Raw genomic sequence first — 72,089 nt, 5'->3', positions numbered from 1 at the left:
ATGAGTGGTCAAAATATCTGCGAGCTTGGAAATTGTGTTTTCGAGTTGTAAGGAGCTTCTCGACAACCCAGTGACGTGAAATTTTGAAAGAAACTTTGAGCTCTATTGGGCTATAATATTGATGAAAAAAGAGATTCCTGTATTGGACAGGGATCGAGATATTCAGAGATATTAAGAAAATCTAGTTGTTTAATGTTGGGACCGCTAATTAAGAAATTTCTCGTAGAACTAGATTATTTAAACTAAGAGCATAATTTACAACTCTATGTCAATGCAACGTTTTGGAAACATTTTTTCGCTATGTGAAATCTGGAAATTTTGCTTTCTAGTTTTATGGACCTTCCCCATAATCTAGAGACTTGATACTTTGAACGAAACTTCGGGCTTTATTAGGTTGTTATACTTTAGATAAAAAAGTTTTATGGTTGGAACAGGGATCGAAATATTTGCAAGTACTAAAAAGTCCGCTTAGAATTATAGAATTTTGTTTTTGTTTAAAGAGGCATTTTTTGTTTCTTCTGGTCCATTTATATAAACGAAGTACTTAAACATTTTTCATCTTCTTTTTATTTTTATTTTTCTTCTTCTTCTTGTTTTTCATGCTCATTAACTTTATATTAAATTTAGTATGTTTCAAAATTACCATAAATATTTTCTTTTAATTTTTAATGGCATGTTACGGTATACATTTTTGCTTTTGTTGACACTTCGCTTGCTAGCAACAATAATAAACTGGGTTAATATGAACGCAGACATCACATATCGCAGATCCATGGTGTAAACATTTAGGCATTATTAAAATAATAATTTTTTCGTTGCAACTTTTAATGACTCATTTAGTGCATTTACTAGTTAAATAAATAGACCTACTAGTTAGCGTAAACAATCATATATTTCAGCTTTACGACACAACAGGTAGGATTAGTATGGTCATCGTCTCCATCGCCGTCATCAATCTTCACAGATCTTCTATATTTGGAAGATACCTCGATTTTTCAAAACAGTTTTCAGTTGCAGCGACCCGTGGCTGAACTCTATCACTCCTCGTGTTCCAATGAAACGTGAACTGGATACGGATAGAGATTTAACGTGCAAATGCAACAACAATGTGAACCATATGGATCACATTTTTCTTGCATTTGCATGTTAAATCTCTATCTGTATCTGGTACATATTTCATTTAAACACGAGGACTGTTGAGTTCTAAGCTAAGAGTAATGTGATCTAAGCTGCGATTACCAATCAGGTTTTCCAATAATAACGAACGAATACTTGAGTTGAGCTGCACTCTGCCGTTAGATGTCGCGGTAAAACGGCTTACTTCAGCACTAGCAGCATATAATAGAGATATACGCCGCCGATTAACGCCGCCGCCGCCGCCGCTTTTGGTCGTTTTTCGCACGCCGCCGCCGAATGTCAAAAATATCGGCGTGGTGGCGCGGCGTCCGGCGCGTTACTATATTTTCTACTCGTTTAAGACTGTTTAAGCCATTTATTGTTCATGTCGAAAATTGGTCGGATATGGTCGAAAGTGGTATCAACGGATGCGCATCACTGCCAGTTATAAGAAACTAATTGCGAAATTTAACTCTTCATAACTATTCAAAAGTTATTTAAAATAACAGGCGCTTTCGACGTCAGCTTAACACGGACTTTCCATCACCCAATTGAGCAAGTTATTAAAACAAAATACTAAAAGAAAAGTTATATAATAAATTTATATGCTCAGTTTGCATTTTTGAAAAAATTAATAATGAACAATTAATTCAAATAAAATGACCCAAGGCGAACCTGTTTTTAAACTGTCCTCAAGAATAAGCGAAATCAGTGATGCAAAATCCTTTAGTAGGTTCTAGGGGCATAAACACTCCTTTGAAATTATTCTTACTTCATACTTAAGTTGAGGATATATGTACATATGAGAAGGGTTTGAAAAATCGCTTGGGCTTACATTCAAACATCTGTTGTTTATTTGCGAAACTATACAATAGCGTATGAAATGTTAATTTTGATTTTCACACTTCATCTTTCAACACCCAAGTCTCCCGGTTTGACATTTCCTAAAGTTGGCGGCCCTATCCAAAACTAGTCCCTTGGAGTGAATCACATTGATTATAGCCTATCAACCAAGTTTAAATATCACCTACACGTTACGGCTCCTTTTAAAATTGTGAATACGTAGGCACATATATCTACCAGGTGAGGCTTTGTCCTTAGCAAGAACACTCAAAGTGGTGAAGCAAAAGCTTTCCCAAGACAGTGGAACTAATGACCGTGTGTGATACTACCCTAAAGTAGTAGACAGTTGAACTTGTCTGAAAACTGAAGCTATACGGTCATCCATAATGAGCTCCTATATCGTAAGGCCGGAAAACAGTAGTTAACGACTTTCAACTTAAAATCCGTCGACTTTCATTCTAAATTTGATTTAACGAAGACTATTGAAATCAATGTTGTGAACACAAACGTCTGCAATCTTTGGCCTACATTTTAAAAATTTTATCCAGGGTACTTGTAAAATTTTAATTATGTAGATGCGCCGAGGATTATACGGATTTTCACCTATGACGCAATGACATCCACTTAGACTGCTTATGATTTCGAGGGCGGTATCTTTGGCCGAATAGTCACTCCCTAACGTTTCAAAGTGTAGCTCGGCAGCATAGCGCAGCAAAAGAATCCGTTGGAAAGTCTTCGGAGCTACACCTAGAGCTTCTAGGAAAGTGACGTCGACGAAGGTATGAGTTCGAAGTCGCAGTCGTATAGCTTCTGTACTGGCATATGGTGTGAGGCTCAGGAGGCGTGGTAGCGACTGGTGGTAGGGATTCCTACTGTTCGCACATCGGAAATTTTAGCTCTTAAAAACAGCCGAAAAAACTGGAGGCGCCCTGTGCCACTATAGTCATGAGTATTAATAGACCATTCATAGCAACCCTAAGTCGCCTTTATGCGTGACCGCCAAGGAGCGACAAATGATTTAAAGAAATTGTGTTCGCGACGATTATTAGGAGTTAACCCTAGGTGAAACTACGCTTTGCACGAGATATACAGGTAAAGGTGTGACTATTTTATGTATCTCTATTTCTTTTCAGCAGACGCAGCAGTACCAATTCCAAAGACCGGGGTTAGGTTCGAAGCCTCTCTGGAGCATGCGAACGAGGGACAATCCCTTCGCAAGGAGCTACTCCTGAACATTTTTGAACGGTCTGCGAGAATTTGATGCAAAAACCCCGGATCTTTCCGAAATGGCCAACACGTTGATTTCCCTAAATACATATTTGGTTGGTTTTATTGATTTTAAACCCCCCAAATTGCTTCCAGTTACGAGAACGACTATTTAATTATAAGTAAATAAACCGTGGTTAATAAAGATTGATATTTTATTAACTATTGTAACTAAAAACTATGTTGAAGATTTTTTATTTCGCTATCGTATAAGCGCGCACTTGTTAGCCAGTAAGTATTATACGCCGCCGCCGCCGGTATATAATAGAGTCTACGCCGCCGCCGCCGATAAAGTGATCGGCGTAAACCTCTAGCATATAATAGCTGGCTGCTACGAGGTCACTTGCATATACACAATTCACTGAGACATCTAGTGTTACATAACACGCAACATAATTGTTTCTGTAACGAGAGCTAGCTCTATGATTTCTGTTATTGTTAAGCGGGCTGCGAAAGAAACGCAGATGCTGTCACAGTCTGCCGATCACGGCGATTTTTTTAGATACAGCTCCTGTGATTTACTGTAGTTTCTCATTCGCTGTAGCAAAACCACAGCTTATGTATATTTGGCAACTCTAGACTTAGCTTCAGATTTAAGCCCCTATTACTGATACTTAGCATAGACTTGACTTGACTTGGCATAAACTTAGCAACTTAGCCACGATTAAACTCCACTTGGCGCATACAATCTGGCGTCATAATCAGCGGTGAAATTTATTTTTAAATAAATGTCAAGTTGTATGACAAAATGTCAAAATAAAATGGAAACAAACAAATGGTATCTCAAAATGTAAACGTCACTTAGAACTTACAATGAAAATCAAAATTCAACAGACTTCTAAGTCAAGTTAAGTGTTGCTAAGTTTTGAGTAATAAGTAACATGCAATGTTCATTTAACAGAACTGTAAGTGGCAGTTCTCAAGCCAAGTCAAGTCTATGCTAATTATCAGTAATGGAGCCTTTAGCGACACTTAACTTGACTTAGAAGTCTGTTGAATTTTGATTTTCTATGTAAGTTCTAAGTGACGTTTACATTTTGAGATGCCATTTGTTTGTTTCCATTTCATTTTGACATTTTGTCATACAAATTGACATTTATTTAAAAATAAATTTCAACGCTGATTATGATGCCAGATTTTATGCGCCAAGTGGAGTATAATCGTGGCTAAGTTGCCAAGTTTACGCCAAGTCAAGTCAAGTCTATGCTAAGTATCAGTAATGGGGGCTTAAGTTTTGAGTAATACGTAACATTCAATGTTCATTTAACATAACTGTAAGTAACAGTTCTCAAGCCACATCAAGTCTATGCTAAGTATCAGTAATGGGCCCTTTACGCTGTTTCTGACTTTGGACCAGACATCGGCAAATAATGGCACAATTAATGACTCAGTTCACACGTATTCTTCTTATTCTCTTTAGTTTAGTTGTCGCTGAGCATTTGGCGCAGTAACATCGATTGTTTCGTCGTTCGCTATGTTGACGAATGTTATTAGCAAGCAACAAGCAAATATCGTTTGATAGTTTTTTCAATGCGCACAAGCGAAAAATATTTAATGTTTAACAACCCTTTTGCGCAAATACAATATATTTATTTGTATAAACCTTTTTCTTGCCATTGTGCGCATTAAAAATATAATAACAAACAATAGGGGGACTCATGATAGCATATAAACTTATAAGGTGTAAAATTATATACATTTACACACGCGGTTATATGAACGCACCTAGTAATACTCTTGATAAAATTGATTGTTTTTCAACTGTATTATTTCCAAAAAATTTTTTTTGATTGTTATACAAATTAAAAAATACCAAGATTAAGTGAAAAATCAAAACTAAAACGCCTTTACTTGCTGATGTTGGAGATTTTTGATGAAAATGCCGTCTGTAATGTCTGCAAGGTTGCATACCTTTGAGTTTACCGCGTTTACACAATGAAATGTGCGCGTAAATTTATACAGATTGTGTAAATGATTTTTCATACAAAATTTGACAGCTCGTGCGTAAACTAGATAAATTTATACGTTTACACACTTTATAAGGCATTTATACGGTTACATGAGTCCCCCTAATATTGTCTTGTTGCGTGCTAATAAGCGAATGAACTACGTAAACCATGGTGGAACGATACAAGGTGGCAGCATGGTGACATACCTACAAACATAAATAAAAGTTCCATGTACTTTGTTTTTGTAAATTCGATGGACAAATGTCAAAATCGTACTGCTCCGGAAGTTTATGTATCAAATCAAATAAAAAAAGTTTATAATCAGCTGTCCCGTGCTTCCACCTTGTATCTTTCCGCCATGACGTAAACCGATGCATATAGTGATGGGCGCGATTGTCACGCTCTCACTAACACATCTGTATTTTGATTTTTCCGATGCCTGCTTTAGACACAGGCTTCACGCAAAGGAAAAGGCTAACACGCAAATTGCCGATTACGACTGTACATGGTATGGGGATAAGCGGGAGTCATTGGTGCCGTATGTCGTATCGCTGTGGCCGTATCCATAACGTAATCAGCTGTTTACGATATGGTTACGACCTTAGCGGCACCAATAATCGATTGCATTGATTCCCATAAGGTTGGTCGCATCAGCTGTTATAAGGTTACCGATACGGTTACCGATAAAGCACCAATGTCTGCAGCTATAGGGATAGAGGCTTGAAGGAGATACCACATGGTTCAAATGAGCGCAAATAATTAAATTCTGGCTAACGAAAAGATATTAGAAATTATAGCAAGCTACTGCGATAGCGGACTTTAAAAATTTGGAGCTAGAGGATGGGATGATCTAGAAAGTTCAACGCGGTCATATCAAATCGTTATATATATAAGCTATGCTCGGGTTCTAGGTACGGCTTGAGGCCAGCTTCGGCCTGAGGATGGGTACCGTACTGCAGCCGGCTTTCAAAGAAGCCATAGGTAGCTTAACAGAAGAGGCTAGTTAAGTAAAACTCCTCTCTAGGCGTATAAAGTTGAAGATGTCTTTGGGATCTAAGGCAGACTCGGTTTAAGTGTACTCAATTCTGTCTCCAACCAAACGTTTTCGGTCTCTAATTTACATTGTTTACTGACAGCGATCGAAATTACTACACTTTCCTGCTCAACGATCACTATAAAGTTTACCTCAGCAATTATGGCGTCTACACGACTGACAAAAACGATGGATGAGCGCATTAAAAAAAATAAAATAAAATAAAACCAGTAAGGAAGGCTAAGTTCGGGTGTAACCGAAGATTACAAACTCAGCTGAGAACTTTGGAGCCAAATAAGGGAAAATAACCATGTAGGGAAATGACCTAGGGTAACCCTGGAATGTGTTTGTATGACATGGGTATCAAATGGAAGTTATTCAAGAGTGTTTTAGAATGGTGGACGCCTTTTGGAGATATAGCCATAAAGGTGGACCAGGGGTGACTCTAGAATGTGTTTGTACGATGTGGGTATCAAATGCAAGGTGTTAATGAGTATTTTAAAAGGGAGTGGGCCTTAGTTCTATGGGTGGACGCCTTTTCGAGATATCGCCATAAAGGTGGACCAGGGGTGACTCTAGAATTTGTTTGTACGATATGGGTATCAAATTAAAGGTATTAACGAGGGTTTTAAAAGGGAGTGGCCCTTAGTTGTATATGTGAAGGCGTGTTCGAGATATCGACCAAAATGGGGACCAGGGTGACCCAGAATATAATCTGTAGGGTACCACTAATTTATTTATATATGTAATACCACAAACAGTATTCCTGCCATGATTCCAAGGGCTTTCGATTTCGCACTGCAGAACTTTTTCATTTTCTTCTACCATGGGTGTCACACCCATTTTAGAAAGTTTTTTCCAAAGTTATATTTTGCATCAAAAAACCAATCCAACCACCATATTTCATCCCTTTTTTCGTATTTGGTATAGAATTATGGCATTTTTTTCATTTTTGAAATTTTCGATATCGAAAAAGTGGGCGTGGTCATAGTCGGATTTCGCCCATTTTTAATACCATGATAAAGTAAGCTCAGATAAGTACACTAAGCTTAGTAAAGATATAATTATTTTTGCTCAAGTTATCGTGTTAACGGCCGAGTGGAAGGACGGACGGTCGACTGTGTAAAAAAACTGGGCGTGGTTTCAACCGAGTTCGCCCATTTTCACAGAAAACAGTTATAGAATCTATGCCAATACCAAATTTCACAAGGATTGGTAAATTTTTGTTCGACTTATGGCGTCAAAAGTATTCTAGCCGAATTAAATGAAAAAGGGCGGTACTGTAAAGATACTCAATTTTTTTTTTAAATTTGTGGGCGTGTTCGTCATCCAATTTTGCTAATTTTTATTAAGCATACATATAGTAATAGGAGTAACGTTTCTGCCAAATTTCATCATGACATCTTCAACGACTGCCAAATTACAGCGTGCACAACTTTTAAATTACCTTCTTTTAAAAGTGGGCGGTGCCACGCCCATTATCCCAAATTTTACTAATTTTCTCTTCTGCGTCATAAGGTCAACTGACCCACCAAGTTTCATCGCTTTATCCGTCTTGGGTAATGAATTATCGCACTTTTTCGGTTTTTCGAAATATTCGATATCGAAAAAGTGGCCGTGGTTATCGTCCGATTTCGTTCATTTTAAATAGCTATCTGAGACGAGTGCCCAGGAACTTACGTACCAAATTTTATTACGATACCTCATAAGTTACTCAAGTTATTGTGTTTACGGACGGACGGACGGATGAACGAACGTGGCTAAATAAATTTTTTTTTTCGCCCAGATCATTTTGATATATAGAAGTCTATATCTATCTCGATTAGTTTATGTCGTTACGGATTACCGTTATGCGAACAAAATTAATATACTCTGTGAGCTCTGCGCAGCTGAGTATAAAAATATAAGCAAGAAGTCAAGTAAGGTCCTGAAAGATGCTGCATTTTTCTAGTAAGCAAATTGCGTATAACTTGATATACGTCGTTATCAATGATTTCTCTAAGAGGGGTGTTGGTAAGAGCAATAAAATATAACAAGACAAAACCGAAGCAACCGAGGTTATTCCGAAAAGGTATTGACGAGTTAACGGTTTTTTCAAAGTCTTATAAACTTGCTATGGATAGCAAAGTTTATCGATGAGTTATCTATTTTTTTCGAAGGGGTGTTGGTTTTTCATCAAAAAGTCATCGATATATTATCGAGGGGTTATACATTTATTATCGGTTACCATCGACTTGCTAAGAAAAATGTTTCGATTTACTATACAAAAGTTGTTCTTTTTTTCGAATTTTTGTCAATTTATTATCGGCGACTCGTGAGCGCTAATCTCGCTTTCGATAAAAAACAAATTACCTGGCGATATCGATTGCTATCTAAAGCCTGAAGTTCACGAGTATTGGATTCTCACTTTTTTATATACCTTAATTTTTTGTTTGTTTTTGAATTCCCGATAAAAAATAGAGATATACTTAACCGAGTTTAGCGCAGTTCATAACAAAGGTAAAATTACCGGTTGAAGTATCGGTCAGAATATTTTGCGTTTTAGAGGTTTTCGTGACCGTAAATATGCAAAAACGAAATTTTTTAAATGTAAATTAAATGTTACACTCTGTTCTTGTTTCCGTTTTGGTTTTCATAAATCTGAAATATTTTAAGTACGTCGGTCTCGAAACATTAAGGTGCATATTTAGGCGTAAAAATTACATACCTTTTTCTTAGTCCGCATTATATATAGTCTAAAAACATATATGAATGTATGTTTATATTAGTAAATGTGTGGGCATGCTTTCAAACTTTTAAGCACAATAGTACAAGGTGCTTCAAAATAAAGTACGTATCATAATCTTAATTCACAAAGGCCCTTTCCCTAAAATTGCTCAAGATCTTATGGGCGAAGCAAAAAACGCACAAAACACAAACTGAACTACAAATTGTATTACAAGAATCCCAATTTTTGTATTGATAGTAGCCCTTACCCATAACTAAGAGATGTTGTTATATTCAATACTAGAAATTGTAAAATCACAGCAAAAAACTGTGTATGAAACTTTTTTCGTCACCATGTTAAATAGAACTTTTCCAAAGTTAAAATTTTGCTTTTGTTTTTGCGGCGATCGCTTTTGAAAAAGCTTTGGATAAAGGATGTCCTATATTTGAATACATAACATTCTGTACGAATAAAAACCTGCTTTGCTATTTGCTTATGTACATTAGAGTGACCCTTATTTTCCAAAGTTCAAAGCAGCACTTGTTAGCAAGAATTCTTATACATTTGATTTCTAAGCTGACATTGTTTTGGCTGTTTATGCTGTTTTCCAAATAGAGGAAATCATCAACAGTTTTGAATATATATCCCTCAACAGTGGCGTGGCTGCCAAGATGATTCTTTCATGAATAACAGCCAGTACTTTGTAAGTAGTCCTCATTTACCGCAAGACCGACTCTTTTTGCTTCTTTATCTAATCCAGAGAAGGCAGAACTCACAGCGCCTTGGTTCGGGCCAATAATATCTATATCATCGGCATACGCCAGTATTTGCACGCTACGCTCTTATAATATATTATGCCATCACGGTTTAGTTCTGTTGTTAGAATTTTTGTTCCAGCACTATGTTAAAGAAATCTCATGAAAGGAAGTCACCTTGTCTGACGTCTTGTTTGGTTTGAATGCCTCAGGAAGGTCATTACCAATTCTTACGGAGCTGGTGGCGTAGCTTAACGTCATTTGGCAGAGCCTTTTTAACTTGGCAGGGAACTTATATTCAAACTTAGCAACAAGCAGCTTCTTTTCGCGCTGTCAAACGCGTCTTTAAAGTCGAAGAAAAGATGGTATTATCTAGGATCTGGCGCATCGTGAAAATCTGGTCGATAGTAGATTTACAAGGTCTGAAGGCACACTGATAAGGTTCAATGAGTTTGTTGACTATGGGCTTCTACAGTATTTCGTACAGTACGCTAGATAGAACCTTATACGCGATATCAAGCAGACTAATTCCGTGGTATTTGGTGCGCTTTGCGGTATCGCCTTTTTTTGGATTGGCAGAGTACACTTAAGTTCCAATCTGGATGCATGCGCTCATCCGACCATATTTTGCATAGGAGTTAATGCATGCTCTCTTCGCCTCCCCGTTTGAACATCTCAGCAGGTATATCGTCATTACCTGTTTTTTTTTAGCCGGAATATTGCTATTCTCACTTCATCATAGACGGGTGCCAGAACGTGTTTTTTATTATTATATTCGGAATCGGGGTCACCTTCTCCCTCGCTAGCTTGGAATGAGGAGAAGTGTTCCCTCCACAACTTAAGCAAACTCTATACGTCAGTTACCAGGTCGCCATTATCATGCCTGCAGGAATTTGCCCCGGGCTTGAGACTCTCCGCCCCCATTATATGGGAGATAAAACAGTTAGTTCGCATCACTTAATATTAATAAAACTGATTTTTAGAGACCTATTTTGAATCTATGCTCACTTCTACTAAAAAAAATATTTCCTTGAAACGCTCTACTATAGTGAAAATGTGCAGAGTCCGCAGTGCTATTTTTTGGGTTGCAAAAGATTTACAATTTTTGTTGTAGGGCACGTGTAACACCTTTCATATGCTTTCAAACAAATGTTTCATTATAAATATAAGCAAAACCACCCACCAATTATGCTATGAAAAAATTCATGCTCAGCCAGAAAGTAAATAAATCAAACAGTGGTACCATTGATTGGGGGTACGTAAAGGCTATTTGTATCTCTTAAGTTCAAGAAGAAAGAAGTACCTTTAAAACAAAGCAGTCACAGCTGTTTGTTTGGTTTGGGGTCTAGAACACAAAAGTCACTTCTTCGAATAAAAGTAATTGAAGGTTTTCAACAAGATCAGAAAAGGAAAGTGGTCGGCTTCAGAGGGGAAGAAAAATGAAGGGAGAAAGAAAGAAATTGAAATCAGAAGAAATTAGGGAAGATAACATTAAGTGCTTCTTTCCAGGAATAACTCATAACAATTTTATTAATTTGACTAGGTGTCTGATAATTAACAGTAAGTGTGTACTTCACAACAAATTGGTCTAGGTAAAGAGCTTCCTATTGAATGTTACTATTTTCATACTGGATTTTATGTCGTAGTAGAATTAGAATATGAGGCTAATCAGTATATATACACACCTTGTCACCGATCTGTAGACCGGGCTATTACATATGTATAGCCAAGCAGAAGTTCTTGCATTTCATTGCAAGCGGGCGTTTTATTAATCTTCAAGCCCAAAAATTGGTCTCCGTTACTTAAGTACATCTATAATGCCAGGTATTTTGTTTATTTAGTCACACCAAGTCGTAATATAAGGGCCAGTTTGGAGCCCTGGGCTTCGTCCAGAACTAGTATAGTTATATGTAAAAATTAGAGTACGCATCCATCAGTTTTTGTGAAGGGGTTTCGTGCCTCAGTACAGACTTTTATGCCTCACTTAGAATGGGCCAAATTCACTACGCATTGAGTTGGATCTTAAACAACAGCAAATAAGTTAGTTCATCGAAAATGTGACGTTCTCGACGACCTTACAATAGATGTTATACCAGAAATTATTGGTGCAGTCTGGACAGTTCAGACAACGTGCCCACAAGCAATACAGATAGTATTGCATGTAATACGGGCATGGAAAATGATTTTAACTCAGCTATATTGGACGACATTCTATATGACTTACTTACTTACACTATATTACTTGACTTACTTACTTAGTCCCGGTTAATGAAAAGTGAAGAAAATATGCACAGCCGTGTGCTAGGCCTCGAGCTCTGGAATGTTCTTCGTTTGCCCAATGTAATTCCAGGAACGGTTTAAACTAAACCAAGTTATGCGTAGATTAAACAAATAGCTGACTGCTGCTGGTCTTCACATGGTAGTGGTAAAAACGGAGAACATCATCCTCACGAAGCGCTCGACCCGATCCCGGAGAATAATGAATTTAAGCCATTGGTAGCCATAAAAATAGATGTGATTGCACGGAATGATAGCTTTGAAATGCGTACACCTGATCTAAGAAGATTAAAGTTAACTGTGGGCGTTTATACGCCAAGTCGAAGAAGGCAACCCACATACGCCTCGGTTATAGACACATGCTGGCAGCCTAAATCTGAGTGAAATGAGTGAAATAGAGAAGAAACTGAGCCGCTATTATCTTGATACAACACAGCAGCGTGCTAGGAAATGCCTCAGCTTATTACGAACACACTGTACTTGCCGCTGCTGGGGCCGATATATCTTTGCGCTGAAGAAAATAATTAAATTTGCGTCCTTGGCGCATATCTATGTACAGCTGTTGCTTCCATAGAGACACGTGCTAAACCGATCAGAAGCTGGCGACTTGCGTTGGCCCAAGTATTGGCTCCCATATCTGAAACGAATACATGAAATTCTCAGCCAAATCCAGTTCCTTGAGTAAACAAACAGTTATACTCAGAAACCTGGCTATCACAACGGACAGCTGATTAATTAGGTCTATCTTTCCAGATCATCTCTGCACGCACTATGAAGAAATCTGGCACACAATAATTTAGTTTCGTCCAAAAAAAGGCGGAAAAGTTTTATACCAATAAATAAATAGAGGAAAGCAGACTTGCCATGGAAACACGTGTCACTCTGGCACTGCTTCGATTTGGATACTGCAATAGGTTAAACTCTTGCTTTTCGATCGCACCTATTGGATGAGGCTAAAAGAAGAAGAAGAAGGTGGGTGCTTTGCCCATTACTAGAAAGCCACCGTAGAGCCCTCGTTGCGGCGATTCAGAGTCTCAACGTGAGCCATGGTAGGTTACACTTAAGTAAGTAGCCCTCCCACACTCGCTGCGGTGGCTCGAATTCTGGTTAGTGCATCAAGAATTTCCGCGGACATTAGTCCAACAAAGCACGCGAGTGGCTATTTGTAAGTTAGTTTCAATTTTCTGCTGGTTCTACTTCCACAGGCAGATCCGAGGCCACCCGGCATCTACGAGAGAGAACTTTACTTCTTAATTTCTTGCCTAGCCCAAAGTAACATTTATTGGCAAAATTGATTCTCCACCGGGTGTATAGGCTGACTTTGTTGTTTGTGCTATTGCTGGCTCTCAGATGAAGGGAGTCTTATTTCCATGGAACCAATAATACTGAAGTTCAAATTTTGCATTTTACATGCCGATGGTTTTTATAGTATCTGTTAAATTTTTTTGCAGCTCCGCCCCTGCCCCTGCCTACATTAGAGCATCATGCAGCATTAACCAAAAAGACTTTGATGATGATGTAGGCATTTATCTAGCTGTGAACTGAGTTTAGTGAATGAAGAAAAAAAAACAGAATAAACAGAGAAAACATGGAGCGAGTGGAATTCTGCGACGATCACCCAAACGGACAAATGAGTGTTGTTGTGAATAGTTGCGGCTGCTATTTTGGCCATACTAGTCGCATTTGAGTTACATCGTCGTTTTCTTGCCAAAAAGGCAACAAAAAACCAAAAGCAAAGTACAAAAAAAGATCTACATATGTTTTTGTTTGAATACGCCTCTTAAAAGCCTTTACGCAATCATTTAGCTGAGAACGATTGAAATAATTTGCTGCAACCATGTATTTAGTAGTAATATTACAAGTGAATGTGAAACATGTGCTTTGAACAAAAATAAAAATACAATTACTATATATAGTGCATATCAAAGAATATTTTAATAAATAAATAAGTTCTTAAAAATCTGGTCAGAAAAAAAAAAACATGGCGCTACAAAGTGAGCAATGCATACCCACCGCAGAGGTAGCAGAGCTAATCGATTTACATTTGGGTGATTTGCGCGATCCGGATCCCAATTGGCATGTAACCGATTCCGCGATTTCGGGACGCGGTGTGTACGCGCGACGCGATATTAAACGCGGTGAACTGATTTTTCGTGAACATACCCTACTTAACGGTCCAACCGCCTCAAAGGATACACTTTTAAATACATGTATCGTTTGTTTTCGTCTGCTCGAAGAGCAACCAATCGAGAAGGTTCTTTGCGCCGCGGGTTGTTCACTACCAGTTTGTGTGACTTGTCAGCAATCCGAACAACATGCCAGGGAATGCAAATTGTTTCGTTATTGGGTACCCAAAGATACTACACGCATTAATCCGTACTCACTGCGCATTGTTAGTGTAATGCGTTGTTACTTTTTGAGTCGGGAAAAACGCAAACTTTTGCTGTCGATGCAAGCTAATAGCGATAAATATTATTTACGTGAAGTGGAACGAGCTGCATTATGCTTTGAAAATTTCCCAAAAGATAAGGAAACTTTGGGTTTTTTCTATCGTACTGTATGTGTTTATAATACAAATGCATTTGAAGGGCGCAGCATTGTTGATGGTTATGAGACTGCGGTTCGGGCTCTATTCGCCTTGGCCGGTTTAATGAATCATAATTGTACGCCAAATGCATCGCATCAATTCGCTGATGGACAGACAATTGTGGTGACAGCGGCAAGAGATATAGCGCAGAGTGAAGAGATTACAATGACGTATACGAAAATATTATGGAACACTTTTGGGCGTCAACTATTTCTTCGTGCAACTAAACATTTTATATGTAAATGCAAACGTTGCCTGGATCCGACGGTGAGTTTGGTTTTCTTTGTTTTTCTAGAGAGAACTAAAAATGGGTGCTTTCAGAGAACATAGCTGTTATTGATATGTTGTAAACATGTTTGGAAAAATTTTCGATTTCGGTTGTAGTTAAGCTCTCCAAATAATTTCTGTATCGGTCTTGCAAAATGTTGGGTTTCAATTTTGTTTTATCGGTTTCATTCCGCTGTCGGTTTTATTTCACTTTCGCTTTTGTTCCGGTTTTGTAAACGACCGAAGGCTTTGGGGAGTGTTATCGAAGTTGATGGTCCTTTACTGAATGCAGATCCGGTACGTTCCGGTAACAAGCACCATAAAGGTTGTAGCCCGACCATCTCGGGAACGATTTGGTATGACCACATGAGACCTTCTAGGCCATTCCGCCTTCCCATCATCTAGATCCATCAAGAGTTCGGGGTTGCCAGAGCCTCGGTTGTTAATGAAACAGGATTCGCCACGGGTAGGTGAGGTTGACAATTGGGTTGGAGAAGCTATATATTGCGCTGGCAACCCTTCGAAAGGGTTGCACTACACAACCCCTTGAATAAATTTGGTATTTTAGTCGCCTATTACGACAGGCATACCTACCGCGCATATATTCTAAGCCCTCTAACCCGCTGGGGGTTAAATTAAAAATCTAAATTGGTTCTAATGAATTAAATTTTTGGTATTATATAGTGGTGAATGTGAATGACAGTGACTGCGACGCAAAGTGCCACGGCGTCAAATATAATCTGGCCCTTATGCTCCAATAGAATAGCAAAGTCTTCACTTTAGGGCACAGCATAGCTACAAAACGACTTTGTAAGATACCCAAGCCACAAGTGTTATGCTATCTCTAGTCACGTGTGGATATGAGAAGAACGAGGGTACTTACTGGTGTTATAACTTTACATTGATCCATTGCATCTTTTCTTCGACTATTGCTTTTAACAAAAAATACCCTGAAGAGCATGGCTAAGAACACAAATAGCTTAATATCTACGATTTTGATGTCCAAACTAAAAACCTGTGATTTCTGTTGAGCCGTTAGCTCGGTCAAGAAGTTGATCTGTTGCCTCTACTCAGGCTTATATGAACGATGACATTCACAAAGGGCATTAGTCTTATCGAGTGAAAGAAACCCATATATGATCTTTTAGCAAAATTTAAGCCAACGGCTACGGTTTCGGCTTTGGTTGCCTTCCTTGCTGCAAATTGAGTTTATATTTGCAGTAATTTTTTTAGGAGTGCATGAAAAATTATTGCAAAACAAAATTAGATAACGATAGTATGGATCATTAAATTTAAAATCAAGTATAACAAGTAAGGAAGTCTAAGTTCGGGTGAAACCGAACATTGCATACCCAGCTGTACACTTGAAATGCTGTTGTTGTTTGTTTTATGTGCTTAATAGTGTTACAAGGCTGCGCAATAATACATATACATATGGTTCTATTCTGAACTGATTTTTCTTCGAGTTATGGCTCCCAAAACATAGAAAATTGCTTATTCATAAAAGTAGCGATGCCACGCCCATTTTTTAAAATTTGAAGTTTTTCCTATTAATTGTTATAAATACACTTGGGAAATGAAATACCATTGATATAACGCTCTTTTTTGCAAATATATAGCTTATTTTATTCGTCTACGACCCTTTTAAAAATCTTTTATATAAAAGTGGGCGTGGTCTTTAACCGTATTCAAAGCATTCCTTATAGTAAAGGCAACCTCTCTGCCGAATTTTGTTACGATATGTTTAATGATTTTTTATTTATGATTAATATTTGTAAAATTGATTTTATCACAAGTGGGCGGTGTCACGGCCATTTTAAAAAAATTTTTAAAATTTTTATCAAGAGTCTCAATATCAGTCCACACGTCAAATTTCAACATTCTAGGTGTATTATTTACTAAATAATCAGGTTTTTTGTGTTTTCCAAACTATTATATATAAAAAGTGGGCGTAGTTATCTTCCTATTTCGCTCATTTTCAATACCAATCTATTCTGGCTCCAGATAAGCTTGTACAATTTGGTGAAGATATCTCAATATTTACTCAAGTTATCACGTTAACGGACAGACGGACGGACGGGCATGGCTCAATCAAATTTTTTTCGATACTGATGATTTTGATATATGAAAGTCTATATCTATTTCGATTCCTTTATACCTGTACAACCAACCATTATGCAATCAAAATTATAATACCCTATGTACAAGTACAGCTGGGTCTAAAAATAATAATCTTTCGAATACAGAGACAATTTGAAGTTAATTAAAGATATTGTGCTGAGCCAATGGAATGCGGCTTACCAAACGATTTAGTTCGCATCCTACGCACAACCTATAAAATAAATTACATCTTTAAATCAAAACGCATAATTATCCAAACCCATGATTTTCCTCACTTTACAATTTTTACAAGGAAAATAGCTTCAGTATGAAGTAGAGAAAGAAAACATGCAATATGCAATGTTCAACAATAATCGGCCACCTGTTGCTGTCGCATCATCAAGATTTCATGCAATTTGTAGTTGGCATTACAAAAGAGTGCAGCCCAACAGTGAAACACCAAACTAGTTACAAAAAGTCTAGTTTACAACTAGATTTTGTTGACCGAAGTATGTGCAAAACACTGAAATATTTATTAAAAAAAAAGAACATATAACTGGGATAAAGAACTTACGTAGCCTGGCGGAAGTCTACGTTTGTAGCATGCATCCTAATAGTAATCCGTCAAAACCGTTGTGCTTAAGTAAAGACTTGGTTCAAAAGACATGGCACGTGTTTTTTTTTTTTTTTTTCAATAAATTGTATTAGTTACTATACAATATCCAAGAATGACTCGTGGTAAGCCGATATGTGCTGAAATTCGTAATTTAATAATACCAAAAAGGTAAAATCTGGAAAAAGTTATGCAAAAATATCATCAGATCTAAAGTTACCGAGATCTAATATACAAAGTATAGTACAAAATTACAAAAAAAGAGGGAGCTGTAACACTGCAGTCAAAAACAGAGGTCGTGTTTCTAAAATGACTGCTCGCGATACTCGTTTGTTAGACAATATAATACAGCAAAATCGTCGGAGTTCTTTAAAAAACATTTCGAAAGAATGGTGAGATCGGATTGGGAAAACTGTGGGACGGGAATGGACGCGCCAGCAAATGAAAAAAACTGAGCTATGGAATTTATTAAATAAGTTAAGCAAGCACTTATTCACAACTTATACGCATACCAGTTAAATATTAAGGCCAAAGAAAAGCCCCTGTTGACAGCTTCACAAAAAACGAGACGGCTGCTTTGGACAAAGGAGAGACTCTGCTGGGTTCCAAGACAATGGAACTCCATTATTTTTAGCGACGAGTCAAAATTTGATGTATGTTTGGGCGATGCAAGAAAAGGAGTCATTCGGAGGAAAACCGAAGCATATCACCGGGACTGTTTAAGACGTACCACAAAGTTTCCGGCGAGCGTGATGGTTTGGGGATGCACGTCAGCAAAGGGTGTAGGACAACTTAAATTCATAAATGGAACCATTACCGCCAACAAATACATTGATATCCTGGAGGGAAATCTTCTTCCTTCAGCATTAAAAATTTTCGACTGTGGTGAATATATATTTCAACATGATGGTGCTACTCCCCACTCTGCAAAAAAAAACTAAAGAACGGCTTCAACAAAATAATATCGAAACTTTGAACTGGCCATCATCCAGTACGGACCTTAATCCCATTGAGAGCTTGTGGGCATTCATGAAAAGAATACTGCGCAACAACCCCCAAAGAACTATTGACGGATTAGGGTCCAAAATTCAGAAAATTTGAGCCCCAAAAACTTACGAAGAATGCAAAAGCTTGGACACAATGCTCCAGCGGCTGCAAGCCGTGTTAAAAAATAAAGGCTACGTTACTCAATTTTAAAATAAATAAAGATCACTGTACGAATAAATAATAGTCAAATTATTTTCTTTTTTTGAAAGGTTTATTCAATTTGTTTTTGCTTCTGTTTTATCATGTTGTAATAAGCGCTAATATTTTAATTTTACATTAACGAAAAATATGTAAGCTTTACTACGAGCTTATTTTCAGGGTGTGGTGTTTACCTCTTTATGTTATATGCTGTTGTGAGAAAAGTTTCTTGAGAAAAATGCTGGGTGTACGAATTAATAGTGGTTTGGGCTAGTAGTTTCAATGGAACTAGAGTCAATTGACAAAATTCGCTTTTGAAATAGTACTAATGTTAATAACATTAAATCCAAATACGAAAGAGAATTAATATCAGAATCATGTTGGAATCAACGCCATTGACACCAGCACCTTTGGAATAACATTTGTCCAAAATATAAGTTATGGGCCTCTTTGCATTGATTTTTGACAATTATTCTTCCGAAGGGCATCTTAGATTTTTTCCCATATAAAAAAGTAATTGTTCACACTTTGTAGGGAGAAAAATCTGAAAAACCATTGTAAAAAAATGCCAAAAATAAACAAGAATTTCGAGGGACATTTTACTTTGATTTTGTGAGACCAAAATTGATTGGGCTTAAAAACTACATACTCTAAAAAATTCAGAAAAAGCAAAAACAAATTCGAAATTTTCATAAAACTTTTCCTTGAACCTTCGCATTTTTTCGAAAAACTCTTGGAAATTGAAGCAATTTCAGTTACAAAATTCAAAGAATTTTTCCTTGAAATATCGAAAATGGAAAAAAAGAATTTAATTGACGAAATTTGATCAAAATTTCCCTGCTATTTTTCTGCACGCTGCTGTAAATATAGGTGCAAACAATTTTTTTAAAGTGGGAGTGTCATCGCTTTTTTTTCCTGGAAACTGTTTTTAATCGTACCAACCCTTAGTATGGCGGCCACCGTGGTGTGATGGTAGCGTGCTCCGCCTATCACACCGTATGCCCTGGGTTCAACTCCCGGGCAAAGCAACATCAAAATTTTAGAAATAAGATTTTTCAATTAGAAGAAAATTTTTCTAAGCGGGGTCGCCCCTCGGCAGTGTCTGGCAAGCGCTCCGATTGTATTTCTGCCATGAAAAGCTCTCAGTGAAAACTCATCTGCCTTGCAGATGCCGTTCGGAGTCGGCATAAAACATGTAGGTCCCGTCCGGCCAATTTGTAGGGAAAAATCAAGAGGAGCACGACGCAAATTGGAAGAGAAGCTCGGCCTTAGATCTCTTCGGAGGTTATCGCGCCTTACATTTATTTATTTTAACCCTTAGTTCATTTTACTAAGACCAAAAATATATGCTATCTAGGCTGCTAGATCGAGGTCTTAGCAAAGCGCCACCCTCTTGCAGCTAGAAAGGAGGAGGCTATTACCGGATAATTTCTGGACTATATACAGACAATTTTGCGATTGAATTTGGGATCCCATATAGATAGTTTTATTTATTTTGGGATAGTTTTGAAAATATTTCAGGACGCTTTCGTTAAAATTTAGAGAACAGTTTTAGGATCATATCAGGACTATTTCGGGATCATGTCGGAACTATTTCTGAACAGTTTTCTGGATAAAAGCCATTTTATGTGATTTTTTTAAGTTGTAAGGGGCCTATTTGGGTATAATTTCTAAAGAGTTTTTAAACCATTTTGATAACGTTTCTAGACTATATTTGGAATATTTCTGATAGTTTCTTAACTACTCACTAACTTTGGAGGCTACTAAAGATTGTTTTCTGGACGAACCCGCGGGTAAAGGGTGGTCTACATATAAAAAGGGATTGCCGTGCGTATAAAGACTTTAAAACGACTTGGCCGATGTCGGTAATATTTTTTTGTGTATCTTAGATGGCTTAGAAAATATTAAAAAATAAAACGAACAATAAAAAAATGTTAAGTATTTTTAAGTGCAAAAAAAAAAACTATGGACATGAATAAGAATGAATGGGAGTGAGAGTTGGAGTACGATTGGGTTGGGAGCGGGAGTGGGAGTTGGAGTACAATTTGGGTTGGGAGCGGGAGTGGGAGTGGGAGTTGCAGAAGTGAGCGTGGGGGTGAGAGTGGGAGTGATAGTGAAAGTTGGAGTACTTAATCTCCGCAATTATTTGAACTTGGTGTAGAGATTCCATATTTCACATTTGCATGATGAAAATGAGGTGAGGAAGTTAGTGGGATTGAAAGAGGAAGGACCGGACAAGTTTAAAAATAGATGAACGATAAAGTTGATAAGAATTGGATAGATAGGAAAATAGATGCTTATTTTAATTTTATAGTTTTTTCCAATAATAAATTTGTCTACTTTAGAAAATAATAATATTAGGGCAATTCTGTCATTCCGCGTTTTCTGGAACAAATATGCAACACCCAGAGCCCCACTTACACAAGAAATAGCCGTTCGATCTAACTCTGCATTTATCGTTAAAATTTAATTAAAACATCAAATGCATTCAAAAAATTTTAAAAAGTGTCTCGCACAGAAAATGTTGTTTTTTTAACAAAAATATAAGTTTGGACATTCTTGCACATTTACAAAGTTTATATTCAAATAGTATAGAATATGTAGAAACCGTAGAAAATGTTTCACAAATGTATTTTGTTGTTGCATGAAGAAAACTTTTCATAGAAAATTTTAAAACTTTCTACGTTTTCTGTGGATTCTAGACGGGATGAATACACCCATTTTCCAATAAAAGAGTCCCAAAAACAAATTTGGAAAGATTAAAAGGTATTTACTAACCGAAACTTATATCGCCTTAGACATTATTTTCGGACCTTTATATATGTTTGAGAGTTATTCGGATGCCCTGTTTTTATACTCAGTTGAGCAGAGCTCACAGAGTATATTAAGTTTGATTGGATAACGGTTGGTTGTACATATATAAAGGAATCGAGATAGATATAGACTTCCATATATCAAAATAATCAGGATCGAAAAAAAATTTGATTGAGCCATGTCCGTCCGTCCGTCCGTCCGTCCGTCCGTCCGTTAACACGATAACTTGAGTACATTTTGATGTATCTTGATGAAATTTGGTATGTAGGTTCCTGAGCACTCATCTCAGATCGCTATTTAAAATTAACGATATCGGACTATAACCACGCCCACTTTTTCGATATCGAAAATTTCGATAAACCGAAAAAGTGCGATAATTCATTACAAAAGACCGATAAAGCGACGAAACTTGGTAGATGAGTTGAACTTATGACGCAAAATAGAAAATTAGTAAAATTTTGGACAATGGGCGTGGCACCGCCCACTTTTAAAAGAAGGTAATTTAAAAGTTTTGCAAGCTGTAATTTGGCAGTCGTTGAAGATATCATGATGAAATTTGGCAGGAACGTTACTCTTATTACTATATGTACGCTTAATAAAAATTTGCAAAATCGGAGAGGGACCACGCCCACTTTTAAAAAAAATTTTTTTTTAAAGTAAAATTTTAACAAAAAATTTAATATCTTTACAGTATATAAGTAAATTATGTCAAGATTCAAATCCAGTAATGATATGGTGCAAAAAAATACAAAAATAAAAGAAAATTTAAAAATGGGCGTGGCTCCGCCCTTTTTCATTTAATTTGTCTAGGATATTTTTAACGCCATAAGTCGAACAAAAATTAACCAATCCTTTTGAAATTTGGTAGGGGCATAGATTTTATGGCGTTAACTGTTTTCTGCGAAAATGGGAGAAATCGGTTGATGTCACGCCCAGTTTTCATACACAGTCGTCCGTCTGTCCTTCCGCATGGCCGTTAACACGATAACTTGAGCAAAAATCGATATATCTTTACTAAACTCATCTGAACACACTTTATCTTGGTATGAAAAATGAACGAAATCCGACTATGACCGCGCCCACTTTTTCGATATCGAAAATTACGAAAAATGAAAAAAATGCCATAATTCTATACCAAATACGAAAAAAGGGATGAAATATGTTAAGGTACTTGGATTGTTTTATTGACGCGAATTATAACTTTAGAAAAAACTTTTTAGAATGGTTGTGACACCTACCATATTAAGTAGAAGAAAATGAAAAAGTTCTGCAGGACGAAATAAAAAACTCTTAAAATCTTGGCAGGTATTACATATATAAATAAATTAGCGGTATCCAACAGATGATGTTCTGGGTCACCCTGGTCCACATTTTGGTCGATATCTGGAAAAAGCCTGCACATATACGACTACCACCACTCCCTTTTAAAACTCTCATTAATACCTCTAATTTGATACCCATATCGTACAAACTCATTCTAGAGTCACCCCTGGTCCACCTTTATGGCGATATTTCGAAAAGGTGAACACCTATAGAACGAAGGCCCACTCCCTTTTAAAAATACTCATTAACACCTTTCATTTGATACCCATATCGTACAAACAAATTCTAGAGTCACCCCTGGCCCAAGTTTATGGCGATATCTCGAAACGGCGTCCACATATGGAACTAAGGATTACTCCCTTTTAAAATACTCATTAACACCTTTCATTTGATACCCATATCGTACAAACGCATTCTAGAGTCACACCTGGTCCATCTTTATGGCGATATCTCGAAAAGGCGTCCACCTATAGAACTAAGGCCCACTCCCTCTTAAAATACTAATTAACTCCTTTCGTTTGATACCCATATTGCACAAACGAATTCTAGAGTCACCCCTGGTCCACCTTTATGGCGATATCTCGAAAAGGGGTCCACCAATAGAACTAGGCCCCACGCCCTTTCAAAATAATCATTAACACCTTTCATTTGATACCCATATCATACAAACAAATTCTAAAGTCACCCCTGGTCCACCTTTATGGCGATATCTCGAAAAGGCGAACACCTATAAAACGAAGGCCCACTCCCTTTTAAAAATACTCATTAAAACCTTTCATTTGATACCCATATCGTACAAACAAAGTCTAGAGTCACCCCTGGTCCACCTTTATTGCGATACCTCGAAAATGCGTCCACCTATAGAACTAAGGCCCACTCCCTCTTAAAATACTCATTAACTCCTTTCGTTTGATACCCATATTGCACAAACGAATTCTAGAGTCACCCCTGGCCCACCTTTATGGCGATATCTCGAAACGGCGTCCACCTATAGAACTAAGGCTCACTCCCTTTTAAAATACTCATTAACACCTTTCGTTTGATGCCCATATTGTGCAAACAAATTCTAGGGTCACCCCTGGTCCACCTTTATGGCGATATCTCGAAACGGCGTCGACCTATGGAACTAAGGATTACTCCCTTTTAAAATGCTCATTAACACCTTTCATTTGATACCCATATCGTACAAACGCATTCTAGAGTCACCCCTGATCCATCTTTACGGCGATATCTCGAAAAGGCGTCCATCTACAGAACTTAGGTCCACGCCCTTTTAAAATACTCATTAATACCTTTCATTTGATACCCATATCGTACAAACGCATTCTAGAGTCAACCCTGATCCACCTTTATGGCTATATCCCTAAATGGCGTCCACCTATAGAACTATGGCCCACTCCCTCATAAGATACTCTTTAATGCCTTTCATTTGATACACATGTCATACAAACACATTCCAGGGTTTCCCTTGGTTCATTTTCCTACATGGTTATTTTCCCTTATGTTGTCACCATAGCTCTCAACTGAGTATGTAATGTTCGGTTGCACCCGAACTTAACCTTCATTACTTGTTGAATATAATCACATGTGGGAAAATAAAAATATCGCATGCGATTTTTTGTTTGTTCATACAGTTTATATTTATTCCCTCTCGCTCTTCATTCAATTACCATCTAGAAAAAAAAGCTTAGACTAATTAAAAAGCATGTACGTGTTAATGTACACGGAAAAAAAAGACTGGTAAAATCCACCGAAATACGGGTCAATTCAACCGAAATTTTTGTTAATTTTTATCCATCGCAACAAGATGTTGAATCAACTGCGCACAAATCGTTGATTCGTAATTGACCGTTTTAGTAGTAAAATGAACAAAAAAGTTGTTGCGACAGCTTTGTACGAAAGTACTTATGTTGCCTCCTAAGAGATCTAAGGCCGAGCTTCTCTTCCAATTTGCGTCGTGCTCATCTTGATTTTCCCTACAAAGTGGCCGGACGGGACTTACATGTTTTATGAACACCCCGAACGGCATCTGCAAGGCAGATGAGTTTTCACTGAGAGATTTTCATGGCAGAAATACACTCGGAGCGCTTTCCAAACACTGCCGAGGGGCGACCCCGCTTAGAAAAATTTTCTTCTAATTGAAAAACCTTATTTCTAAAATTTTGATGTTGCTTTGCCTGGGGTGCGAACCCAGGGCATACGGTGTAGCAGGCGGAGCACGCTACCATCACACCACGGTGGCACTTACTAACCGAACGTCAATTGGGCTTACATCAAATATGCTTGCACACATTAAACATTATACACTTTATTATTTTGTTTTATTAAACGCACTTTCACCAAAGTTTATATTTTATAATTTATTTAATTTATAGTTTTGAACTTCGCTTTGCAAATAGAAATGAAAATAGTAGTCACAAAACTGATTCTCAATTCTTTCAGTTGCAGCTCAGCTCATTCTCAATTTCTTCTCTCGCATGTAGTTGCCACACTTGATTGTTTCGAACAAAACTTGTATAAATGTTTGACATAACATTTTAAATAGAGAACTTGTAAGTTATAGAAAAGTAAAGAATCAAATCGCAGGAAGGTAATTCACCACTGGAGTAACTTTACATATAATTCGGCAAGTTTAACTTTCGTAACACTTTAACTTGAAACGATTCCAAAACAACTCAAACTTTTATGTTGTCGGAAACATCAACATTAAAAAAGAATGTTTTTTATTATCTTATTAAATTCGTTCGCGTGAGTGAAAATTCGTAAAAACTTAAACAAAATGTTACTTACTTTGGAAAAATCCTGTTCGTTCACAAAACTTTTGCAACAAGAGGGCGCAATTTTGCATTTCGCTTGGAGGAGAAGTTTCAAAATTGTACCCGATAAATAGGTGTCCCGGTATCTCACAATTTTTTACACAATAAATTCAAAAAAGGGTTTTTCGTTTTGTATTGATAACTGAAAAACTAGTTTTTTTTTTTTTTTATCCCATTTTGTGTGTTTTTCCGATTTGGTGGTTCTCTTATTTTGGTATTTTTTTTTTAAACAAGTGGCACCATCGTCATAAGTACAAAATAGAGAGCTCAGTGAGCGTGAAATTCTCTCTGAAGTTTGCTCATGTATTGACTGTTGATCGCTGTTGAAATGACCAGTGACATCAGTTGTGTTAACAGAAAAATTAGTTAGATTGACCAGGATTCTGTCAATTTTACAGAATTTTGTTAACTTAAGAGCGACAATTTCTCTTCTGTTGAAAGGACTAAACTAATTTGTTCGTTTGACAAAGAACTCGGTCGAATTAACCATAATTCGATCAATTTCACCGAATCTCCGTTAAGTCTAGAACATCAGAACCGATTTGTTGATTTTACTAGCACCATTTCTTTCAGTGTATTTGTATGCAATAATATCATTAAAGAAAAACGGGTGACAGCTGGCAATATTTGTCTATATGAAATATGTCTAAAATATGTTTTCTATGTGGAAAGTATGATGATTGAGAACCTTGACGGCATATGTGCACAAGTGCGTATAAGTAAAGGGAAATGTTTAAGGAAAACATAAAAAAATGCTACAATGATAATGATAATGATAAATTTGTTAAGCACAAAATGAACAACATAGATGTACGCATTAGGGATGTTCTTATTATACTTTTTATTTGTTAGCACTTATCCGTATTTTTGTGATAACATCTTATCAATCTCATGTAAGAGCTTATTTGAGAATAGCAATCTAGATGGGTATATCTTTTATATTATTATTAAGAGCCCCTATTTGGTGAGTATAGTCCAGAGGTGCCTATCACTTAGCGTGTTGTGACCAGCAGTACTGGATATGCCCGAATTTATTATATCAAAAAATGTAAAAAATTAATAATTAATAAAAAGTACTAAGAAATTTTATATTATCTTTGTTTATTTATAATATTCGTTTTTGGCGACCTTTTTATTTAAAGAAATTGGTTTTATCTGTACCGGCTCGAGGTCAATATATTTAGTAATAAAAACACCAGTTTTTATTTTTTTATTCCGATATATTTCGGTTACACGTCGGTAACCGTCTTCAAGGGACTATACAAAACAATGTAAAAACAAATTTTCATACATGTAATATGTCATATTTTATAAACATACATACATTTTTGAGTTAAACGCCCGTTCGCGTTGGCGTGGAGTTTTGTACTGTCGATTTTGTTGTGAGTAAGTGTCTGTACAAGTGAGCGACGTTGATCGTGTCTGTTTTGAAGTTTAGTCGTATGTCAGGTGGTGTATGTATTATGTGTAACATTTCCAGTGTTAATCTCTTTCTATAGTGATTTTGTTGTTGTAATACCGACGCTTTCTCAAAGTTTGGACAGTGGCCACTAGATGCACAGCGGGCTGTTAGTGCAGTTTTTTGGTTATTTAAATTATGACAATGTTTCATGTCCGATTTGTGCTGTGCTATTCTCGCTTTTAACTTCGATTTGGTGGTGCCTACGTAAATACTAACGCAGTACTTAACTTATTTTAACTTAAGTTTTATAAGTATTTACGTAGGCACCACCAAATCGAAGTTAAAAACGAGAATAGCAGTACTTAACTTATTTTAACTTAAGTTTTATAAGTATTTACGTAGGCACCACCAAATCGAAGTTAAAAACGAGAATAGCACAGCACAAATCGGACATGAAACATTGTCATAATTTAAATAACCAAAAAACTGCACTAACAGCCCACTGTGCATCTAGTGGCCACTGTCCAAACTTTGAGAAAGCGTCGGTATTACAACAACAAAATCACTATAGAAAGAGATTAACACTGGAAATGTTACACGTAATACATACATCACCTGACATACGACTAAACTTCATAACAGACACGATCAACGTCGCTCACTTGTACAGACACTTAAGCCCCCATTACTGATACTTAGCATAGACTTGACTTGACTTGGCGTAAACTTGGCAACTTAGCCACGATTATACTCCACTTGGCGTATAAAATCTGGCATCATAATCAGCGTTGAAATTTATTTCTAAATAAATGTCAATTTGTATGACAAAATGTCAAAATGAAATGGAAACAAACAAATGGCATCTCAAAATGTAAACGTCACTTAGAACTTACATAGAAAATCAAAATTCAACAGACTTCTAAGTCAAGTTAAGTTTTGAGTAATCAGTAACATGCAATGTTAATTTAACAGAACTGTAAGTGACAGTTCGCAAGCCAAGTCAAGTCTATGCTAAGTATCAGTAATGGAGCCTTTACTCACAACAAAATCAACAGTACAAAACTCCACGCCAACGCGAACGGACGTTTAACTCAAAAATGTATGTATGTTTATAAAATATGACATATTACATGTATGAAAATTTGTTTTTACATTGTTTTGTATAGTCCCTTTAAGACGGTTACTGACCTGTAACCGAAATATATCGGAATAAAAAAATAAAAACTGGTGTTTTTATTACTAAATATATTGACCTCGAGCCGGTACAGATAAAACCAATTAGTTTATTTATATTACAAACCAGTGCTCTGCGCGTTGCTGCTGCAGTAAAACTAATTTCAGAAATTGGTATTTTTTTCTTCCTTCCACTTCCTTTCCCACTATTTTCCTCTAACTTCCTTTTTTCTTCTAATTTTTTCCTTATCTCTCTTTTCATTAAACTGTCGATTTCCTCTCCCTCGCCTCCTCCTATCAGGTTTTTCTCCCATATTGTTCTGCATCTGCTTTTCCCTGTACATTTTTCCGTCCGTGTCTTCCTCCCCGCCTCTATCCCCTTCTGATTTCTTTCAATATATTTTTCTTTGCAACTTTCTTTTTCATCAGGCTAAATTTACCACTCTCTCCCACACTCATCATTAATACGATTTTTTCGAATAGGTCGATCCTTGATCTAAGTACTCCCAATATTATATTCGGCGAAAAGCAAACCGCAACTTAAATAGTATTTTATTAAACAGGTCGGTCGCTAATTAATTTTACAGAGAAAAGGCATCCCAAATAATGAATTACGCTGGAAAAAGGCTAACTAAGAAAAGAACTTCAAGAGTATTGAATCATAAAAATACTCTTCTTTATAGATCGTTATCTAACCCTGTTCCTAGAAAAAAGATTCCCATATAGAAAGTTCAAGGAAGTATGAGCTTTGAAGCAAGTCGGATATAAAAATTCGGAGTAGTCACTCATGTCACATCAAACACAAACTCCTCAGCATAAAAAACCTTTAAAATACCGAAAACCAAAATCGAAATTAAAATGATATCCCGCTGCGCACCCTTTTCAGGCTAATTTTACTGTGCCCATAACTTTCCTCTAACTGTAGGCAATAACCTGACGAAGTTTTATTGAAATTTGATGAATGGTTTGCATGCTTATGTTTCCATATGTCTATGTATTTCTTTAAGAACTGTTAGGCCAAATGTACATAGAACGCTTTCAAAGGGGGAAAAACGGCAAGCCAAAAGGCGCTTATGTATCCCAGCGGGTATGCCTGTCGTAAGAGGGGACTCAAATACCCAAATGATTCAAGGGGTTGTGTAGCGATACCTTTTCAAATGGTTGTTAGCACAGATTAAAGTTTTCCAACCAAATTTACCGTGGCGATTCCTGTTTCTTCAGCTGCCAAGGCTCTGGCGACCTCAATTTCCTCATGGATTTAAGGGGTGGGGGCGCGATGATCTAGAAGGTTCAATGTGGTCATATTAAACCGTTCTCGTGATGGTCGAGCCAGTCCCTTAATGGCGCTAGTGATCGGAACATACCGGATCTATATCCAGCAAAGGCCCATCAACATCGAGAACATCGAGGATTGGCTTATTGCAGGTGTGTAAATAGCTATAGATATTGGGTTTTTAAACTTTGAAATGGCATAACTCAAACACCACATATAATGACCCATAAAGAAAAGACCACTTGTTAGAAAAATGTATATCAGATGACTATAAATTAAACGAGTCGATAAATTCAACACGAAATAAATTTTCTTAAAAGAAGAAAATGAAACAACACTAGTGTTTATTAATATACCATATAAACGTAAATAAGAAAATCTATTTGTGTGTTTACATACAGAGCGTACCAGTTAACATATTAATGTCACCATATGTCGTGCAATAGCACAATTAACATGAATATGCAGTACTAAGTAAATATTGCGCATACGCCATGTACGCTAAACAAACACGTGCGTTACTACATCAATTTATATGTATTACATACATATGTTTGTCAGAACACAATAATATTATGCTATATACATATATACGAAACGACAACATTATTACCAGAGTTGCAAACCGCCTTGAAAATCGAAGCGGTCGATTCAGTGGTTCGAAACACTCAGGCAAAACTTGAACCGGTTCGTGAACCGGTTTGCGGGTACCTCTGAACCGCAGAACCGGTTCGGTTCAAGTGGTTCAAACATTTAATACTAAGTTTGATAGTATACAAAATTTTAAATTCGTCACTAATTCATACATATAAAACATACCTAGTAAATTTTAGATGCGAGATTACTACACAAACTAAAAGATATTCATGAAAATGTAAATTTCTTCATTGCTTTTCTTAGCCATTAAGCTTACAAATGTTGATATACGGTCTTCCTTTAAAACGGTATTGTTCCCAAATTATGTTTATTTATTAGTTTTTAATAATTACAATTTAAAATATCGTTCTAACTATAACACAAACTATCTTAATATATAAAAAACACGTGTCACAAGTTTGAGGTCAATGGACTCCTAAACTACTGAACCGATTTTAAATTTGTTTTTCACTCCGTGTGTAGTTTGATCTAACTTGAAATATAGGATAGGCTATATCTCAGTTTATAGTCGCAATATTATTTTATTGCAATTTTTTTTAATTGTTTATAGGTAATATTAAAATTTTACGTATACGCAGTGGCACTCATATTTTCAGGTGGTGCGGATATACTTCCGTGTAATTGCTTGGTGTTTAATTAAACAACGTGCTAATCAATAAAAAATATTATAGCGAATGATATCAAGTATAGCACATCACCAGGCCCGCCGAGAGGGGTTGGGGGGTTTCTGAGGGGGCCCACGAATTAGAGGTACTATGAATTTTTTTTTAATACAGGAGAGTCGTTAGTTGTTCCATGTGCAATTTTTAAGCCGAATTTCAAAAGCAACGAAAATCTGCATTTCGTTTTAATATTATAGTGAAGTGTGAAAAATAAAAATCTATATATATTAAAAGAAAGGCTAAAATGTGTGTTAGTTGGTCGCCGGTGTTTGAAGAGATGCATCGGTCGATTTTGTTTAAACTTTCACACAATTTGCGTAAACCTTACGCGGTGGTTACTACATAGGTTTGGTTGCGAGCGACCTACCGCGTCTCGAGATATAGGCCAAAACGTGGACCCGAGTACCCCTAGAATGTGTTTATAGAATATGGATAACAAATGAAAGCTGTTGATGTGTGCTTTATTATAGGGTAATTTTCATACCCCTGGGTGACTAGGATCTCAAGATATAGGTCAAAACGTGGGCCACTGAATGCCTAGACAGTGTTTATACAATATGGATATCAAATGAAAGCTGTTGATGAGTGCTTTAGTACAGAGTAATATATTATCCAGAGACGGATTGGGACTGGGATTAGGACTAGGACTGGGACTGGGACTGGGACTGGAATAAAATACATACCAGCCTCTGGGGCAGGCAATAAGGGATGCAGAAGATGAGAAGGAATTGAGAGACGAGAAAAGAGAGAAGGAGATTGAGAAAGAGGTAGAATGAGACGAAAATGGAGATAGATGAAGCGAAAAAGACGGAGGGAGGAGTGAATAAAAGGATTAGGAAAAAGTGAAGAGGGGGCAGAGTCAAAAGGAAAAAGCTTCTTAAAATATATGCAGATAGGCTAAATTTAGGGCAGGATAACGTCTGCCGGGTCTTCTAGTATATATATACATTTCAAAGTTTACACAAAGCTTCCAAAAATTAATAAAATTTTCATCAATTTTCCAGACTTATTAAAAACATTCAAAAAATTTCTGAGTGTGCAGTTTTGTAGCTCATCTAACTGTAGTGTAATAATGTGCAAGTTTAAAGAGGGTGTTCGCATTTTTTCCATACACCGCATGAACAAAATTTGTTTTTATATGGAAGATACGGGCAACACCCTCGGGGGAAAACTTTTAAAAAATTAACGGTAGTTCTCATCTACTTGGAACTTGCACTCTGTTACACTTCAATTGAATGAGCTTCAAGACTGCACTTTCAGAGATTTTCTAAAAACTATTAATAAAAAGTTTCGAAAATTGATAAAAATTTGATTAATTTAACTTTAAAATTTTTATAATTATACATATGTACATATGTACGTGGTTTGTGTTATAGTTCGGACTATGTTATAAATGTTATAAATGAAAAATGAAAAAGCTCTTTCATATACAAAGTTGTTATGCACGGGCAAAGTTGGCAACTCACTGCGTTGCCATCGAGAAAAAATGTATGCAATTTTATCTTAGAGTTGTATTTTCAAGAAAACAGGTGAATTAAAAAAGTTAAGTGATTTTTGTTGAAACTTTATTTTGAACCGAACCGAACCATTTTTTGTTTTGGGCTTTCGGATCGGTTTTTGGAGTTAAGAAAAAAACGGTTCGGTTCGTGGTTCGGTTCAAAGCCTCAAAATAGCGGGTGCTTCGGTTCAGGAACCGGTTCGGTTCGAACCGGTTTGCAGCCCTGATTATTACAATATAATAAAAGTTTCATGTGGCACATAATTATGCGTTAACTTGCGTTGGAAAAAAAAAAACAAACCAGCTAAACCCACTAACAACTGACACATTCCAACGCAATTGAGCATTTATATATTTAACAAAATATTTATGTATGCACAAATTAACGTAGCTATCATATAATATATACGTGGGAAATAGGCTTGTTACCGTTACGCAGAGTCAGCACAACACCGCGAAATGCCATCGTAAATTGGCAAAATATCAAAATGAAATGAGCGTGAATACATTAGAAAGGAGCTAAAAGTTTTGCTTCGAATACGATTGAAAATTATATACTCAGGTGTAGCATTTGATGTGTAAACATCTTTGCTTACAGTATAAGGGAGTCCTGAATGCAAGCGTAAGGTGTAAGCGTATACGTAAGCGTAGTTTTTGTAAGTGGTATTCTTTATAGGGGATGTATGTAGAATATAAATGCAGGATTTGTGTGTAATATTGGTATATGTAGTATATGTATTACTAGAGAATGTGTAAATGTAGACGTAATGTGTGTTATTGGTATGATGTATGGAGTAATAAAAAGAGAGAGTGTAAGTGTAGTCATTACACTCCAGCGTAATGTGGGCACAGGGTACATGGTAGAGTTGATATGAGCGAAAAAACACAGCAACTCAAAGCAAACACGTCACCTACATGTAAATATAAAGTCTTATTGCTATACACAATTTTGATGCATGCAAGTGTACGAAGAGATGTATAGCTGCGTAATTTGTATTACTGATAACAAAATCTTAAGGTTTTGTTGGTTAGAACATATTTGTGTATTATTTGATCAGAGAAAGAAAATTAAATTTAATTGAAATAAATAAGTAAATAAAATAAAATAATCTAACATGAAATAATATAAATAAATAATAAAAAAAGTTAACAGAAATATCAAATAAAGTAAAATAAAATGAATGCAACAAAAAAAATAAAATTATGTAAAAAGAAAAAAATTTAAAAAATAAGCAAAATAAATTAAAAAGATTTCAATAAAATGAAATGAGATTAAATAAAATAAAATTTAATTTAAACAAATAAAGTAAAATAAAATTAAATTAAACTAAACTAAACTGAATTAGTTGAATTAAATGAAATCAAATTAACTTAAATTAAATTTAAGTGAATTAAATTAAATTAATTAATTAAATTAAACTCAATCAAACTAAACTTAATTAAAAGAAATTAAACTAAATTAAATTAAATAAAATAAAATAAAATTAAATTAAATTAAGTAAAATTAAATTAAATGAAGTTAAAGTAAATTATTAAAATTGAATTAATTAAATTATTCAATTAAATTAAATTAGGTTAAATTTGAATAAATTGAATAAAAACATTAAATTAAACTAAATTTAATTAAAATTAAATTAAATTATTATAATTAAATTAAATTAAACTAAATTAAATTATTATAATTAAATTAAATTAAATTAAACTATATTAAATTAAAATAACTTTAATCAAAGTAAATTAAATTAAAATTATATTAAATTATAATAAATTAAATTAAATTAAACTAAATTAAAACAGTGGCCGCCGTGGTGTGATGGTAACGTGCTCAGCCTACCACGCCGAATATCCTGGGTTCACGCCCCGGGCAAAGCAACATCAAAATTTTAGAAACAAGTATTTTCAATTAGAAGAAAATTTTTCAAAGCGGGGTCGCACCACGGCAGTGTTTGGAAAGCACTTCGGTTGTATTTCTGCCTTGAAAAGCTTCTCGGCCTTGCAGATGCCATTCGGAGTCGGCATAAAACTAGTATGTCCCTTCCCACCAGTTTGTAAGACAGAAGACAAGCTCGGTCTAAAATCTCTTCGGAGTTTATCACGCCTTACATTTATTTATTTTTTAAATTAGCAACGCTAAGGGTGCTGTCGTCTCTAAGCCGATACTAAGCAGTGACTTGTATGTACATAAACAAATCAATCATTATGTCTACACATATGTACATACAAGAAGCGGAGAGATACGCACAAACACATGCATATATCTGAGATACTCACAAAAGTATGCAATCTTCGGTGGAAGTCTTACTCACATATACACGCTCATATGGCTATACGAGAGGCTGTAAACGTGCATCTTTAGTTTATAGCTGGTAAGTTCATAGCTGGTAACCAAGTAGTAAATTCTAGAAGAAGAAACGAACGAGACAGCAGAGAGTATAAAAGGAGTGAAAGCTGAGTAAGCACGCTATCAGATGCGAAGTATAAGTGCTATTGTGAAGTATTTTCAAAGTAGTCCAATAAAGACCATTTTGCATTAGTGAATATTGTAGTTATTTATTCAACAATTTAGCAATACGAACGTTAGTAGAAGGTTGCAAATAAGCGGAATTGCACTAAATTCGTTACAATATTAAATTGAGTTACATTAAATTAAATTAATTTAAATTTGGATTTATCGTCGAAAATTTATTGATATGTTAACAATACTTTACCGATTTATTATCGGATGGTTGGTAATTTCTTATCGGAGTGCTATCGGCAAATTATTGATGTAATCGATTTGTTAACGACGAACCATCCGTCATAAAATTCAACAGGTATAAACGTGAAGAGTAAGTGGTTCCAAAGAACAGTTCGAGTAATATCGATACAAAAAAATTCTGCACACATATGCAAATATGTCGTGTCTACATGATTTTATGAGCGGTAGCTTGCGCAAGAGTAGCAAAGCCCACATTATAACCAGGAACGATATAATATAGAGACATTGCATAGACGAAAAATCGTGTGAGGTAAGCTTCACAAAATTCTAGTAGGTCACATTCACCACTTACCACAGCAGAATTTGTTAAACTACCACTGTCTGTATTTGTTATTTAATAATTATTTGTACACTTTTTATTCAGCTATTGTGTTCAGAATTTTACCTTTTACTCACTAAAACTCCAATCAGTGTATTTCTGTGCTTAAATTATGTTAAAAATTGTGTTAAAGTTTTTGGTGTGGTGAAAGTGACCTACTAGAATTTTGTTACGCTCCGCTGCTTTCCACCGAAGTTCGCGCATGCAATATCTTTATATTCAAACATTTTTGTTATAACGCCACATAAATTTGTATTCGGTGACAGAAATAATCGACGCAGACTTCGTCAACTTTGTGGTTTGAAGTACGACGAACATAGTGAGCAATACACGCAAAAAGAGATTTACGTTAACTCAAATCTTAACGAGCGCAACTCTGCTGACAATATGCAACATGATGGGAATCAACTACAACAACGCTAAACAGATACGTATCAAATGAAGTGGCAATCAGACTTGGTAAATCTGCCATCGACCAGACCGCCAAATGCGCCAGATCCTAGGGAAAACAAATAAATTGACACTCACCATATTGCCGCTTTATCTGAATTTTAGTTCACTGGAAAGTTAAAAGAGATCTTGCCAATGACGTTAAGTAATACCACCAGCTCCTTAAGGATTGGGAAAAACCTCTCCAAGCAATTTGAAAAGTAATGTGCTATCCCAACGAAAAAAAAAATGACGCTCTAAAAGTCACTCATCACATCTGTTCTGATATATGGCTTGGAATCATGAACGGAGTCGAGCGAAGATGATGATGGAGTATTCGAAAAGACAGTTACCCCGGATGATTTACGTGACTGCGTTTGATGCCGACGGAATCTTTTGAAGTAGGTATAATGATGAGTTCTAGGAGTATTACGCATATATGCAAATAATGCAATGAATAAAATCCCAAAGGCTAGGGGAGATCTTCACAGAGTTTGAAGGAGCAGGTGGAGAAAGACTCAATTGGTCCTCCCAATTGGCATCAGTTATCGCGAAACAGGAATAGCTGCTAACCTTTTAACAAACGATGATGATAAAGATGATAATAGTGCCATTTCTAGCGCATAGTAATACTAGCGAATGGCTTCTGTCGCAGGCGTTGGGGTGATTAAGAGGGACTCCAATCACTGTTTCTGAGTAATTTAGTGATGCTCGAATTCGCTTGGACTTAAACCTATCTTATTCTCAAATATCTCTCAGGAGTTTAACTTCATATACTTCAACCTACAACTGGGTATAAAAAACGCCGCAGAGGTTGCGTGCCATTAGACTTTGGCCGCATATTTGCATAACGGTACATATAAAATGTGCCCACATATATGCAATTTCTTGCATATATAATAAAGTATAAAAGTATTTTTCAATATATTTGTGGTTATATGCAGCGTTGCATTGTTCTACCTTTCTCATTTTGCTCCTTCATTCTGCCAATAAATGCTACCACACTTGATTCGTCACAGTCAACGTCAGCAGAGATCATTCCTTCAAACCAGAAATAATTTTAAGATAGAGATGTTGCAGGAACGAAAAATAGTGTGAAGCAACCTTCACAAAACTCTAGTAGGTCACATTCACCACTCACCACAGCAGAATTTGTTAAACCACCACTGTCTGTATTAATTATTTAACAATTATTTGTACAATTTTTATTCAGCTAATCTGCTCAGAATTTTAATTTTTACTCTCTAGAACTCCAACCAGTGTATTTTGTGTGTTTAAATTATGTTAAAAATTGTGTTAACGTTTGTGGTGTGGTGAAAGTGACCTACTAGAATTTTGTGAAGCTCCGCTGCTTTTCACTGAAGTTCGCGCATGCAACTTCTTTACGCTTCAATCAAATATTTGGTCAAACCTTGCTTGCTTTGGTCGGCGTTGTTGCTTGCCACTTGGTTGGTTGCCTGTCTGCTTGACTAGTTGGCTATTTGATTTGTGGGCAACGCCAACAAAATGAGCAACCGCAAAATTTATGGCGCGCAGAATACCAGTGAAGCAACACAATACGGATACCTTCCTACCTACAATGGCGATTGTGATGAATGGAGGTCAAGGGAATTGCTGCATTAATCATCAGACGCTTGGCTTTGAACATTATTTGGTGCAATGGACGACGTTGTGGCATGAAATGCAGCGTTGGGAATATTTTTGTATGAATAGATTGTGGAGAATATTATAACGACGAAGAGGTTGACAACTGCAATATTCATACTTGCGCCAACATGAACTTTAAGTATGTGCAATGGTTTTCATATTCAGCTAGGAAAATGCTATTTGCAAACGGGTTTTATGATGTACTTGTGAAATTGGTAGGTTGGTGTTGTTTTTGTAGTTTGTGTGAAGACCCACAAGTGTCCTTGCGAAACCATACACCATTAATGCATTTCAAATGAACCAAGTTGATATATAAGCGAATGTAAAGCTATATGTACGATTGAAAAATAATATACGAACAGAAAGAAAAAGTTGAAAATGAAATGCAATGAGAAATTAACAAAATAGACTTTGAACATCCAAACCCATTTTGAAAATTCTTAACAGCACTCGTCTGTTCTCTTTTTAAGTTTTACATTTCACTAGGGCTGATATTACGATGCAGTCTTAATAAGCCATAGGAAATTAGGCCGCTTGTTGTTGTTATAGCGATAAGGACACTCCCCGAAGGCCTTGGGGAGTGTCATCGATGTTGATGGTCATTTGCCGTATGCAGATCCGGTACGCTGCGGTAACAAGCACCGTTAAGGTAGTAGCCCGACCATCTCGGAAACATCACATGAAACCTTCTAGGCCATCCCACCCTCCCCCTAGATTCATCAGGAACTTGGGGTCGCCAGAACTTCGGCTGTTAAATAAACAGGATTTGCCACGGGTAGGTGAGGTTGACAATTGAGTTGAAAAATCTATAAATTGCGATGGCGACCCCTTTAGTTAATTTGATATTTTAGTCGCCTCTTACGACAGGTATCCTGCCGCGGGTATATTCTAACCCCCCTAACCAGCTTGTCATTATTTTATACGAAAACAAGTTTTTTTTTTTTTTTTTCAAAAATGGGGCGGATTTTTCGCCAAAGAAAGTTCTTCTTCTAAACAATGAAACTTTTCTAAAATAAATTAAATTTTACTGAGTCAATATCATTCTTGTGCCTCGCTTCCATAAAAAAATCCCGAGATAACCAATGACAGCTCAGAGCCTAACTCTCTCACTCGCACTCCGACACTGCCACTGCCACTATTACTCCCACTTCCACTCTCACTACCACCCTAAATCACACTTCCAGTCTTACTCCATACTGTGCTACTTTGAAATTACTCCGAGTTTTCCCACTTTATAGGTAAGTGTGGTGCGAGAGATGCTTTGACTTTCATATAGGTCCCTGGCATAAATGGCCGCAGTGGGCAACATGGCCACAGCCCGTGCAGCAATAAATCTTGAAGGATATTAGCTAGTAAATCAGAACATTTCAGCATTCTGAGAGGCTTAGACTTCATCCCTGGTACGATAGACTCCCTTTGGTAGATTCCCCGCTGATATTCTCTCAAGAAAGGAATTGTATGAAGAATTTATGGTATAGTAATTTAGGCTGTCAGCCGATAATTCAGGCTGCCCCTATTAAAGCAGCATTTTCTAAGAGGAGGTCCGCGTTCACCGAAAGGAAATATCCAAGCTCGATATCTGCCCTTTCCATTACTTTATCTTTGCCACGCAGCGTTCCGCTAAATAACTGTATGTCGGTATCATCCTTAGAGAATGTTGTAAAATATCGAGAGAGCTGTAATTTCGCTGGGCAGCGACCACCCAGGGTAGTCGTTAAAGAGTAAACTCCTGGAGTGCCACCCAATAATGTTATTTTTGAAGACAAATCAAAAGAGCACATGGCTTGAGATGACTCATGGCTCAATTATATGGTTGGCTCATTTCATCAGCTGATTTTATTTATTTCATTGCATGGTCGATGGGATTGTCAGAAGGAGATGGCGAACTCAAAATGAACACATTGTCAAAATTTTCTTACACATACAAAAACTGCTAAGTTTTATGTTTCCATACCATACCATTCCACCAACACCAATAAACAGATTTTGACAATTTGAACAGACATATTTTGTTATTGTACAGATGAGCCAACCATATAGTTGAACCATGAGGTGACTTTAGCTGATTTGTGGGTAAGAAAAGGTTACCATATTAATAAAGTATCGATTTCCATTATGTCACGTGGCTCCTCCCATATTTTCTAACATGTTGCGTACCTTAAATGCAGGCCAAATTTAACATGTATTGAAATAGCATGATCTACATAAGAACTTTTTGCATCAATTTCACCATTAAAATAAGGCGAATCTATAAAAACTGGCCATATTTCATCCTTAAGCAAATCTTATACAAAACAATCAAATAGTCGTGGATTGACTCCTGCTGCACAAAAAATGTGTCGCATTGGCAAGGCATAAGAATGGACAACAACTGCATGCTAACGGCGCAAAAAAATTATATTTAAATGCTACAGACGACAGCGCGTATTTTCGCCGACCACCCGCAATAGTTTCAATGAAAATGTCAACGCTTTTGAGAGGTCTGAAATTACAGAAGGGTTGGAGAAACTGATTGAAACTGTGCGCATATTAACGCCGCGTGTGAAAACAAACCGGTAAAAGTTGGCGGCACAACAAAAAATAGTGTAAGCAACTATAAGAAGAAAAGCCCAAATTCACTTTTGTTTCGTTTTGGTGCTTACTTTCTCTTTTCCGTTCGTTGTTGCAGTGAAATATTCAACGTGCATATTCCAAAGTGGTGCCAGCACCAAAACGACGCACACGTCGAATGTGGTTGGGCCGTCAGAGATGGAATACGGAAACAATTATCTCGCATAACATATCCTCTAGAAGGGAGCTGCAATGCAAACAAACTCTGGAAAGAGTTAGCATAAGGACACACTTACAACTGCATATAATGAGTGCCAGGCACAGACGACAACGTAATGGTGTCTTAGCTGGCTAGGGAGGACGCAGCGCTTTAAGCTTTAACCGTAGTTGTCTCCACAAAATTGGGTGAGATAAAAAGGACACAACTGATCAACCAGGCATGAAGGTCTTGGAACAATGCGCTGGGTGTGGAAGATTATGCGTCAATCTTACGGCATCGAACTAACGAAGTAAATCTGATAACTAAAGCGAGAAAACTGACGGTTTAAGAAGGGCGTTCCCACAGGGCACTACCAGAGAGGATAGATAGAATAAGAGACGTCAGTTCAATTTTCATTTGTATTGTACCTGATTGGCGGGTATTAGAAAATTGCCTTCTACACATTTGTAAGAAGTTTATATAAATATATTGTGATTGTTGGAAAGAGGATGAATTGATTAATTAATACGATCCTTCAAAACAATCAAAAATTCCTCATGAAAATGTGTAGAAGCAATTTTAAGTTACCCCTCAAATGGGACATTACAAATAAATTTAGCAAAAAGTATGAAATGACGTCTCTTATTCTATCTATCCTCTCTGGCACTACCTATTTGTGGTGAAAGAAGTTATAAAAGCAGAAATTATGGTTGATCCCGAAAAATTTCAAGTATTTGCCAAAAGAAGAGAACTATTTTACAAAAACAAATGTGCTGAAGCTAAGTTCAGATTTTCCGTTTAATCGTCAAACAAACTCTGCTAATATGATGAACAAAATCACTCTATCCGAGGTCTAGTTCATCTAATGCTTATAGCAACTGCCCATGAATAGTAAAAATAGTGTATGAATTCTCCTATTACAAGCCCCGCAATAAGGAGATCGTGCGCCATTTAATTACTTGTTAAACTCTTGCTTTAAATTGACTGTTATAAGCTTACCATCCGTGGAGGATAATCCTATTATCTAATTACTCCAATAAGTGCAGCTCATCAAACAAAATAGGCATAATTAGGACGCAATTTTTTACGGGTTATTCAATATTGACGCAAACGCACTCAGCAGCAGAGTTAACGAAACAAAAGGGTAAAATGCGGCGTAAACCAAAACATTGCAAACAACAAAGCAGCATAAAGAGAACGAAAAAGCATAAAAAGTTAAAGCAAAAACAAGTAAGGAAGGTTAAGTTCGGGTGTAACCGAACATTATATACTCAGTTGAGAGCTATGGTGACAACATAAGGGAAAATAACCATGTAGGAAAATGAACCGAGGGAAACCCTGGAATGTGTTTGTATGACATGTATATCAAACGAAAGGCATTAAAGAGTATTTCATGAGGGAGTGGGCCATAGTTCTATAGGTGGACGCCATTTAGTGATATAGCCATAAAGGTGGATCAAGGTTGACTCTAGAATGCGTTTGTACGATATGGGTATCAAATTAAAGGTGTTAATGAGTATTTTAAAAGGGAGTAATCCTTAGTTCCATAGGTGGACGCCGTTTCGAGATATCGCCACAAATGTGGAACAGGAGTGACCCTAGAATTTGTTTGTACGATATGGGCATCAAACGAATGGTGTTAATGATTATTTTAAAAGCGAGTGGACCTTAGTTCTATAGGTGGATGCCGTTTCGAAATATCGCCATAAAGGTGGACCAGGGTTGACTCTAGAATGTGTTTGTACGATAGAGATATCAAATTAAAGGTATTAATGAGGGTTTTAAAAGGGAGTAATCCTTTGTTCCATAGGTGGACGCTGTTTCGAGATATCACCATAAAGGTGGACCAAGGGTGACCCTAGAATTATGGGTATCAAACGAAAGGAGTTAATGAGTATTTTAAAAGGGAGTGGGCCTTAGTTCTATAGGTGGACGCCGTTTCGAAATATCGCCATAAAGGTGGACCAGGGTTGACTCTAGAATGTGTTTGTAGATATGGGTATCAAATTAAAGGTATTAATGAGGGTTTTAAAAGGGAGTGGTGGTTGTTGTATAGGTGGTCGCATTTTCGAAATATCGCCATAAAGGTGAACCAGGAGTGACTCTAGAATTTGTTTGTACAATATGGCTATCAAAAGAAAGGTGTTAATGAGTATTTTAAAAGGGAGTAATCCTTAGTCCCATAGATGGACGCTGTTTCGAGATATCGCCATAAAGGTGGGCCAGCGGTGACTCTAGAATTCGTTTGTGCAATATGGGTATCAAACGAAAGGAGTTAATGAGTATTTTAAAAGGAAGTGGGCCTTAGTTCTATAGGTGGACGCCTTTTCGAGGTATCGCAATAAAGGTGGACCAGGGGTGACTCTAGACTTTGTTAGTACGATATGGGTATCAAATGAAAGGTGTTAATGAGTATTTTAAAAGGGAGTGGGCCTTAGTTCTATAGGTGGACGCCGTTTCGAAATATCGCCATAAAGGTGGAATTGGGGTGACTCTAGAATGTGTTTGTACGATATGGGTATCAAATTAAAAGTATTAATGAGGGTTTGAAAAGGGAGTGGTGGTTGTTTTATAGGTGGTCGCATTTTCGAAATATCGCCATAAAGGTGGACCAGGGGTGACTCTAGAATTTGTTTGTACAATATGGGTATCAAAAGAAAGGTGCTATTGAGTATTTTAAAAGGGAGTAATCCTTAGTTCCATAGGTGGACGCCGTTTCGAGATATCGCCATAAAGGTGGGCCAGGGGTGACTCTAGAATTCGTTTGTGCAATATGGGTATCAAACGAAAGGAGTTAATGAGTATTTTAAAAGGGAGTGGGCCTTAGTTCTATAGGTGGACGCCTTTTCGAGATATCGCCGTAAAGGTGGACCTGGGGTGACTCTAGAATGAGTTTGTACGATATGGGTATCAAATTAAAGTTATTAATGAGAGTTTTAAAAGGGAGTGGTGGTAGTTGTATATGTGAAGGCGTTTTCCAGATATCGACCAAAATGTGGACCAGGGTGACCCAGAACATCATCTGTTGTATACCGCTAATTTTTTTATATGTGTAATATCTGCCAAGATTTTAAGGGTTTTTTATTTCGCCTTGCAGAACTTTTTCATTTCCTTCTACTTAATATGGTAGGTGTCACAACCATTTTATAAAGTTTTTTCTAAAGTTATATTTCGCTTCAATAAAATAATCCAATTACCTTACCATGTTTCATCCCTTTTTTCGTATTTGGTATAGAATTATGGCATTTTTTTCATTTTTCGTATTTTTCGATATCGAAAAAGTGGGCGTGGTCATAGTCGGATTTCGCTCATTTTTCATACCAAGATAAAGTGAGTTCAAGTAAGCACGTGAACTAAGTTCATTAAAGATATGTCGATTTTTGCTCAGGTTATCGTGTTAACGGCCATGCGGAAGGACAGACGGACGACTGTGTATAAAAACTGGGCGTGGCATCAACCGATTTCGCCCATTTTCACAGAAAAGAGCTGACGTCATAAAGTCTACGCCAATACCAAATTTCAAAAGGATTGGTTAATTTTTGTTCGACTTATGGCGTTTAAAGTATCCTAGACAAATTAAATGAAAAAGGGCGGAGCCACGCCTATTTTGAAATTTTCTTTTATTTTTGTATTTTGTTGCACTATATCATTACTGGAGTTACATGTTGACATAATTTACTTATATACTGTATAGATATTAAATTTTTTGTTAAAATTTTACTTAAAAAAAAATTTTTTTTTAAAAGTGGGCGTGGTCCTTCTCCGATTTTGCTAATTTTTATTAAACGTACATAACGGAATACGAGTAACGTTCCTGCTAAATTTAATCATGATATCTTCAACGACTGCTAAATTACAGCTTGCAAAATTTTAAATTACCTTCTTTTAAAAGTGGGCGGTGCCACGCCCATTGTCCAAAATTTTACTAGTTTTCTATTCTGCATCATGAATTCAACTCATCTACCAAGTTTCGTCGCTTTATCTCTCTTTTGTAATGAATTATCGCAATTTTTCTGTTTTTCGAAATTTTCGATATCGAAAAAGTGGGCGGTTATAGTCCGATATCGTTCATTTTAAATAGCGATCTGAGATGAGTGCTGAGGAAGCTACATACCAAATTTCATTAAGATAGCTCAAAATTTACTCAAGTTATCGTGTTAACGGACGGACGGACGGACGGACATGGCTCAATCAAATTTTTTTTCGATCCTGATTATTTTGATATATGGAAGTCTATATCTATCTCGATTCCTTTATATATGTACAACCAACCGTTATCCAATCAAACTTAATATACTCTGTGAGCTCTGCTCAACTGAGTATAACAATTAATAAAACAAGTAAGGAAGGTTAAGTTCGGGTGTAACCGAACATTACATACTCAGTTGAGAGCTATGGTGACAACATAAGGGAAAATAACCATGTAGGATAATGAACCGAGGGAAACCCTGGAATGTGTTTGTATGACATGTGTTTCAAATGAAAGGTATTAATGAGTATTTTTAAAAGGGAGTGGGCCTTCGTTTTATAGGTGTTCGCCTTTTCGAGATATCGCCATAAAGGTGGACCAGGGGTGACTTTAGAATTTGTTTGTATGATATGGGTATCAAATGAAAGGTGTTAATGATTATTTTAAAAGGGCGTGGGGCTTAGTTCTACAGGTGGACCCCTTTTCGAGATATCGCCATAAAGGTGGACCAGGGGGACTCTAGAATTCGTTTGTGCAATATGGGTATCAAACGAAAGGAGTTAATGAGTATTTTAAGAGGGAGTGGGTCTTAGTTCTATAGGTGGACGCCTTTTCGAGATATCGCCATAAAGATGGAGCAGGTGTGACTCTAGAATGCGTTTGTACGATATGGGTATCAAATGAAAGGTGTTAATGAGTATTTTAAAAGGGAGTAATCCTTAGTTCCATAGGTGGACGCCGTTTCGATATATCGCCATAAAGGTGGGCCAGGGGTGACTCTAGAATTCGTTTGTGCAATATGGGTATCAAACGAAAGGAGTTAATGAGTATTTTAATAGGGAGTGGGCCTTTCTGGACCAGGGGTGACTCTAGACTTTGTTTGTACGATATGGGTATCAAATGAAAGGTGTTAATGAGTATTTTTAAAAGGGAGTGGGCCTTCATTCTATAGGTGTTCGCCTTTTCGAAATATCTCCATAAAGGTGGACCGGGGGTGACTCTAGAATGAGTTTGTACGATATGGGTATCAAATTAAAGGTATTAATGAGAGTTTTAAAAGGGAGTGGTGGTAGTTGTATGTGTGAAGGCGTTTTCCAGATATCGACCAAAATGTGGACCAGGGTGACCCAGAACATCATCTGTTGGATACCGCTAATTTATTTATATATGTAATACCTGCCAAGATTTTAAGGGTTTTTTATTTCGCCCTGCAGAACTTTTTCATTTTCTTCTACTTAATATGGTAGGTGTCACAACCATTTTATAAAGTTTTTTCTAAAGTTATATTTCGCGTCAATAAAACAATCCAATTACCTTACCATATTTCATCCCTTTTTTCGTATTTGGTATAGAATTATGGCATTTTTTTCATTTTTCGTAATTTTCGATATCGAAAAAGTGGGCGTGGTCATAGTCGGATTTCGTTCATTTTTCATACCAAGATAAAGTGAGTTCAGATAAGTACGTGAACTGAGTTTAGTAAAGATATATCGATTTTTGCTCAAGTTATCGTGTTAACGGCCATGCGGAAGGACAGACGGACGGCTGTGCATAAAAACTGGGCGTGACATCAACCGATTTCGCCAATTTTCACAGAAAACAGTTAACGCCATAAAATCTATGCCCCTACCAAATTTCAAAAGGATTGGTTAATTTTTGTTCGACTTATGGCGTTAAAAGTATCCTAGACAAATTAAATGAAAAAGGGCGGAGCCACGCCCATTTTTAAATTTTCTTTTATTTTTGTATTTTGTTGCACCATATCATTACTGGAGTTGAATCTTGACATAATTTACTTATATACTGTAAAGATATTAAATTTTTTGTTAAAATTTTACTTTAAAAAAAACTTTTTTTTAAAAGTGGGCGTGGTCCTTCTCCGATTTTGCTAATTTTTATTAAGCGGACATATAGTAATAAGGGTAACGTTCCTGCCAAATTTCATCATGATATCTTCAACGACTGCCAAATTACAGCTTGCAAAAATTTTAAATTACCTTCTTTTAAAAGTGGGCGGTGCCACGCCGATTGTCCAAAATTTTACTAATTTTCTATTTTGCGTCATAAGTTCAACTCATCTACCAAGTTTCGTCGCTTTATCGGTCTTTTGTAATGAATTATCGCACTTTTTCGGTTTTTCGAAATTTTCGATATCGAAAAAGTGGGCGTGGTTATAGTCCGATATCGTTCATTCTAAATAGCTCTGAGATGAGTGCTCAGGAACCTACATACCAAATTTCATCAAGATACCTCAAAATTTACTCAAGTTATCGTGTTAACGGACGGACGGACATGGCTCAATCAAATTTTTTTTCGATCCTGATTATTTTGATATATGGAAGTCTATATCTATCTCGATTCCTTTATATATGTACAACCAACCGTTATCCAATCAAACTTAATATACTCTGTGAGCTCTGCTCAACTGAGTATAACAAAAGATGGAGCGTAACCAAACATATACAAACATTCATACGTCGGTATTTAATAGTGTAGTACCAAAGGTTCGCTCTGTGCTCATAATTGTTTTTATTGATTCGGCTTCGATGATTGAAACCGAAGTTATTTGGCTCATCGTCAATAGAGTATTATCGACTATTAAGGACACCCCATTGCCAAATCCTTACATTGAAGTCGAAATATAAAACAAATGGAGTTTAAGTGTATTATTGTGTCTACTCTGGTCACAAATCACTAAAGACAAATGAGCGGAATCTAGCACCATTAATTTAGCAGACCACCGGCCCTCACTTGCGGCTTGAAGGATCTCGCTACCTGGCGATCACAAGCAAGGTAAGGCACCCCCAGATTACCCTCGATCGTACCACATTTGAAGCCAGGGCCTTAATTGACGCTTGGATTTCCGACGGATTGTTAAATTCTCTAACAGTAGTAAAGCCCTCTCTCGTCAAACGAAAATAATGCCCTACAAGTCACTTATCGTATCAGATGAAAAACGATTTAAGTTTCCTTGATGTGACCAACTGACGCCAGTTAACGTACCGAAGAAATGACTGGCGCGCCTTGTTGGAAGGCCATAACTGTTAAGTGCAAATTAAGTAACCATAATATCATTGATTAGCATTGCGGCAATTTTCACATAGAACACAGTATAGTGATTGGGCAGCTACAATTCAATTACTCATCTTTCCACCTTTGACTGTGCCGTGAAGATCTAGCTGTTAGAAATAATGAAGGCGCTGGCAAAGGGGGTAGTTGTCGGCATACAACAGTATGTCGTGCCTGAGATAAGGTGGAACGTGATATGAATGCGGAAGTTTTCTATGCTAATAAGCCCGAAAGGCGTATGCAGGACATTCAGTGTCAATATAGGGGTAATTCTAAGAGTGCAGCTGATACGAGCAAAATAATATTTCGGTAATGGTTGCCGAATCTAGTGAGTTCCACCTGGTCCGCACCTCATGAGTAGTATCGGTCAACTATACAAGGTCAGTGTGCGACACTTATTGAGAGGCTCTAATCATAATATTGAGAATAAAAAGTTTTTTTCAGTTGGAAAACAGTTTACTCGGTGATCACTAATAAGATGCCAATATTGAAGCGGATTTCAAGATTTGTAATTAAAACCGAGTAGCAGCGATCGTTACATAGCTATTCTAGGTCAAAATGAGCCAGTAGACGTAATCACAAATTACCGTTGTTGTAGAGCTAGAGATAATCCCCGAAGGTTTAAAGGGGGTGTTATCGATATTGATGCTCCTTTGCTGGTATGAAACAGATTTGGTTCTGTGTACAAAATATTTAATTCGGGACATCGATTTGGGATAACGACCAAATTCTACATTCGGTCGGTCACTACTATTCGCAACTGTTGCGCATCGAGATTAGCATAGACAAAATGACCAAAGGGCAGATACAAACATAAAAATATGCCGCATATTAATGACGTACCCAAATAAGAATATGCCGATGCAATGCAGCGCACACAAGGCTAATGTTGCGGCCAACGTCGGTGTCAATGTCAACATCATGAAAATTGTCAGCCGTTTCTGTTCGTGCTTCTCCTGCAGCTTTTGTTTAGTGACTCTTACGCCAGAAAGTTGTAGCAGCAACAAGCAACAACATATGTGCATACCAATGTCATCCAACACTGGCTGGCTGTCGCAATGTGTACACATGTATGTAAGTTTGTAATCTCAGAAACAACACTATGACAGCTGCCATGTGCGCGCGCTATGTTGTGTCGTTTGTACGGCGTATTGGAAAAATATATTTTCTCACTCACATCTTTCACATTCATATTCAGTATGCCTTTGATAATGTTGCGCGACGCTTTGCTGTGGTATTTTCACACGCATACGCTCATGGTAACTTTTGTTATGGCGCATCGTAACACACCCAACACGCTCTACATTTAGCGGTTTTCTTTCGTGTGGTGTTGGGGCTTGTTAGCTTTTACGCGCGGTTTCGGTGACAATAGGCCGAATAAAAAATACAAATACCCGCGGCAAAAGAAGCAGTTCCTCAACATACAAACAAACATATCATATTCATATAGTTACGGCTGGCGCTCCAAGCAACGCGATTCATAGTAGTCGCTAGCATTTTGTGTTGTACGGTACTAAGACGCTCCGCAAACTTATTATTCGCAAAAAAAAAAAAATTTTATGCAAAAAAATAAAACTTAGAAGGCCTTCTAACAAAATTAGAAAGACGGTTGTTTGTGTGTGATAAAAAAAAAATTAAAGAACACATACTTTTTATATGGAAACTACGCGCGCTCCATAAAAAAGTGCACATTATTTTGCCAATATGGCAACACCGGAAGAGTTAGCGCGTCTGGTGGCGATTCATTTGCGTGATCTGCAGGATAGCGAACCCATTTGGACGGTCGCGCATTCTAAAGTTGCAGGGCGCGGTGTATTCGCATTACGTGATATTAATGCTGGCGAGCTTTTATTTCGCGAATGTCCTCTAGTTGTGGGCCCTACAGCGCGCAAAGGCTCCATACTCAATACATGCGTTTGCTGCAATAAAATGTTGGCCATTAAAGACTTCCTTTGCAAGCGCAAATGTATGTTACCCGTGTGTAATGCGTGCGCTGAGTCGGAGAAACATCGCGAAGAATGTGAACTGTTCCAACGTTGGCAGCCTGTCGAACTGAGTAAATTAAGTGATATATGCGCGCCAGAGCAGGGCGCTGCACCGCAGCTCGTCAATCCTTATTCGTTACGCATATTGACGGCAGTGCGCGTTTTCTTTCTTCAGCCAGATCAGCGCGCGCTCGTCGATGCTATGCAAGCCAATCCAGATCGTGGCTATCGACAGGAAATCATTAAAGCTGCGCAAAGTTTTCGCAAATTTCCAACTACAGATAAACCTTTTATGGATAAACTTTTTCGTATTGTTGGCGTATTGAATACAAATGCATTTGAGGCGCCTTGTCGTGCGGATGAACATGAAATATTATTACGCGGCCTTTTTCCTTTGACCGCAATAATGAACCACGAATGTACACCAAACGCGAGTCATTACTTTGATAATGGACATTTGGCGGTAGTGCGCGCAGCGCGTTATATTCCTAAAGGTGCTGAAATTACAACAACGTACACAAAGATTCTGTGGAGTAATTCGACGCGTGCGATTTTTCTGAAAATGACAAAACATTTTGCATGTGATTGTGCGCGTTGTAACGACGCTACGGTGAGTTTATATGAAGATGTGTATGTGTTCGTTGGTAACTTGGTCGCGGTCAAGGCGCGTGACCTTACCTATATATGTACATATGTGCGCTGGCATGTGAGTATATGGATGTAGCTGTTAATGTTGGCACTGGCATTGGCAATGAGACTAATGAGATTTATTTGCGTGACTGCGGCAAAATGCAACAAAAGGGTGTGCGTTTTTATGGCGCGTTGAAATGCCTTAGGGTAGAAAAATATGAAAACCCAGGTGGAGAAGACGACATCAATGAATAAATAATGATTTGGTTGAGAGCATGTTGCAATTAAGAAATTAGATAAAAGGGTAGACAGACCACCGCACTAATGCGCTTAACAAGACAATTAATGCGGTGATATCCAACAAACAAAATAAAAATAGAAAATATCTTAATATAAATAGATACAGAAGTCTTATAGCGTTGATACATTTTATTCCGATTCATTAATCATTTAAGTAGACCAGTGATGACAATTTCGTCAGCCTGCGTCAATAACTGTACTCTCCTGCAGAAGATTGGTCAACAGCTGTTAAACTCTAAGCTTGTACAATTTTCGCCAGCATCAAATTTAAGAAACCGCACGACAGGGGGTCACCCTGTCTGAAACTTCTTTTCGAACGGCTCGCACAATACGCTTGATCAAGACCTAATATACGATTCTAAGAATTCTGATTCAGCGAAAGTTGGGGCAGTTTGCAGGATCCTCTTTCTTGCGGACGGGGCAAAGAACGCTTAGATTTCAATTGTCGGGCATGCACTCATCCGACCATATTTTGCAAAGAAGCTGATGCATGCGCCTTACCAACTCCTTCCCGCCGCAGGCAGTCCATCAGCCACGCTTGCCTTGTTCTTTAATATGGCTATTTGCTATTCTTACTAGGTCATAGTCGCATTGCGAAATATAAATTCTATCATCATCGATTATCATCGTTTCATCGTTTTATTCATTAAAGCGCAGAAAGAAGTGTTCCTGCCATAACCTAAGCACCCTCTGGACAACGGTCACCATTTTTGTTTTTACAGAAGTTTATCAAGTTTAAGCCCACTTCTGTCCATTGCCTTTTTTTAGTGAAATTTGCCGCCGTCATTCCTGGTGGCTAGCAGCTGAAGTTGCTCTTCGGAAAATAGTATCAATAAGGCACTTGCCCAACCATTTCGGAAATTATTTGATATGACCCCTTGAACCTGTAACTAGACAATATACAGGATTCTCCACGGGTATGTTGCGCAGCCCCTTTGACTCCGGCATTCTTCATCGTGTCAGTTGTTTTTTCTTGGCTGTCGGTAATAAATTTTTTCCTCGAAAGCACTACGAAGTGCTCTAGAGATATGCTCTCCTTACTCATGTATTCCCTTGTGGTGACTTGTGGTGACTTGTGCTTCCAAAAAGCAGGCGTGAGGGTCGAATTGCGAAATCATTGGCGGTCTGTTGTGATTGCAGCCTTTCGAAGTCTAGATTTCGTTGTATTTTTGCTTCTTATTTTATAGGTTCTTGAACAGTGTGTACATATAAAACACTGGAGGTATTTCGTCCGTCTATTTTTCTGTGCTTGATCTGGTTATCTATATTTCGATTGGGGGACAGCCATCTAGCTTGATGCTTATGCTTCAGCCTGGTGCTGGCTATGACCATGCTTAGAGCATTTACGGAGTCGATCAGCCTGAGTTCATTAGTGGGGATTTCTTTTGACTGCTGAACTTCTCGATAATTCCATAAATCACTTATTATCCTACGTGAACTGAAGTAGGAAAAAATATCCGCTTACCTTTTTCCACCTGAATGTCGAAAAGCCGCATTCCCATAAATCTGAGTGGCTTTGCCTGGAAGTCTGAACATAAGCAGAGGAACTTGTGCATATAAACTCTTCTTAATTGTTTAGAATTAGAATAGGATTTTGTTACATCACCTTTTTCCTTTGACAGCTGTAATAACAGAGTGACCTCTGATCACCCGTAACACTATTATTGCAAATTTGTTTTGTTAGCCAAGAAAGCTCGTTTCTTTTCTATGTAAACATAGCTAAGGCTCTTCAAGCATCACAAGACTCCCGATTGATTCAAACAAGTTCGGTGCACCTATGTAGAGAAAATCTCGATAGTCCCTACGAGATAACGCAGTAATGATTGGACGGCACTGTTAGGCTCATTCTATTAATTGATATTTCCAATGGATGCCAGCGAGATGCAAAATCTCCGTACTATGCACGTCAAGTAAGAGTATAATGCCTTGAAGGAAGACTGTATGTCAAAAAAGATTGTTATTATGGGAGCGGAAAATGTAACGTTTTGGGGCATTTAAGTTCTTCTCCTTATAGCATAGACCTATTGCTGCACGATACTGCAAGAGTCAAGAAGTGCGTCCAAAAGGCGCGCACATGCTTAGAGTATAGCCTAGCCCCAATACGCTTTTGCAGTTTTGAAACCTATGTGTAGACTACAACGTTCCTATCGCTTTCTCAAAATTTCTGCCATTTCACCCACTGAGTAAGTGCGCTCTTGTCTTGTATAGTTTTCAAGATGAATGAGATCATGGCAAGAAAGTTTCCGCCTACAGAAAGCTCAGCACGTTGTCACTGGGGATGGCCATATTTGATAGCAGCGGCACGAAAATTAAGTTAATATGCTTCCTGTGACCTCGATTTTTTTCAGAGATGGACTCAGTTGTAGAGCTGAATCCTCCCAGACACTCTGGGTATATTTATTTTACTTTAACTGATTCAGAATATTTCCAGAGTTGTTAAGAGCCTACAAAAGAAAAGCTCACAATAGGTGGCGCTGTTTCCGGCCCATTTTTTCTTTATCACTAAATTTGTGATATCCATCAAAAGAGTTCTTTTTCGATATTTTAACCGGTCACAGATAAACAAGATTGAGGTGAGAATGAGGGGAAGCGGGAAAAAAGGTATAGGGCAACAGAGTGAGTTCTATAATTCACAATATCTTAAGTAATTGTACGAAATAGATCATTTCAGTACCAATATATTAGAGGTTTACGCCGATCGCTTTATCGGCGGCGGAGGCGTAGACTCTATTATATACTGGCGGCGGCGGCGTAGGCGGCGCGCCGGCGTACGCCGGTGTTCTTACTTTAAAAAGCTTGATTTTTCTATTTAAAAAAATAATATTTAGGAAAGGTTTTGTTTGTATGTATTTAAGGAAATCAACGTGTTTGGCCATTTCGGAAAGATCCGGGGTTTTTGCCTCACGATCTCACAGACCGTTCAAAAATTTTCAGGAGTAGCTCCTTGCGGAGGGATTGTCCCTCGTTCACTTACTCCAGAGAAGCTTCGAACCTGACCCCGGTCTTTGGAATTGGTACTGCTGCGTCTGCTGAAAAGAAATAGAAATACATAAAATAGCCACACTTTTGTCTGCATATCTCGTGCAAAGCGTAGTTTCACCTAGGGTTAACTCCTAATAATCGTCGCGAACACAATTTCTTTAAATCATTTGTGGCTCCTTGGCGGTCACGCACAAAGGCGACTTACGGTTGCTATTAATAGTCTATTAATACTCATGACTCTCGTAGCACAGGGCGCCTCCAGTGTTTTCGGATGTTTTTAAGAGCTACAAGTCCCGATGTGCGAACAGTAGCAATCCCTACAACCAGTCGCTACCACGCCTCCTGACCCTCACACCATATGCCAGTACAGAAGCTCTAGGACTGCGACTTCGAACTCATACCTTCGTCGACTTCACTTTCCTAGAAGCTCTAGGTGTAGCCCCGAAGACTTTCCAACGGATGCTTTTGTCGCGCTATGCAGCCGTCATACACCAGAGAAACGCCATGAAACGTTAGGGAGTGACTATTCGGCCAAGGATGCCGCCTTCGAAATCATAAGCAATCTAAGTGGAAGTCATTGCGTAATGGGTGAAAATCGTATAATCCTCGGCGCATCTGCATGATTAAAATTTTACAAGGACCCTGGATAAAATTTTTAAAATGTAGACAAAAGTTTGCAGACGTTTGTGTTTACAACATTGATTTCAATAGTCTTCCTTAAATCAAAACGATATTTTAGAATGAGAGTCGACCGATTTTAAGTTGAAAATGTTTACTGCTGTTTTCCGGCATTATGATATAACAGCTCATTATGGATGACCGCGTAGCTTCAGTTTTCAGACTAGTTCGAAAGTCCACTACGTTAGGGTAGTAGCACACACGGGCATTAGTTCGACTGTCTTCGGAAAGCTTTTGCTTCACCAGTTTGAGTGTTCTTGCGAAAGACAAAGCCTCACCTGGTAAATATATGTATGCGCCTACGTATTCACATTTGTAAAAGGAGCTGTAGCGTGTAGTTGATATTTGAACTTGGTTGATAGGCTATAATCAATGTAATTCACTCCAAAGGACTAGTTTTGGAAAGGACCGCCAACTTTAGGAAATGTCAAACCGGGAGACTTGGATGTTGAAGGATGAAGTGTGAAAATCAAAATTAAAATTTCAGACGCTATTGTATAATTTCGCAAATAAACAACAGATGTTTGAATGTAAGCCCAAGCGATTTTTCAAACCCTTCTCATACATACATATATCTTCAACTTAAGTATGATTCAATGGACTGTTTATGCCCATAGGATTTTGCATCACTGATTTCGATTATTCTTTCAGCCAATTGCAATATAATATTTAAAAAAAAATCGGCACCTTTTTTGGGTATTTTGGTTTTTTTACAACTTGAGGACAATTTGAAAACAATTTGAAACGCCTTGGGTCATTTTATTGGAATTCATTGTTCATTATTAATTTTTTGAAAAAAATATGCAAAGTGAGCATATAAATTTATTATATAACTTTTCTTTTAGTATTTTGTTTTAATAACTTGGTGAATTGGGTGATGGAAAGTCCATGTTAAGCAGACATCGAGAACGCCTGTTTTTTTAAATAACTTTTGAACATTTAGAACGAGTTAAATTTCGCAATTAGTTTCTAATAACTGGCAGTTATGCGCATCCGTTGATACCACTTTCGACCATATCCGACCAATTTTCGACATGAACAATAAATGGCATAAACAGTCTTAAACGAGTAGAAAATATAGTAACACGCCGGACGCCGCCGCCGCCGCCGCGCCGATATTTTTGACTTTCGGCGGCGGCGTGCGAAAAACGAACCTAATCGGCGACGGCGGCGGCGTTTTTCGGCGGCGTATATCTCTACAATATATTTATACTATCTAAGATATGTTGATTTTCACTCAAGCCATTCTGCAAACTAGGGAAGGGCAAACTAAACGGATCGATTCATTTTTCTGAGCACTGGAATCATAGTCGAGTCTTCTTAAAGGTGAGCGAAGCACTTTAGTCGCTATTTCGTGGCTGCATGCTAATATAATTGACAAACTTAGAACTAAAGGCGTTTTGGAGCACACCTCAATATATGTATGAATGCGAAAATTTCTCTTATATACCTCATGGCCTTTTGTTCCAATTAACATAACCTCCAAATTTCTGCTGAATATTAATAACACCGAATCGTATGAGTATTAGCGTGGATCACCATACATTAACCTGTATTTAACATAAATTTTATATGCCTTTTATGACCTGCGTCTGCTTTAAGGTTTGCCCACTTATGTAAGTGGTTTATTTACTTCCATTTAGTGAAATATGTACATATTTCTTCACGTTGTATTTTCTTATGTCTCATAAAGGTTTCATTACAGCAAAGAAATCAATATGCAAATGAGAACAATGAGATTGCGAGTTTGCAAGTAAAGTACTTTTGCTTAATTAAATCCCCTGCTTTGTGGCAGAAACTATAATAAAATATATAATGTCAAAGATCAGATGCAGGTATATAGGTATCCCGGTTGCCAAGCCATGCTTTTATTTGGGACCAAAATTTATCACAAAAAGGGCCTAATCTAAAAAAGACCAATTTTTTTGTTTTATTTTATTGGTATACATACAAACAATTCAGCTCTGTATTTGCGTTACACCACACTTTATCAGGGCATTTTTTAAGGATTTTTCACTAGGTGGCCAAAAGAAAAATATCTCCTCGACATGACTGACCATACCGGTCAGCTTTTGAATATTGCCATTTTTGGTCAAAAAAAAAAAAAACATGCTGTGGCAACCGTGGTTGTGACTCACTCATACCAAAACATTTGCAATAAAACAAGTAATCCCAGGAATAGTTATTTTTCATATCCAACTTATTACATACTTGGCCAAAATTTTTTTATTATATGCTGACAAAAAACCCTCGAGCACGTGCAGAATTTGTAGAATTTATATATGTCACGGAAGTCGTGAGTACCTATGTTCTTTTCCATATAAATCCTCATTGATAGTATATTTGATGAACTATCATTAGAGTTGGGATTCTACCGGGTATTTACCATTTTTATGGGTAAATACCGGGAAAATACCCGGAATATTCCTTTTTTGTATCTTTTTTTGCGTATTTAAAAATCGTTTGAATCGAGGCTGCTTGGAATTACAATTCAGCAATTAAATTTATACGCCATTTGAAATTAAAAAAATTTCGTTTTTATTTTAAACAAACAACCCAGCAAACACTCGGAGTCAACAATTAGTCTGAAAGGAGTCCAAACTTTGGATCGTTTGCACTCGTTATGAACTCATTTAGGAACCTGAAGCGAATGCTATATGCTTATATTTTGCCTCTAACATAAGTCTTATACAGACCTTCTTCCGATATCACATATGAGCCTTATTGGCGTCATATACTGCTAATTTTGAGCCTTTTAATGACACTACTTCAGGGCTTTTAGGAAGAATTTTTGACATATATCCGAAGCGGAAAACATAGGGGAGAATGTCATAAAACTCACATGAGGATAAGATAGAAATGAAATAAGTATTAGTTGAGTTAATTATTTATTTAGAATAAATTGTCGCAGAAAAATTTCAGAGTTTTTTTCCGGAGCTGCCTAGTTTACTAATTCTAATATTTTTCGTTTGTTTATAATTTCATCAAATCGGAGTCATAAAAGACTCTAAGGTGATAGCATTTTTGAAGCTTTTGAACCATATTAAACTCCAGAACTGTAAGAGAATATTTATAAGGGACACATATTTACACAAACAAACAGGCTCACGGCGCTCATAATTTAAGAATCCGAAACGAATCCAAAATAAGTGGGCAATATAGGAATCAGAAAAGCGTCGAAACGCGTAGGAGGGTAAAAGAAAATTTAATTTTTGCCTTTTATTTAACGGCCTAAAAGCTCCTAATCTTGCATGCAAAAATTATCATTTATCAACTATTTATGTTCGTCACAGCGAGTTTGGAACAAATTTTGAAACTTTGTTACGATCACTGTTCATTTTAATACAAAATTAATTACATTTGTACATTATTTTTACCCTTCCTATTCTTTTATTGTATAATAGGCCGGGTCGATTTATGGGGAGGCAAAAAAATCGCCCATTGATCTGTGAAAATCATATTCTAGGGAACAAAATAAGAAACTTTGCCGAAGGAACCATACATACCTCTAAAACGAATTCGGATGCCCCCCCTTTGGGTCGAACTTGCAAATTTTGAAAAATCCCACTTTGAAATGCCTATGTTTTTTTTTCCTTTTTGGAGTTTATTTTTCTCTTTAGAAATTTATTTAGTCAGGACATATGTAAATGAAAAAATGAATTTAACTTAGTAATAGAAAAGAAATTAAAAAATTATTAGAAATTAGCGTTTTTAGAACCCCCTTTTAAAAGCAAGGCATCACTGTGATGCATTTGCATGTCGTAAACATAGTTGTGTGGGTTTTTTATTCAACCATTTTAAAAAATGAAGGTATCACTGTGACACAATTGCAGATCGTAAAATTACTTGTGTTGTTGTTTTTAAGCCACCACAAGACACAGCAGGTAGAATTAAAATTGCCCCTACCCAAAAGTTCGACCCAAAGGGGGGAGGGACATCAGAATTCGTTTTAGAGGTATGGTTCCTTCGTCAAAGTTCCTTATTTTGATCTCTAGAATACGATTTTCACAGAGCAATGAGCGATTTTTAAATCGACCCGCCCTATTGTATAAGCATCTTTTTTAGGCTCAAATGATTTACGTTAATAGGCTCATATAAGACGACCATTGCAAGAAGGAAATACATTGGTTTCGGCCTCCCAAATGAGCACATACCGGCTGTAAAGGCTTCAATTTAGATATTTTTCCGACTCTTTTTCGACTCAAAATGTTTACTGGGTAAACTTAAATATTTGCAACGGCATGCATTATTGGCTAAATATTTTTGAAAAACGCTGGATTACAGATTAAAACTAATTCAACCGATAGCATAATGGATAACTACCCACCAATATAGGACAAATTGGATACATTTTGGAATGAATTTGTGTGTTGGTTTCCCATATTTTCCAAAAGATTATTTTTACCCTTAAAAATAAATAAATAAATGTAAGGCGCGATAACCTCCGAAGAGATCTAAGGCCGAGCTTCTCTTCCAATTTGCGTCGTGCTCCTCTTGATTTTCCCTACAAATTGGCCGGACGGGACCTACATGATTTTATGCCGACTCCGAACGGCATCTGCAAGGCAGATGAGTTTTCACTGAGAGCTTTTCATGGCAGAAATACACCCGGAGCGCTTGCCAAACACTGCCGAGGGTCGACCCCGCTTAGAGAAATTTTCTTCTAACTGAAAAACCTTATTTCTAAAATGTTTGATGTTGCTTTGCCCGGGGTTTGAACCCAGGGCATCCGGTGTGGTAGGCGGAGCACGCTACCATCACACCACGGTGGCCGTCGTGGGTATTTATTTTGGGTAAATATTTGGGACTTTACCCATTTTTACCATGTATAACCAATTTAACGTGTATTTATCATTTGGGTATTTACCCCTTTCCCATCTCTAACTATCATTCATTCGTTGATAAATTTCTTCGATTAGTACCAAAAACTTCATTAGAGTTACCAAGTTATATATTTTTTGGCATTTTGGGGAAATCATGTATGTTCAGAAAATTTCTGACATTATTTCAGTTAGGTGTTGTTCACGCATTTTCGAAATTTAGTTGTGGCCAGATTATGATTACTACGTGGCCACGGCGGACTACTACGTGGCCATTTGGCCACGTTCGTATTACTTAAAAAATGCCCTGCACTTTATTATTATATATTAGCCAAATATATAAAACTTTGATTCAGAGATGATACGCGCGGTGTTATGCAATTTCAGAGCTGAAAAATAAAAATTTGAAGGCAACTGTATGGTATGGCGGTGGATGTGTGATTGTTTGGACCTACTTCTCTGCCTCTTGAGTTGGCGAAATAACTTTCTTTGATGGCAGAATGCATAAAAATTTGTATTTAACCTTACGAAAAGACAACTTGTTGCAAAGTGCCCCTAATTTAGGTGTACGTCATCGATTTCGCAATAACCAAGACAAATACCCTTAACACATATCCGGGATTGTGCAGGCATGGGTAATATGGAACTATCCACACCTCAGGAATCCACTTCCAAAATCTTTCGCCTTAAATGTCATTGAAAATTTGCTGTCAATTTTGGAATCGGCTACACGGCAAAGGCAGATTAGTAAGATTAGCGATTTAAAAACTACTCTTGTCGAAGAAAGGCATAAGATACCACGCGAAGCCGCTGAAAAACTAATTGCATCTATGGAAAATAACAAAATTAAAGGGGGTATGCAGACTATCGATGCTTAGCATTACGTGAGCCCTGAAAACAACCCCGACGGCTGCACTGTATGCCATACTGCACATTCCACCTGTAGACCTGGTAGCAAGGAACATAGCATTAACAACCGCAACCAGGCTCGGTGCCTCGGGGCAGCTTGAGCGCCGACCATATGGCCATAGTAGTATAGCGTCATCAATCACAAGACGAACAGACTACCTGATTCCCTATCTGCGCTTCAAGGGAGATCTTAAGGCCACAATAGAGGTGGACGGTTGGCGCAAGGGTGCGCAAATGGCGGACGTGGCGATACATGTGTACACAGTAGTGGAAGGAGTAGGGTCTGCAGTATACAGTGCTGATCCGGAAATAAGCAGATCCTACAGGCTGCCGGATTACTGTAGCGTTTTCCAAGCGGAACTATTAGCCGTGACCAAATCAGTAGAAACCCTGGAAGAGAATAGCTTAAGCTGCAACCGTGTTAACTTTTATATTGACAGTCAAGCAGCAATTAAGGCAATAATCTCGCATAGCATAGCATCTAAATGCGTGTTAGAGTGTAAGCAGTTTCTGGAGAGAATCGGGAAAGGGAGAAGCATACATCTATTGAAGCTTGCTTCGTAGACGTCCCAATTAGACTGGCCGAGATTAAGCGAAGGTAAGAGGTGCACATGATCAACCAAGCGGGAAAGGCGTGGGTTCAAGCGCGGGGCTGTAAATTGTCGAAGATTATATGTAGGTCTTGCAACCTTAGACTAACAAAGTTGCTTCTATCATTAAAAAGAGAGGACTGTAGACTCATGACGGGTATTCTGACTGGACACTGTCTTCTGGCGAAACATGCCTTTAAATTAGGCTTGGTCAGTGATAGCAGATGTAGGAAGTGCGGGTTGAAGGAGGAAACGATCGAGCACGTTCTGGCCTCGTGCCCTGCACTTGCCAGGCTAAGACTCCAGCTATTAGGAGTGATACATCTGTCAGATCTAGAAGCAGCAAGTGGCTTAAGTCCTAGAAAGCTTCTAGTAATTGCCAAGAGGACTTAGTTATTTTATAACATAGGTCCTGGTTTTTGATATGGTTTTTCAATTTGGTCGTTAAAACAAACTTCTGGTAACACTACGGCCTCAATCAGTCTATGTGAGGTTCTCATGGACCGGCCAGTTCAACCTAACCTATGGAAAATAACAAAGTAATTTTTTCTAAAGCAGGGCGCAATAACCGAAATAAGCTGTGGCCTTAGGTTTTGAGATAATTTTAGTTTTTATGAAATAATTAGCACAAACGTGTAAACACATGAAAATTAGGTATTTGTTCAAATAAAAGCATATATTTATTAAAATTGTGCATTTAAATTTTTTTGGCTCCATCAATAGCATGGCGGAACGATACAAGGTGGCAGCATGGTGACATACCTACAAACATAAATAAAAATTCCATGTATTTTGTTTTTGTAAATTCGATGGACAAATGTCAAAATCGTACTGCGCCGAAAGTTGATGTATCAAATCAAATAAAAAAAGGGTATGATCAGCTGTCCCATGCTGCCACCTTGTATCGTTCCGCCATGATCAATAGTCTGCTTTCTATATAGCTCAACACTTTTGTTCTGTAGCTGCCCGAAATAAGCTGTGAGCCGCTGTAGATTCCATATATGAGGTATTTTGGTGAAATATGCAGAGGCCGTGGAAGTGGGGCAAGAGTGAGAGTGTGAATGAAACAAAAATTTTATTTTGAAAGCTTCTGTAATTTTTTGAAGGGGATATCCAATATTTGGTATAAAAAAAAATAAATGTAAGGCGCGATAACCTCCGAAGAGATCTAAGGCCGAGCTTCTCTTCCAATTTGCGTCGTGCTCCTCTTGATTTTTCCCTACAAATTGGCCGGACGGGACCTACGTGTTTTATGCCGACTCCGAACGGCATCTGCAAGGCAGATGAGTTTTCACTGAGAGCTTTTCATGGCAGAAATACAATCGGAGCGCTTGCCAGACACTGCCGAGGGGCGACCCCGCTTAGAAAAATTTTCTTCTAATTGAAAAATCTTATTTCTAAAATTTTGATGTTGCTTTGCCCGGGAGTTGAACCCAGGGCATACGGTGTGATAGGCGGAGCACGCTACCATCACACCACTGTGGTATATAGATGTAATATATGAAGTAATTCATATGGGAGGGATTGTGAGTGTGGAAGGGGGAGTCGGAATGGGAATAGGAATGAAAGTTGGGAGAGAGTGGGAGTGAGAATGAGAGAGGGAGTTGAAGTGGAAGTAGGAATGGGGTTGGAAGCGAAATAGAATAAGAAGTAGAAATGGAAATAGTGGCAAAGTTGTAGCCTATTTGATGATATAGAGATTGATAGAGGGAAGGTAAGTCCACTTTTCAAATACAGGACATGACAACGCCTGCCGTGTACGCTGGTATTGAATAAAATCAATGTATTGTCACGAAATCCAGAGTTTAACATAAATATAATAAATATAAATTAAAATGCGTATTAATCCGTAGTTGCCGCAAAAGTTTTTTTTAAAAGAAAATAAATAGTTTTCATAAATCACTTAGTATTTTTAGAAAATACGGTGAGGTGTTTTTTTATTTTTGCTTTCATATTTTTTGACATAACATAAATACTAATGGAATAGATGCGAGCTAATTTGGGTCACGACAATATAATAGGTAATTAGTAGACGATATTAATATCTGTCGCCATGCAAACATACATACATACATATGTACACAGCCTAGGGTTGTCCTTTTAAAACCAATAAACGACTTCAGAAGGGAAAAATGTCTCATGGTTCTGTTGAAGTTCGAAAAATTAAATCTAAAATTTTTGGTTTTCAACACCCAAAATTTAATATACCATGAAATTAGGAAACAAGGTAGTTCCCCTTTGGTATATTTGGCATAAGTTGTGTTGGTGGTCAGAAATACAATTTGTCAAATGCTGAATAAGTATTGTCATTTCGACAAAATTATGTTTTGGAAATTTTAAATTTTGTGGGTTTTTTAATCAACTACTAGCAAACAGATTAGACGTTATTCTGCCCTTTTCCACTTCTTAGTCCTCCTCCCCCTCTCCACCTTTTCTTCATATTTTTATCACTCCTATCCCTGCATCTAAAATACCACATCAAAAACGTAACGGAAATCTTTAAGCAGAAAAGTGCTTCTTAATCTCCGACCGCTTTACTGGATACCAATAGAATGGCGAATATTTTTTCGAACAACTGTCCCAACGCATTTTAAAACTTTTCCGGAGACCTTTCCCTGGAGGTTAATCTGTAAGACTTGCCGCGACATTGATTTGATTACCCCCTCTTCCAACATTTCGGACATTGCGTCTACGTCTTCTTTTTGCCCTGGGTACATCATATACTAAGCGCTTCCTTGTTTTTGTGGCGGACGGAGGTGTGCGAAGCATCTTTTAATACCTTGTCGATGTGTTAGTGTTCTGATAGTGCAATCAGGGGTTCCGTAATGCTAAGCATTGATAGCCTTCATCCCCATTCTAGTTTTTATTACATACTATGATATTACATTTAGTTTTGTTCTTTGAAATATAAAAAACAATTTTTTTTTTCATCTAGGTTTTCTTTTAATTCTAGGAGAATGGTACCTACTTATCGGCGCTATTTTGTCGCGAACAGGGTTGTAAAGGCATCGTCATACCAGTGGAAACGAAGACACTACAACCACATTGGCGTTGTCTCACTTGCGAAACCATTTTTCCACACACGAAAATGGCACGCTATCAGGATTTTGCTTTGAATACAATTAACAATCGTATCAATTCGAGCACCGTGCATGAACTGATAACATTTATTAACGAGATGTGTCCACGCTTTTGTCCGCCTTCGAATTATGTGCTAGTCGAAGCAAAATTGAATGTGATTTGGCGTATGTCACGCTTAAAAGATGATTTCACTGAGGACGAAATGCAGCATCGTGATCGCTATCGAGCGGAGATATTGGAAATTTTAGAAAAATTGGGTGCTGGAGATTGCACGCTGAAAAAATTGATTACCAATGAGATACCGTGAGAAGCATGGAATATATAGCTTTGGTAGCGTAGAAGTGAGTTTGGTATCATTGGAGTCATTTGTAGTGAAAGATCGATGTATTTGTTGGGCAACTAAGTAAATGTGTGTTTGTGTGCATACGTGTTTATCATGCAGATGTACTACTTTATTTATTGTTATTGTATTTTTAATAATTAAATCATATTATTACATTATATTGCATATTATTATGTATGTAATAATGTAATTAGCTTTAGAATTTTTGAATACCTTTTAATATTCACAATTACTTTTGGCGCACTTAAGCTTTTATGATTAAGAAAAAATGTTTACTATGAATTTAAAATTAAGAATGCAATGATTCATGCATTTGATTATTGTTCTTATTAAAAAACGTGGGACAAACAAAAGTTTGATTAGTTGAAAGATACAAATTTTAAAAAACCTTTTCCAGAGATTTGCAAATAACAATTCCAGAAGCCGATATATTTAATTCAAACAGTTAGTTAAGGGACACTCTTTAAAATGACTGTTAAATACTAATAAACAACCAATTTCCAAAATAAAAACATAAAACACGTTCTGTTAAGTAAGCTTACTGCATGCATTCTTTAATGCGTGGAGAATAGGAAAGGAATGAAAGGAAAGCAAAATAAAAGAAAAAAAGGAAAAAAAAACAAAAGAAGAGCATAGAAATGTGAGCTAGAGACAAGTAAGCGGTTTATTTCCGAAGGATTATGAATTTGTTATCGATGAGTTGCCTATTTGTTATCGAAAAGTTATCGATTCGCTATAGAAAAAATATCGGTTTGTTATCAAAATGTTATCGATTTGTTAACGAAAAGCTATTGATTAGCTATCGAAAATTTCGGGATTTATTGTCGAAAAATTATCGATTCGTTACCCGTTTGGCATCAAATAACACGTCGATTCTTTTTCGATAGGAAGTCTATATTTTTGCGACAACTAATTGATTATTTTTTTTCCTTAAAAAATCTACTATTTTTTCGTAAAACATCAATGGCGAATCGTTATTTTTTCAATAACAAATCGACAACTAATCAATATTTCGTCGATAACACAGTAATATGTTTTGTATAACAAATCGATTATATCCAAAAGGAAAAAAAAATTACAAAATTCGATAGTAAACCGATAACACGTAGATAAATTAGCAATAATACATATATCGACATGTCCTCGAAAATAGTTGATATCGATAATAAGCCGATAACTCTTCGATGACAAACTAATAACATTCCAAAAACAATTCGAATATAATAACACACCCGATAAATTTTCGTATTCATAGAAGAATTTTTCCGAACTCTGCCAAATAATTCCAAAATAGTGTCAAAATGATCTCCAAATAGCTGCTAACATAATCCCATAATTATATGGAAATGGCCCCGGAATGATCACAATATGAAGTGACTTTCAAAATGGTTCCGGAATAATCCCAAAATTATCCTCGAACAATTAAATTGAGCCTGGAAATAGTCGTTGCATGACCCCAAGAATTTAAGATTTCCTTGTGAAACACATAAGGGCAATGGACTTGAGCAGGTTTATTTACATTATATTTACGGTACCCTATTCAACTAAGCTATTCGGATCCAATGGGACAGTGTTCTCTACTGTGGTGACATACATTAGGTACTTCAACTACTACCCTTTACTTGCTTTGTGACGTTCAATTCGAAAAGCTTAAGCTAAACTCAAAAGTTACATACTAAAAAGACACTGATGCTGGCATCATATGTTAGTAGAAAGTGCGGGATGCACAAAAAAAAGGTTAAGCACGTATTGTGTTCATGTCCTGTGGTCGCGAGGGCAAGGCTCCAGCTACTAGCGCGGCAGACTTGCTCGCTAACGAGGATGCAAATAAACCTGGTCCTAGAAAACTTATTGTAATTGCCAAGAGGATGGACTTATTTTATAACATAAGTCCTGGCAACTGATTGGGTTTTTTCGTTAGTCAAACAAATTGACTAACAACCCACTCAGCATTAAGGTGATAAAATTTTGAATTTCCCTACATATCAATACAATTTGATTACTCTTTGTGACTAAAAAATGAGTTATCATACAATTGATCAAAAGAAATAATCAAATATGAATACTTTTGATGATCAAAAACTGTATATAGTTTTTCAATCATATTTTGGAATCATATTTGAATCAAATGTGCTTACTTTAGGTGATCTAAAATTTTTAATCATTTTTCATTCAGCTTTCTGACTCTTTTGTGACAATCTTTGTTAACTGAATAATGAGTTTTATACTTGTTAAAATTTTACTTTTGATTGAAGATCTTATTTTTTCGCATACACAAATTTTTTTCAATCATGAAGTTCAGAAAAAATATATTAAAATTTTATTCTTCAAGACAAGAAATAATGTATATACTGCTCCTAAAAAAAGATGTCCCCAACCATTTCTCCACCTTCGGCTTCACAGAAAATACAAATCCAACCATTAGACAATACAAAGGTTGTGAACTATTTGATCTCCAGGTAAGTGAAACTCTCTTTACATATGTACCTGGGTATGGCTCCAACATCCCATACCATATCGTATTTTAAGATGTTGACCATTATATCTGATGCTGGTTGTTGTAGTCGGAGGTGTATATTGGTCTAGTTTGTTTGCGAATTACCTTTCGTTCAAATAGTTCACTTCCGCATGCTTTCTCCCCCTGATGAAATAAGATTAGCATGTAGTATCTTATTTGGTATGAGATATGAAAAATAAATGCATCATAATCGCATTCAAAAATCTCAACCAAAATGATTGAAATATGTTCACGAATATGATCAGAAAATGACTGTGAAAAGCATTCAAATATTACTCTAAAACAATTAAAGCCCAATTTTACAATGATATCAGATATGCACAAAAAGCGTTTGGAAATATGAATCATAAATGATTATTCAATAATAATCACATTTATGGTACATTTTTCTCCCGACGATACGTTAATTTTCGAACAGAAAATGCGTTTAAATTAGAACGTTTTTAATCATTTTCGGGTATAATATTTGAATATTTTTTGATCAAAATTTTCAAAAAATGCTGGCTGGGAATATGGGCACATACGGTGTACGTGAGGTTTTTACTGGCCGGCTAGTTCAACATAACCTAACCTATACGTGTTATATTTTTGTATAATGCAGAATTTCTAAACCAAAGCTAAGTTTATGTTCGGCCACAATGGCATTAATTTTTAACAAATTCTAACTAATAATTGACTATTTCAAGGAATTCCGAAAGGTAACTTACCTTGAATTGACTACAACAAGTCAGCTATTAACTGGCTGTAAAGAAAGGCATCGGGCCGCCTCGGTTTGGTGATAGCGTGCTTAGCCTACCACAACAAAAATCCTCTGTTCAATTCCCCGGCAAAGCAACATCAATTTAGAAACAAAATTTTTTTTAACTAGAAGAATTATTTTCTAAGCGGTTATCTTCTCCGCAGTTATTTGGCCAACAGGTCTAGCGTATATCTGCCATGAAAAGCCTCTTAATGCAAAGTCATAAGCGTTGCAGATGTTGTTCGGAGTTGGCGTAAAACATATATGTCCCGTCCCGCCAGCTTAGAGGAAAAATTAAAAGGAGCACGATGCAAATTGGAAGAGAAGCTCGGCCTAAATCTCTGCGGAGTTTATCGCGCCTTAGTTTTTTCTTTTCAACTAAATGCACTTTTGTTAATGTCCTTGTTATTTTGTCCTCTAAGTTGTGAACATTCAGATGCATACATGCGAAATATTATTAAAAAAATTATAACTATTTCTAATTAAGTCTCATATATACAGCCAATGATAACTAATGAAAAACAAAAACATAAAAAAATTTGTTTATGCTTCATGTCTAGTTTTTTTTCGCAATATATTTATAATTTGAAACAATTTAGAAAAATATATATGTGTTAAACTTTTCACGACCCATTATATATGTATGTCCATTAGGGTGGCCCTTCGTTGTATGGACAAACAAAAAAGTCCATTAATTGTATAGAAGGAAATAACCAACACCCGTTACGAAACTAATTCTCAAAATTAAATAGAAATCGATAGCGTTTTCAAACTTGCACGTCACTAGAGTCAAATTGAATAAGCTACAAAATTGAGTACTCGAAAAATTTCTAAAAATTCATAATAACAAGTAAGGAAGGTTAAGTTCGGGTGTAACCGAACATTACATACTCAGTTGAGAGCTATGGTGACAACATAAGGGAAAATAACCATGTAGGAAAATGAACCGAGGGAAACCCTGGAATGTGTATCAAATGAAAGGCATTAAAGAGTATTTTATGAGGGAGTGGGCCATAGTTCTATAGGTGGACGCCATTTAGGGATATAGCCATAAAGGTGGATCAGGGTTGACTCTAGAATGCGTTTGTACGATATGGGCATCAAACGAAAGGTGTTAATGAGTATTTTAAAAGGGAGTAATCCTTAGTTCCATAGGTGGACGCCGTTTCGAGATATCGCCACAAAGGTGGACCAGGATGACCCTAGAATTAGTTTGTACAATTTGGGTATCAAACGAATGGTGTTAATGAGTATTTTAAAAGGGAGTGGGCCTTAGTTCTATAGGTGGATGCCGTTTCGAAATATCGCCATAAAGGTGGACCAGGGGTGACTCTAGACTTTGTTTGTACGATATGGGTATCAAATTAAAGGTATTAATGGGGGTTTTAAAAGGGAGTGATGGTTGTTGTATAGGTGGTCGCCTTTTCGAGATATCGCCATAAAGGTGGACCAGGGGTGACTCTAGAATGCGTTTGTACGATATGGGTATCAAATGAAAGGTGTTAATGAGTATTTTAAAGGGAGTGGTGGTTGTTGTATAGGTGGTCGCATTTTCGAGATATCGCCATAAAGGTGGACCAGGGGTGACCCTAGAATTTGTTTGTACAATATGGGTATCAAAAGAAAGGTGTTAATGAGTATTTTAAAAGGGAGTAATCCTTAGTTCCATAGGTGGACGCCGTTTCGAGATATCGCCATAAAGGTGGAGCAGGGGTGACCCTAGAATTTGTTTCTACAATATGGGTATCAAAAGAAAGGTGTTAATGATTATTTTAAAAGGGAGTAATCCTTAGTTCCATAGGTGGACGCCGTTTCGAGATATCGCCATAAAGGTGGGCCAGGGTGACTGTAGAATTCGTTTGTGCAATATGGGTATCAAACGAAAGGAGTTAATGAGTATTTTAAAAGGGAGTGGGCCTTAGTTCTATAGGTGGACGCCTTTTCGAGGTATCGCAATAAAGGTGGACCAGGGGTGACTCTAGACTTTGTTTGTACGATATGGGTATCAAATGAAAGGTGTTAATGAGTATTTTTAAAACGGAGTGGGCCTTCGTTCTATAAGTGTTCATTAAATATATGTCGCTTTTTGCTCAAGTTATCGTGTTAACGGCCATGCGGAAGGACAGACGGACGACTGTGTACAAAAACTGGGCGTGGCATCAACCGATTTCGCCCATTTTCACAGAAAACAGTTAGCGTCATAAAATCTAAGCCCCTACCAAATTTCAAAAGGATTGGTTAATTTTTGTTCGACTTATGGCGTTAAAAGTATCCTAGAAAAATTAAATGAAAAAGGGCGGAGCCATGCCCATTTTGAAATTTTCTTTTTTTTTGTATTTTGTTGCACCATATCATTACTGGAGTTGAATGTTGACATAATTTACTTATATACTGTAAAGTTATTAAATTTTTTGTTAAAATTTTACTTTAAAAAATTTTTTTTTTAAAGTGGGCGTGGTCCTTCTCCGATTTTGCTAATTTTTATTAAGCATACATACAGTAATAAGAGTAACGTTTCTGCCAAATTTCATCATGATATCTTCAACGACTGCCAAATTACAACTTGCAATACTTTTAAATTACCTTCTTTTAAAAATGGGCGGTGCCACGCCCATTGTCCAAAATTTTACTAATTTTCTATTCTGCGTCATAAGTTCAACTTATCTACCAAGTTTCGTCGCTTTAGCTGTCTTTTGTAATGAATTTTCGCACTTTTTCGGTTTTTCGAAATTTTCGATATCGAAAAAGTGGGCGTGGTTATAGTCCGATATCGTTCATTTTAAATAGCGATCTGAGATGAGTGCTCAGGAACCTACATACCAAATTTCATCAAGATACCTCAAAATTTACTCAAGGTATCGTGTTAACGGGACGGACGGACGAACGGACATGGCTCAATCAAATTTTTTTTCGATCCTGATTATTTTGATATATGGACGTCTATATCTATCTCGATTCCTTTATATATGTACAACCAACCGTTATCCAATCAAACTTAATATACTCTGTGAGCTCTGCTCAACTGAGTATAACAATTTGAAAACTTTGGGCGCAATACAAATCTAAGCATCTCTTCTATTTTATAACTTTTTATTATTTGACCAATTTTTGTAATTTTAAATGCGTTTGAAATCAAAGTCTGTAGAGGTTATTGATAATAAGTGAGAGAACTAGGGTGAACCAAAGAAATATAAAAATTCGCACTTTTTACGATTTCAAACTCCTTGCGCAAACTCGAAATCTTTTATGATTGGACTAAAATTTTGCACAAACACATTTTGAGGCAATTTCAATTATTCTGAGGGTGAGATGGAAATCCGAACACTTTGAGAAATAAGGGTCACCCTTCCCTAACATACATATTTACAACATATGTATGTATATACGCTTGCATCTATGTAGGTCTATGTACCTTCTTATATTGCATTATATTATATATCTGCATACAAAACATCCTACTTAGTACTTCTACATTTCTGTTTAAATTAATTAGACTGACATAGCATAAACGACATTCTTTCGCAGCTGTCATCTGGCTTGCATAGCACATCAAGTTTACTAATGTCAATCTTTAAGGCAACCCAAACAACCAGAAAATTGAAAAACGTGACAGAATTTTAGATTACACGATACTAGTCGAGTGAAACAAAGTGCATCAGTAATTTGTTTTTGGCGATAATTGACGCCAAAATGTAGCAGAGACCTTTACGTTTCTCTGCACCTAACGGGGGTGTCAAAAAAAATACTTCTTGATTTGAATAATTTTCATTTTTGTTGTTGTAAGAAAACGTCGTTCTACTGAATAATCTCATAAGATTATCGTTAAGATCTTTTAACAGCAGAGCAAATAATTTAACAGTCCCACTATACCACAGCGATGTTGCAAGAAGATTTTTTCGCTAAGAAAACGCAACTATGTATAACGTGGGTAGGAAGACATGACATATTACAATATACACACCGAAGTTGAGCCTGGGTGGCTGGGGTTTCGCTCGATAAACAAAAGAATTCAACGACACTATATGGGCGATGTTATCATACTGAATTGTGATGTTTTGCCTCATCAAACGGTAGTGCTGTCGCTAATTCGACTGGGAGGCGGGTTTGGGACATTCTATAGTAGTATTGAATGTGGTTTTATGGAAGATATGTAAACTTTTTCAATTTGTGTATTCTAAATACTTACGTAACTTAATCGTTTTCCGCCTGTTGCTTCCAGAGGTGTGCGGCTGCCCTCTTCCTCTGCTTTCATAGGCGGATTCTGATAAAAATACTTTCTGATGCTCCGGGCATCATCTTTCATTCGCATGTTCTGGCTAGCGTAGCCGCTGTGTTTTATTTCGCTGGACTACGTTGATGCCTGCATAAAGCTCGTACAGCTCATCATTAAATTTACTTCGGTACTCGTCGTCGACAATGCGTATAGGTCCGGAAATCTTTCGAAGAACTTTTCTCCCGAGCATGCCTAGAGCCCCCTCATCAGATGTTGTCCCGGTCCATGCTTCTCCACCATATAGCAGGACGGATAAGATAAGTGATTTGTAGAGTATCATTTTAGTTTGCCGAGAGAGGACTTTACTTTTCAATTGCCTGCCAGTTCTTGTTTGTGCTAATTCTGGCTCTCAAATAAACGAAGTGTTTTAATATTTGGAAATTATAGCTGTCAACCGAGGCGTGGTTGCCAAAGCACAAATACGCTGACTCTTTGCTTGATGACAGCAGGAACTACGTTTTATCCTCTTTCACTCATCCTGTTCAATTCTTTTCCACTTTTGAGTAAGCAAAACTTACGGCGCGGATGTTCAGATCGATGATATAAATGGCGTAAACTACACGCTTTTATAAAATATTTTTCCAGAGCGGTTAAGTTCTGCAGCTAGTATAACTTTCCCCAGCATCAAATTAAAAAAATCGCACGATGGATATCACCCCTACTGAAGTCTCGTTAAGTTTCAAACAGGCCGGGGAGGTATTTCCTAATTCTAACTGAGCTGAAAGTGTTGCTCAAAGTCTGCTTTAGAATCCACGAAAATGTGAT

At 37.1% G+C, this 72,089-nt stretch overlaps 1 protein-coding gene across 3 annotated transcripts; it reads left to right on the top strand.

Annotated features, from left to right (window-relative positions):
- The first annotated feature begins 13,586 nt into the window (after nt 1–13,586).
- SmydA-8 (SET and MYND domain containing, arthropod-specific, member 8) lies at nt 13,587–64,335 on the top strand. 3 transcript variants are annotated; one of them, XM_067784510.1, is made up of 3 exons: nt 54,463–54,581; nt 55,310–55,377; nt 63,324–64,335. In XM_067784510.1, the coding sequence occupies exons 1-3, from the start codon at nt 54,572–54,574 to the stop codon at nt 63,756–63,758; spliced, it is 513 nt and encodes a 170-aa protein (XP_067640611.1). In that variant the 5' UTR covers nt 54,463–54,571; the 3' UTR covers nt 63,759–64,335. The 3 variants fall into 3 exon arrangements, with proteins under 3 accessions (XP_067640610.1, XP_067640609.1, XP_067640611.1); XM_067784509.1 differs by lacking the exons at nt 54,463–54,581; nt 55,310–55,377 and adding an exon at nt 13,587–14,800; XM_067784508.1 differs by lacking the exons at nt 54,463–54,581; nt 55,310–55,377 and adding an exon at nt 48,686–50,071.
- The last annotated feature ends 7,754 nt before the right edge of the window (nt 64,336–72,089 follow it).

Source organism: Eurosta solidaginis, chromosome 4 (assembly GCF_040869045.1).
Source record: "Eurosta solidaginis isolate ZX-2024a chromosome 4, ASM4086904v1, whole genome shotgun sequence".
Lineage (NCBI taxonomy): Eukaryota > Metazoa > Arthropoda > Insecta > Diptera > Tephritidae > Eurosta > Eurosta solidaginis.
This window is presented reverse-complemented; position numbering and strand designations above follow the sequence as displayed.

Excerpts from the sequence above, each read along its gene's own strand:
- SmydA-8 (XM_067784508.1), top strand. The coding sequence starts at position 49,181 with ATGGCAACACCGGAAGAGTTAGCGCGTCTGGTGGCGATTCATTTGCGT. Across the intron at positions 50,072-63,323 it reads CGCGTTGTAACGACGCTACG|GAGAATGGTACCTACTTATC; the intron begins GTGAGTTTATAT and ends TTTTAATTCTAG.